The 53,615-nt window shown below is 40.2% G+C and overlaps 4 protein-coding genes across 4 annotated transcripts in view; all 4 read right to left on the bottom strand.

The window, feature by feature from the left end:
* LOC119422318 (adhesion G protein-coupled receptor L1) overlaps positions 1–7,026 on the bottom strand; it is a 52,065-nt gene extending 45,039 nt beyond the window's left edge. The window contains exon 1 of the mRNA XM_037689666.1: positions 6,998–7,026. The gene's annotated coding sequence lies outside the window, so the exon portion shown is untranslated. The remainder of the gene's footprint in view (positions 1–6,997) is intronic.
* A 3,349-nt stretch (positions 7,027–10,375) lies between these two features.
* LOC119422770 (nucleoredoxin-like protein 1) lies at positions 10,376–14,312 on the bottom strand. The gene is made up of 3 exons (XM_037690166.1): positions 14,077–14,312; positions 10,825–10,914; positions 10,376–10,709 (listed from the first exon to the last, which is right to left on the bottom strand). Exons 1-3 carry the CDS (start codon positions 14,310–14,312, stop codon positions 10,376–10,378), a joined length of 660 nt encoding a protein of 219 aa, XP_037546094.1.
* Positions 14,313–20,741: 6,429 nt separating this feature from the next.
* On the bottom strand, positions 20,742–21,786 carry LOC119422769 (nucleoredoxin-like protein 1). Its single transcript, XM_037690165.1, has 3 exons — positions 21,551–21,786; positions 21,362–21,451; positions 20,742–21,270 (listed from the first exon to the last, which is right to left on the bottom strand). The coding sequence occupies exons 1-3, from the start codon at positions 21,784–21,786 to the stop codon at positions 20,901–20,903; spliced, it is 696 nt and encodes a 231-aa protein (XP_037546093.1). The 3' UTR covers positions 20,742–20,900.
* Positions 21,787–32,438: 10,652 nt separating this feature from the next.
* On the bottom strand, positions 32,439–52,036 carry LOC119423079 (procollagen galactosyltransferase 1). Its single transcript, XM_037690488.1, has 12 exons — positions 51,990–52,036; positions 51,325–51,435; positions 51,126–51,243; positions 47,963–48,097; positions 41,051–41,255; positions 40,848–40,967; positions 39,395–39,471; positions 39,202–39,308; positions 36,077–36,209; positions 35,236–35,363; positions 33,290–33,496; positions 32,439–32,836 (listed from the first exon to the last, which is right to left on the bottom strand). Exons 1-12 carry the CDS (start codon positions 52,034–52,036, stop codon positions 32,566–32,568), a joined length of 1,659 nt encoding a protein of 552 aa, XP_037546416.1. The 3' UTR covers positions 32,439–32,565.
* Positions 52,037–53,615: the final 1,579 nt, after the last annotated feature.

The following is a 53,615-nucleotide window of genomic DNA, read 5'->3' as shown; positions in this document are numbered from 1 at the left end:
GTAGATAGATAGATAGATAGATAGATAGATAGATAGATAGATAGATAGATGTATATGTTAAAGTCTTCAAAGATGCTTTGAGGTTAAATGACTAAATATTTTTTATTTCAATTTTTAAACCTTTTTCAGACAATAAAACTTGATCGTTCTTTTCAGAAACATCTTCATCATTCAGACATCGATGTCATTACCTTCATTGTTTCATTTGAAAATGTTTGTGAGCGTGACAAAAGGAGCTAATAAAACTTTAGTTATTTGTGTCAATAAATCAACGGAGCTGTATTGCAGCAAAATCTCTAAATGTGTCCCAGTTCACTTGATATCACCACAATTCACAGTAGAGTTCAAAGTGGCTGAAAAGAGCTGAAATGTTCCTGTTTGCCTCATGTTGGGTTGATACCTCTGAGGTGGCCTGCTGTAACAGTGCAGATGCTATAAATTTGAGCAAAACACATTGTTTTACTTAGACGAAGGATTTCAATTTATCACTGCTGATTGTTCAATGAGAAGCCAAACCTTCACATAAATCAGGGAGCCGAAGCTTCTGCTGCAGCTCAAACACTTTAAAGCTCAGTTTTCTCTTGTTCATTTGGCTCAAGAAGACACGTTTGGGCGGTTACGTTATTTATCTGACGATACAAGACTTTACAGATATGCGCCAAGATTTGATTAAAGAGAAAAATAACCTTCTTTGGATTTGCCATGTCAATGATGACTTGATGACGGAGAATCTACAGTATACCCACTGTTTATTTTTTTTTTGTTTAATTTAATTTCTAAATATACATGATACATCACTACTACAGTACAGTTACACAGATTTTAGTTTTCATAGAAAGATTTGTGATTCTGTTAAATAGACTTTAGATAATAACTCTTCTATTCCTTTCTAGCTGCAAAAATCAATTTACAAGCACAAAAACTTTTTTTTTTTCTTAAAGAACTCTTTTTTTTCTTCCATTAATTCTAATATACTGTATACAAAAACATATTATTTAGGGCAGTGATTCTAAAGTAGTTCTAGTCCCAAATTAGCGAGTATCACCTCAAAAATACTACGGAGCAAGAACAAAAAAGTAAGACAAGCTTAAAGCATATTCATGACATAAGCAAGAAGACGGGGCAAACATTTAACTCTGGTTGAAGATAATTGTTGTATTTGATACAACAATTATCAATCATAAAGAACATGTTCGCAGATTCCTTGCCTTGTTTTTATTAATTGGGGACTGCCAGGTTCTACAGTAATGTAGAATGGCAGACTTCTATTATTATCCACCAGACTTTGGGTTTCTTAACTTTATTTTATTTATTTATATCTTAGTTCTTCCTTCAACTTTAATGCGGCCTGTACTGCAATGTGTACCCCCACAAATGTTATATCAAAAGAACCGGCTCGGCACCTTGATGTGTGCTATTGCTTTTATTGGCTTTTCTAGTTACCATGGTGATGTAATTTGCAAACAAAGACGCCATTTTTCCATTTACAAAATGCCTAACAGAACAAAAAAAGTCCATGCTCAATAATCCAGGTACAACAAATTTCAGTTAGGTCATATGGACTGTTTCTTTTTTTTTTTTCTTTCTTTCTTTTTGTGCTGAAACGTTTCACCTTCCATCCAGAAGGCTTCATCAGTCAAGGAAACACAAAACAAAACTGGTTCTTCCCCCAACAGCTTACTCCAAAGTGGAACAAACCAGTTATGTTGGTGCTAAAATGGTCTCTTTGGCACACATCCTCCTCCAGTGCCGACCCTCTCCCTCGTCAACAGTCATGTCAAACTGGGTCAAAACCAACAAAGTCCATGTTCAATAATCCAGATATACAATCCAACAATTTTCAATCAGGTCATCTGGACAGTTTCTTTTTTTTTCTTTTTTTGTGCACAGACATTTTTAGAACTATTCAGATGAAATTTGGTATAGTGGTAGCTGAGAGTGGACCCCAACAATAATACTGTCAAATAAAATGTTTAAATTGGCAGCAGCGTGGCAGTCCCCATCAAAGTTTCTCCAGGAACTTTCTACTGATATTGTTATTATTTTTTAAATTACTTTTTTACGTTAGAAAAATACATCACTTCTAATAAAATATGCAGTGTAATTACAGCCCAATAACCTAATTTTCCTGAATTTATTGGAGCCAAAACTCATTTTGTCAACTAAACACACAAAATGTGTTGGTCTGGTAAACCACTCATGCTGAGATGTGGAATGTCATCCTGTTTGGCACAAAGAAACGAAGGATTTTAAATTCATGTTCACCAACAACAAGCTTTTTTTACTTTTTTTTAAGACCAGCTTGGTTCTTTTGTGTCACCATAACCTGTTTTTGATTATACGCAGCTGAAACATGTCTGAACAAACTCCAGGATACAAAACTGAATTGTTATTCTAAGCTGTGACACAATGTTGCGGGATTCGAAAGAACTTTAAGTCATAAAAGCTTTGGATGAACTCTCACAGGACATAACCGAGTGGGTCCAATTTAATGTGATGGACAGAAAAAATGAACCTCATATGGATCCTACTAAATACTGGAATGAATATATTGTTATGATTACATACAGGGACATCTATGTTTTAGTTTGTTGTTGTTTTCTCGACTGAACGTCCTGTTAGTCCATGAATGTTGGCATCCTGATGTTACTGAATGTATCAGTCCACTTGGATTAGACCAAATTGGCTATAAATTGAGTACCGTACTTTCCGCCATACATGCCGCATCACCGTACAAGTCACTTCAGTCCAAATATGTCTAATAAAGTGGAAAAAAAACCATAAATAAGTTTGTTTCTCCATATTAGTCACATCTATTATGCGTCACCGGTGACAACCCGGAAACATGGGCCGGTGTTGTGCCAAAAATCGATTGGCTGCCAAATGGTGGCCGCGGGAGCATGCACGGGAGGACTTTAACAAGAATGTTACAAGATTAACACTCAAAAACTATTATTTGTTTGCTCGAAATTACAGTAAAGGTGTGTCTCAGGTTAACTTTTCCTTAATAAGTGCACTTTAACAGTCAAATCCGCTGCAATTCACCTGGGCGGCGCAACGAAATGCAGCTGATTTGACATTTGCTCCAGGAATTCCTGAGGAAGAGAAGGTGGTTTTGTATGGCAAGCTAAGTGTCTCATTAATAGCCACTTTTACTTATTAATGAGACACTTGGCTTGCCATATTACTCGAGTTGCTGAAAATGGTAGTGTTCAATATTTTCCATGTCAGAATGAATGAAATCATCAGATCTCAGCCAAAAATTGGGTTATTAACACGGGAAAAATAATAATAAATAAGTTGCTTCACCGTGTAAGTCGCAAGGCATGCAAATTTGTGCAAAAAGGTACGACTTATACAGCAAAAAGTACGGTAAATATATGGACACATTGATCAGGTGGACTGATAAAATCAGCATCTTCAAAATATTAGTATTGTGTATAATATTGTGAACAAGGTGTAGTTGAAAAATCCTGAACAAACTGAAAAAGTGATGTCAAAGCATGCTGCTTTATTTAAAATAGAGTGGTTATTTTTTATTTTTTTTTTGCCTTCCAAAAAAATGGGGACTGGTCTGGCTCACCCAGTGATCTTCAGATATCATTCAGCCAGGTCTGGATAAAGACATTTTTCTCTAACACATGTCTAGATTTCATAAATGGTAAATGGACTGTACTTTTATAGTGCATTTCTATTTTATCAAGACACTCAAAGCTTTTTACACCACAGTCTGTGCCCTCATTTACCCATTCATACAGCACACATATTTACAAAGACTAGTCGGTGCTTTATCACATTCATACACCGATGGGACACACAGCAGAGGCAATGAGGAGTTAAGTGTTTTGCCCAGAGACACTTGAGCATGTGGCTGCTGGTGGAATCAAACTCCCAACTCTCGCATTGGAGGACGACTACAATTACCATAATGCTAAAAAAGCTGGGCTGCCTAAAATAAATTACCGGAATTACCGGGGGGAAAAAAAAGTGTGCAAGGAAAAATGTATAAATGTAAAGAAATTATTAATCATTTATTTATTTTACTTGGATTTAACTGTAAATCCAGTTGGTTTAATAAATATAGATCTTAAAAAGTGCAAAGTCTGATGTAATGTGCTGCTGCCATCCAGTCTTGAATTTGTAAGCTATTAAATTCTCACTATGCATTTATTCTGTTATCATAAAATAAACACTCGTTGGTTTATTTTTAAATATAATATACCCAAAATTTGATCATTTTGCCCTTCTTTTTTTTTACATTATATGAACATTTTTACCCTCATGATAGTGATTTTTCTCATGATGTTTTTTCCCAGTGTTCTCCCTGGTAACATTTCGTATTGACTTCATGAGGAACATATTTAGTCGCCGCACCACTTGGGATTTTCTTGTGAGCGCACCCCCTGCTGATGTCCAGTCCCTCACCTCGCAGGATTGGTATTAAAGTGATCCATCCGCCCACAGCTCTGCCCGCCATTCACAGGCCTGAATATAAAAAGCTCCTGACTCACTGTGTCCGACTGATTCAAAGGGACACGACAGGAACCTGTTTGAGGTGGTCTGAGCAGAAAGGAACGACCTAAAAATGCGGTTTTTTTACAAGATAAATCAGATTAAATCTATCCAAATTATGTGTGTTTGAACGGCTGAGCAAATCGCATTACTTTTTTTTCTCCTGAGTGGCTGATGTAAATGATCCCCACATAGAAACCAACCTCATTATCTTGTCTGGCATGCAGCACGCACACACAGCCTCACACACTCGTATGGATGAGTCACCTTCGAAAATGTGTGTTCGGAAAGGTTTCATGCTAATTCTTACCGAGCAATCGCCGGTTTCAGTCTGCTCTGCCTCGACCAAGATCCTCAAATTCAACGACGCTTGACTGCATATCACCCGCCACACTGCAAAGAGCTCGTGATTTGTTCGTGCTTGAGGGTGAAGCTCAACTATCACAACAAATAGCTCAATATCTATTAAATTCACTGCATTATAGACATTTTTGTGTTTGCTATAGTGATGAGCTGTGACATCCATCTAGAATCGAGTTGAGTCCAGATATCAACCAGTTGTAGATGTGTGCCTCATGATTCCTTTCAGTTTCAGTAAAACCCACCCTCTGGTTCATGAGATATTTCAAAAGTTCAAGGAGGCTTTATTGTCATTCACATCATATGTGGTACATGAGGTGGAATGAAATTGTCTACTCCATGTCCCACCAAAAATAGTAATAATATAAAGTATATTAAAGAAAAGAAGAACAAGTACAAAGATCTAAGATATATGCTAAACAATAATACTGTAATATGATACGGTGTATTAAACAGCAGCCTGAACATGAGTCAGTTGTGAGCAGATGGGTATGAATATAGCAGCTTATGGTAAGAGATCAGCAGCATGAATAATCAGCAGCACAGGTAAAGTGACATATCACCAATTAAAGTGGTATTACAGTGATTATCCTGGTAGCTGTTCCTCAGTGGTTCTACATTTAATGCTCTGCAACCTACTGCCCGAGGGGAGCGGGGCAAAAAGTGTGTGTGCTGGGTGAGTGGGGTCCTTCATGATGCAGGTGGCCCTCTTCCTGCATGTGGAGGTGTAGATGTCTGTGATGGTGGGGAGGCTGACTCCAACAGACTTCTGTGCAGCCTTCACCACTCTCTGCAGAGCTTTTCTTTCTGCAGCTGTGCAGCCCCTGTGCCACATGTTGATGCTGGAGCACTGGATCTCCAAAACAGATTACCATCAACATTTTAAACCAACGGTGCTCGGACTTTTTGGTCTGGAGACCTCTTACAAGACAGAAACATTTCCATGGACTCCCACAAAAACCTCTTGCTGATTTAAAAACTATTTACAATTTTAAGTATATTTGGTGCATTGATCCCCATCAGTATTTATGTACTTTTTAAAATAGTATGACCTAACTAATAATTGTGATATATTTTGACGGCCTCCAAGCAATGACTCGTGGTCCCCTGGGGGTCCTGGGACCCCAGTTTGAGAGCCTCTGTTATCATGGATGTGCTTGGAGTGTACGGGGTGATTCAGTAGCTCAACATCTGTTAAATTAACAGAGTTATGGAAAATTTTTGTGTTTCCTCATGTGATTAGCTGTGGTGGCCATCTTGAATCCAGTTGAGTTCAAAAGGTATTAAGGTTACTACTTGAGAGTTTCATTAATATTTGTTTGGCAAACCATGAGATATTTTGCTAACAGACATATTTAATGCCAAAGATCTCAGCCAGCCTTTTAGTGCATGTTGAGGATGACTTCCTGCAACTACCACATACGTTTTAGCTCAATATATGCACATACTGTGATTTTTGTGTTGGTTGAGTTTGATTAGCTGTGGCGGCCATCTTGAACAGGGCTGACTCCAAATGTTAACCGAGACGTACAGCCAACGATGAGTGCCATTCATTCAGCATTGTGGACAATATGTACTGAAGGTTACAGATGTTGGTTTGTGAGGGTGATTCCTGTCCTTCACCCCTCCCTCACTCTGTCTCCTCTTTCATTCACCATCTTTTTTCCTCTCGCTCAGCATCTCAGTCACTACTGGCTCTCTGTGTCTCTCTCTGGCCTCCTCCACTGACCCAGTCTTCTCATTCCCGCTCTAAAATATTGATAATGGACTCTCACCCTATTCCTCTCTGTCTCTTGTTTCTCTTCATGTGATTAGAAAACAACAAACAAACAAACAAATAATAATAATAATTAGCAGGTAAACCATTTATCATTTCAAACCAGAAAGCAGTAATGGCACATTTCCTGCAGAGGGGAGCTAAATGATGTCTGAATATTTCACAGCACTCACTGTCCTCTATACTGACCCGGGTTAAACTGGAGCCCGAGAAAAGCATCAGATCCGTGCTTGTCTCGGATCAAATGGCCCCCCTGGCAGCAGCAGCAGCATCACATACATGACTCTGCTCATGTATGTGCACAGAAAGACAGAAGCAGAGGGGCGGGGTGCATCCTTCACATCTTACCGTCAATCCTCCTGTTTCCCTCTTCCTCCTCCTCTTCCTCCTCCTCCTCCTCCTCCGCGCTCACTGCGTCTCCCGCATCCTCTCCGCGCCCTCACCCGCTCCCCCTCCGCTGTGTCCAGCACATTCAAATAATAATAAAAAAAATAAAAAAATAATCTTTCAGGGGAATGGTACCTGCTGGGACTATGTGGCAGTCATTAGCGCGGTTTGTCTCAACAACTGGGCGTCCTCCTCCTGTGGTGGGTGCGATGCGCTCTGCCGGACCTCGCACCCTCCCCTCCGTCCTGTCGAGGCTCGATGTCTTCCCCGCTGAGCTGTGCGACTCTGTGCGTCACGTTGGTATCATAATTCCCACGGGTTTCATTGCCCAGAGATAATGCGGGCTTCAGGCCTTATTACAGCTTCGACGGATGGAGGGAGCAAATAGAATAAAACAATAATGATGAAAAAAAGAGGAATAGTTGGACGCGATGAGCAGCGAAGACAGTAATTAGGCGCAAATTATTGCACAAGCCGTGGCCGCTGTGCGCCTCCGTCGTCTCCAGCCGCTCTCGTCAGTATTGATCGCGTGCCTCCAATGGCGTTTGGCAAATACATCCTTGGATAATAATTATTATCTAACGGGGAATAAGGTCGACGCGCGGAAAAAAGAGTCGTGAAAAGATGCGGCGGCACAACATCAGGACGGATGCTGAGATTTTTGTCGCGTTTTTTTTTTTATTATTCTTTGTAGCTATAGCCTAAGTCACGTTCACGCAGGGGTTAAAATCAAATCAGAGAATAAATACATATATAAAAAAACAAAACAAAGAGAACAGCTGGATAAGCAGGAGAGAGAAGGTGTCCCGGCCTCGCCTTGCATCCGTCCTCTCCTCCTCCTCTTCTCCATCCGCTGCTCCGCTTGTTGCGCGTTCTGCACTCGAGAGCGCGCAACGCGTCTGTTGCGTGTGTGTGCGCACGTGCGTGAGACAGAGAGAAAGTGATGGTGGAGAGAGTGTGTGTGGTGGTGGTGGTAGTGGGGGGGCGGGGGGGGGGCTTCGACTGGATTTTCAAGGTTCGTCTGAGTGAGCAACAATAAAGCTGCTGCGTAGGCAAAAACAAACAAAAGCGCGCGCGCCTTTTTTATTTATTTGTTTATTTATTTATGCATTTTTTTTATTCTGACATCTGTCTCAACCACCAGGTCTCACCCCCTCTGAAATTCATTTGTAAAAATATCACGGAGAAAAGGAGTGATGGGGGGGGGGGGGGGGGGGGGGCTTTTTATGTTTTCCAGCGCGCAGCTCCCGCAACATTCCCACCACGGGAAGCTTTGGCTCGTGCAGCTGCTGATAGGAAATATGACCTATTTGTCAATCTGTCCCCAGCATTAAAGCTCTTTGAATCGAGTTGTTATGGCGCGCGCCAAAGCGCGTGAAATCATCCCAATCAAACCTCAGCCCTCAGTGACACCTGATGATGCTCTGGCTCCATCAGCGCCTCTCATCCATTTTCCTGCATTGCTGCCATTCCTTTCCCTGCTCGCGCTGTGACAGCATGTAGCACATGGACACTCAGGAAGAGGCAAGAACTTCATTCAGATCCGATTTGGGATTATGTTGCAAAAATAGGAAGTGGGGGGGGGGGGGGCATGACTGAGCGCACAAAAGTACCATCAGTGCATCACACAAGTGGGAGAAAGTGTGCAGAGGCTAAACATAGTCTTCAGTGCATTTAAAGGAAATCAGTGATTATGTTCAGCTAGTCCCCCCCCCCCACCCCCACCCCAATCATTCCGTTTTCCCGTGAATGTCTCTGATTGCTGCTTGTGTAGACGACAAAGTGCAGCCAGACTTCCCAAACACTCCAAACAAAACAGCCACTAAAAAAATATTCTAATGGTCCTGAATAATTCATTGATTTCCAAATTATGCGTGATTGGGTGCTGCAGTTTATTAATAAAAATGTGTTTCTGCAGAGCTGGGATTGTGGGAAAAGGAGAAATGGTGTTGACTATTCCTATGGGTGTAATAAAACAAGCTAAGGACCAGATTTGGCCCAGCCTTTGCTTGACTGTGAACTTGGCAGCTTAAAGATGGCCGACAAAACAGATGAGGCCAACAGGGATTTCCTTTTTTTTAAAGAAAGTGACATTTGCTTCTTGACATATTCAGATTCAGATTTTTGGAGTGAAACTGTAACTTTTATTTGGCCGGGGTTGTATAGTTGTCACAAAAACATGAGCTTTATGTTTGTGCGTAATTTAGAAGAGATAAACTGTGCAAAAGTTTAAAGCACCCCTTATTTTTGTGTATCTTACTTCTCGTAAAGTTTAAGATAAGTACTTTGATCGCTTTTCCACTAATTCTCTGTTCAGTCCTTGACCAAGCAGCACAAAAATATGGAAAAAGGATAAAACAACAAAAAGAAAAAAATGTTACTCATTGTTATGACTATGACAGCTTTAAAGAAAAGAGTGAAAACAACATAGAGTCCATAGAAAACTTTTGAAAGATCTTCACCCAGAAGATCTAGTAAATTATATCAAAGATGTATGAATTTTCTGGAGTTTTACTAGAAAGGAAGAAAAAAATTGTCCTGTTGGTAGATGAAGGGAAGAGGATTGGTGACAAAGAATTTAATCAGCGATATATTTTGTGTAAATCAAAGCCTTCCTTTAAAGCAGCACCTATCATTATCCACCTGTCTAGGGTTTCTTAACTTTATATCTTAGTCTTCTGTCAACTTAAATGTGGCCCGAACCACAACGTGTACTCCCACAAATGTTATATCAAAATGACCGGCTCAGCGCCCTGATGTGTGCTATTAATTTTATTGGCGTGTCACGTTACCATGGTAACGTAATTTGCGAATGAAGACACCATTTTTCCCATACAAAACACCTGACAGAACGCTTCGCGCACTAACTGCTGCTGTGAAGTCACATGACTTAAAGTGTAGCGGTCCCTGAAGAGAACTTAGAAAGTCACTGTTGGATACGTTTGAAAATCACAGAAAGTAATCATCAGATATATCTCTGGAACTGATTAACGTCCGGAGCCATTCTGATTCAAGATGGCTGCCACAGCTACCTCAGCAAACACAAAATTCACTATTACTCAGTCATTCTTTGATATATTGAGCTGAAATTTAGTATGGTCGTAGCTGAAAGTGAGTTATTCTTATGTGAATCAAAAATCCAAGATGGCTACCTTAGCTAAAAGGGAAAAATATGATAACTCAGCCATTTTTAGAGCTATTCAGCTAAACTTTGGAACAGTGGTATCTGAGAGGGAACCCCAACACATGGTCTTGTCAAATCACATTTTTAAATTGGCAGTAGCGTGGCAGTCTCCTTCAAAGTTTCTCCAGGAACTTTCTAGTTTGTTCTAATCTCCATCACCATGGCGACCCTCCTCCATCCTTGTCACCTGCTCCTGCTTCCCCTCCTCCATCCCAGCCTCTGATCTTCTTTTTCTTCTTCTTCTCGTCATCCACCTTGTACTTAAGTCTTCTGATAGGGTCACTGAAGCTGCGCATGGACTTCTCCTCAAAGTCCTCCTTCATGAGGAAGTTCCTGTCGATCAGCTCCGCCGCCTCGTGCCAGTTGCGGTAGCAGTCTGGTCCAAGGCGGCTTATCTCCTCCACGGCGTTGGGGATGAGAACAGAGCAGTCAGGACGCAGGACCACCACTGTGGGCACCTCCTTCACATTAAACAAGGTCTCCAGCTCCCTGTGGGTTACACACACACAGGCACACAGCAGCATAGAGCTAATGGATTTATGCAGTGAAGCATATTTAGTGTCATTATTCAGCAGCAGGTAGCACAACCTCTGCTCCCACGCACCTCCTGTAGGGGTCCTCGTAGGTCAGGAACAGGGATTTCTTGGGAAGCTCCTTGAGGAAGTTTTCCAGATGTTCCTCTGACTGATCCAAACTGAGGAATGAAAAGAAATTCAATCATTTGTGTATTGGTCAAAAGCAAGAAAACACCTTTAGTTGTTATAATTTGTGCCTCTTTAATTCAATTCAATTCAAAAATACTTTATTAATCCCAAAGGGAAATTATTTTTGTTGTAACTCATTATCCTCATTTCATTAAGAGATGTTATAGATACTGATGGCTGTAGGCAGGAAGGATCTCTTGTAAAAGTCCATCCCACAGTGGATCCTAAGAAACTGGCTGCAGATGCCGTCCGATCCGTCCACCCAGACTCGGCTGAACTCTCGGTTCCCCCGGGCTGTAGGACCGCCCGAATGCCGGGCAGAACTCCTCCCAGAGCGATGGCCACTCCTCCCAGCAGTCTGCCGAGCTCCTCGTCGCTGCGGACAGCCAACTGTAGGTGCCGAGGGACGATCCTGTCCTTCCGCTGTCATGAGCCGTGTTTCCTGTTAGTTCCAGGATCTCAGTGGTCAGGCTCTCGAGCACAGCTGGCAGGTAGATGAGAATGCGTCCACAGAAAATCCTTTTCAACTCATTTGAACTTTGGGGCTGTAGTTGAGATATTATTTGAGATGTTAATCAGCTGCTGTTGGTTGTAGAAAACTGCCTTGTTGCCATGGTTACGCATCATACCAAATGTCCAAAATAAAAAAAAAAGTTTCAGTAAAAATCTTTCCAGCTGCACAGCATCCAATACCAGAGGAAACAATCATCCAAAAAATGTGATTTACATCCAGAAAAAGAGGAATTAAAGTTTCCAAGAGCAAAATCTCGGAATTAAAGTAACAGAGCTGCAACAACATGCAGCCACCTTGAGCAGCGCAATTCTAGATATGTTATTATTTTTATGTTACTATACACACAACAAACAGTTGTAGATGTGAAACACCGATGGTGTTCTAAATCATAAATGCATGATGTTTTGAAATAAATTCAGCTGATCAGAAAATTTTTCATAAAATGTCTAATTGATGCTCAGAAGTGAGATCTTAAAAATGAGGATGTCATTGTTGTTATCACACCCACATATACTGAGCTGTTTCTGGGGTCTGCAACGTGAGGCTCTTCAGTCCTTCTGCAGTGACTTTCACTGAAAATGTCGTGAACTTTAGTCATTTTTATATTTAAAGTGACAATAATAAAAGGTACGTTTCAGTGTTTATGTCCAATTATTTGCAAAATGTGCATCAAATTTCATCAGCTAAATGACAATAATGTATGGATGGTTTGTCTGAACAAAGTTTTATTAACACATCTGTTAATAAATGTTTGATATATCAATAAAAATTAATTGTTCAGTTTCCTATCATTTGTTAGCCTGTTCTTTGTTTGCTTATGCAGAAGAGTGGCCCTCCAAAGTCACCAGAAAATGTACTTTTTTCAATATTTATCAGATAAAATTGCTGTAAAAGCAAAAACTAAAGTTTTCCACATCTGAAAAAGGCAGTTCATCTTTTTTTATGACTTTAGGCTGCAAACTGATGCTTAATCTCTTCATCTTATTTTCAAATTAACTAAATTTGCCAGCATAATTCTAAACAGGAAACTTCAATTTTCACGTGTACAACCATAAAATTAGAGTTTTTGTTTTTTTCATCCTAAAAATAAGAAACTTTCACAATGCAACAAACTTTTGTTTCAGGTGATTCTGTTGTTTTTATTTAAGGATCAATAAGATTGTGTGGCTCTACACAAACTTTATATAATAAATAGCAATAACTTTTAAGTCATAAAGGTGATATTTAGCCCAGTGATATTTAGATGAAGCCCATGAGTTTCAGAACAATGAAACAGAGTAATACTTGAGTTTTATGCTTTTGCTGATGATGCTATGATAAAAACAGAAGTTTGTCAAGGCATTTAAGAGAAAATGAGTCAAGAGTCAGAAAACAAAGTTGGGGGTGAAATTATTGCTTTTTACCAATAAATAAAAAAACAAAAGTTTTCAAAGACAGAAACATGGTTTAAAAGGCGACGGTCATTTGAAACTGTCCAGCAATGGTTCCTGACCTAAATCAGATCAGACCTAATCGATGCATTCATTTTCACTTTTATGCCGATGACTGTCAAATTTACTTTCCTCTGCAGCACACTGGTGCACGTTCTATCCAACCTCTTCTCGACTGCCTGGTTGACATCAGGGACTGGATGGCTTTACATTTCTTAAACTTTTATAAGAAGTCTGAAGTCATGTTTCCACCAAATGGCACAATCAAGAACCATTGTATCGACCTTTCCTCTCTAGCCTCGTTAGAGAAACAAGTAGTCACTAGTCTGGACCCTTCTATGAAGCTAAACAGTCTTGTAAACATGATTGTTAAATCCTGTTTCTTTCAGTTCAGACTGTCTAAACTGAAACCCATACTGTCCAAAAGTAATCTTGAAACAGTAATACATGTATTCATAGCATCCAGGCTTGATTACTGCATTGCACTTCTTTTTGGAATCAGTCAGACCTCTATAACACATTTACAACTGGTCCAAAATGCTGCAGTCTGATTTTTTACTGGTACAGACAAAAACAGAGCACACCAAACCAGTTCTGGCCTCCTTTCACTTTTGAATTCATTTTAAAATCCTTCTGTATGTTTTTAAATCTCTGAACAGTTCTGCTCCCTCCAATCTTGCTGATCTGCTGCAGCCATATGTCCCACAGCACTCTCTGAGGTCAGCAGACCAGATGTTTTATTGGTTCCAGGCACTCGTTTTAAGCTCAGAGGTGACACCTTCTCTGTTGCAGGTCCAAAACTCTGGAATGCGTTACCACTACATGTCAGGCAGGTTCCTGCTCTTACTGTTTTTAAGTCTCATTTAAAATCTCACTTTTATTCCCTGACTATAGACACTCTGAGTTAATTTTAACTTCTCTTTATTCTATAATTTTAGTCATTTAGTTCTTATCTTTACCTATTTGGGTCTATGTATTTTATGTTTTGTTCTTTGCTTGTTCAATTTTGCTGTACAGCACTTCAGTTGGCCTTGTTGTCATTTTTAATTGCTTCATAAATAAAGTGGTATGGCATGGTATGGTATGGTAAATCCTATAAGGAAAAAATACCAAAACAAATGGGTTTCAAAAACAACATGCAACCAAAAACAAGAGTTCAAGTTGCCATTATAAACAGAAACAGTTGTTTGAGTGTCTGCGTGATGCACCTGATGTACAGAAGAACCAGCTGAGCAGATCGCTCCACGTAGAACTCATCCGTCAGCTGTTTGAAGAAGCTGTGAAGGGTGGGAGCGAACTGCTGGCAGCTCTCTGATTCAGCAGATGCAAAGAGGAGCATCAGGATCCGGTTCTGCAGGCGCAACACAATCTCTCGTTCTGTGTCCAGCTCATCCTGGTCCTTGTTGTTTTTCACCAGGACCCGATCCACAAACAGGTCCACCATGATGCAGAATCACAATGATATGCTCTAGGGATTAGAAATCTGAAGCAAGAGCAGAAAGAAACATGTGTGTTCTGCTTAATGTGTGGGCCGGGTCAGTGTCGGGCTTTTGATTGCGTCAGCAGATGCGAGCGGCTGACAATCCAATTATATACCAACATGGCTTGCCATACAATCACCAGCCACATGCGGCCACACGCTGACTGGCCTTGAAAGAGGTAAAAAGTTCAGTTAAGCTTCAGAGGGACTACTGCCAGTGATCCATCAAAGCCCAAATGGACGTTCATTCAGCTGCTGCACTCAGTGGATGCACGCGGCCGACGAACCAAACAGGTGAGATCCCAAAATATCCGACATGTCAGAGCATGGTCCATGTCTGAATAATGCAGAATGCAGGCAAAAGCAGGGATTTAATGCGCTTTGACAACCATGAAAGGACAAACACCTCCTCAGCTCCGATCTTCTACCCCCTTTACTCAACTGTGCGCGTCCGCCGACTGTTAATAACTATATAAGCAGTCAAAGCTTAATTAAATATGTCTGGCTTTTTTCAGGTTCAGACCTGTAAGTACTGTTAATTTGTCGTATCGGGTGGGGTTCGGAAATGATGGCTACGGGCTGGGGCCGGGTTGAGTCAGATTTTTTGGACCCGAATGCAACTCTAGTGGCAGGACAGAAACTCAAGGAACGTCCCAGTAAGAAGATGAGGTGGTTCCAGGCACTAGATCTCACAGGAAGCTAACTCAGGTGGTGCTCAAGGAAACAAGACTTCCACAGATGAGTAACTCAAGACTGGAGAAAGTCAAGTCAACTTTATTTATAAAGCTCGTTTACAGCTGTTACCAAAGTGCTCAAATAAGTGAACTGTGCTTGTGCTTTAAGGAAACAAAAGGAGCAGGCCACAATAACAAATTTTGCTGAGCGATTGTCTCAGAAAATATTGCTATAAACGATAATATTGTTTGCAATTTAACAATCATTAGTTGTCAAATTTTAGAAGAAATGTTGAATTTGTTTGGAGTGTAGTACCTTTTTTGACCACCTGATGGCAGTATAAGACTGTTTGAACCAAAGGATGGATAGTTGAGCAATGTGTCTCTAAGAAAAATGGGAGGGAGGGTTCTTGAGTGACTTGGGCTCACATGGTGACATGGTGGATGCTCGATGATTTGGCTCTTTAGCATAGCATTTTCCACACAAAGCTTTTAATAAAAAAAATCAGTAAACATGTTCTCAGCTTCTTTTTGCAGAGAAAAACAACGTTTTACACCAAAGCACAGCAAGACAGAGGTTTATTCTCAAGGTTGGCCTGTTAGCTTAGCTTGTAGCTTAGCTTCTCAGCTTAGATGCTTTTCACGATCCAAAAACCCGATTTTGGACGGTTAAAACAGATTTTAAAGACAAAGGGAGGGGTCAGTGAAGAGCACCGGAGTTGAGCCGTGTCGTCAGCAGAAAGAGAGAGACACGAAGAAACGATAAAGCCAGTAAATGAAAATGAGGTTGATAATTTTCATTCAACATGCGATTAATTGATTTATTGCTTATCGCGACAGGCCTAACAGGGAGTACAGGCTTCTTATGATGAGGATCACAAAGGGCCAAAAACATGTTACCCAAGGGTCTGAAATGATCCAGTGGTGATCCACTGAGCCACAGGTCCTTAGATACAGCAGACCTCATCAGGCTGGATGAGGAACAGGTGAGAGGTAAGCTCTGCCACTCAGGAGCTGTGAGAACTGTCGTTAGTGGCAGGAAGACACAGAATGTCCACAGACTGGGAGTAAGTGGAAGAGACAGCATCTGGGAGCTTATTAACTGGTGTAAGTGACTGAAGAACAACCGAGGAGGCTGGCTGAGGGTAAAAATGAGAACTGGCAAGGAGCTGAACCAAAACACAAGGGACAGAAAAATAAAATCAAGCACGAGAAGAAATAAAACTGAGATCAAGTAACTAAATAGTCGACAACACAAAGTCTGACACAAAAATTCAAGAGCTGCTGCACACTGCAGGCTTCAAGGCCGATCGAGTTTCTAGGACAGTCGTAAATTAAAAAGGGATGAAGCAATCATTTTGAGCAGGTAAATGGGCAGTCTTTACAAAAACTTTCATCAAATTAGATAGAAATGATTACAACTAATTTAGACAATGATCTAACAGAAGAAATTTTAGTTGGGAAATTGTATTTTAAACAGTATGTAACAAAAAAATCCCTCAAAATGTCGAAAAATAAAAAATAAATCTAAAAGGGCTAAACTTTACAAAGCAGGAACACTGTATTGTGTATTATTTGTTTTTCATGTCATAATTTCCACTCAAACGCGTTCACACTCATCTATTAATCTCATATAATCTCGGCTGCTGCTAAATCAGATAATCCTGTTTGTTGCTTACCTTTGTTATTTCCCCTCATGTGGAAGAAAACTACATTCACATCTGCTTTGATTTTCCCTTTCAGCTCCTTTTTGATCCGACTTGAGTCAGTCTGATGATGACGTCCACCCATTCGCTGCCTCTTCACCTTTCTGGCGCTAGTTTCTCACTCCTCCACCCCTCCTCCGTCAGGATGGGAGGGACCTCATGGAGGTAAGGTGACAGAGATGCAGGCAGCATGAAGTGTGTAGCAACGACTTAACCATGATCTGAATAAAGAGGCATTACAGAAAGAGAGGCGCGCTTAAAGGACTTTATTAAATAGACCATATGGAGTGAGTCTCAGTGAGACGTTTAATGTTCAGTAAGTAAAGGAGAAGCAGAACCACGAGGAATTTATGGATCAAAAAACGTTTTATTTGCATCACTGGAAACAACATTGTACACTCATGAAGCTCTGGTCTGTGGAGAACTGAGGGACTTTGAATTGTTTGGTTACAAAATACAAATGCAAGAAGAAAAAAAACAACTAAAAACAGTTGAGTTCCTAAACAAAGCATAATTTAAGTTACAAACTCAAAGGCACCAGGACCAAACTTTTGCTGATTTGTCGTATAAAATAAAAGCTTAAACAGTTTGTGTTCGTCCAATAATATCTCTTCATTTGTGAAAGAACTCAGCAGATAAATACTTAAATACTCAAATTCATAAAACCTCCTTTGAAGAATTTGGTGTATTTTCACCAAAATAAATAAAATATTTGTCTTGTTTGAATTTTACAACAGATTTATCCATCCATCCATCCGTTCATCCATCCATCCATTCATCTATCCATACATCCATCCATCCATTCATCTTTCTATCATCCTTCCATCCATCCATCCATTCATCTGTCATCTCTCCATTCACCCATCCATTCATCCATCCATCATCCCTCCATCCATCCATCCATCATCCCTCTATCAATCCATCCATCATCCCTCTATCAATCCATCTATCATCCATCCATCCATCATCCCTCCCTCCATCCATCCACCATCCATCCATCCATCATCCATCCATCTATCATCCATCCATCCATTAATCATCTGTCCATCCATCATCTGTCCATCCATACATCATCTATCATCCCTCCATCCATCATCCATCCATCCATCATTTATCATCTGTCCATCCATCTATCATCCCTCCATCCCTCAATCCATCATCCACCCATTCATCCAGCCATCTATCATTCATCCATCCATCTATCATCCCTCCATCCACCTATCATCATCCAGCCAGCCAGCCATCTATCCATCCATCTATCATCCCTCCATCCCTCCATCCATCACTCATCCCTCCATCCATCATCTGTCCATCCATCCACTTACCATCCATCCATCATCTATCATCCATCATCCCTCCCTCCATCCATCCATCCATCATCCCTCCATCATCCATCTATCATCCCTCCATCCATCATCCATCCATCCATCATTTATCATCTGTCCATCCATCTATCATCCCTCCATCCCTCAATCCATCATCCACCCATTCATCCAGCCATCTATCATTCATCCATCCATCTATCATCCCTCCATCCACCTATCATCATCCAGCCAGCCAGCCATCTATCCATCCATCTATCATCCCTCCATCCCTCCATCCATCCCTCCATCCATCCATTATCTTTTATGATTAATTTTGTTTGGGGTTTTTTAAACTGTCAAAACAAACAGATTGTGTTGTATTAAAGTGCTAATAAAAGATTTAAAGACAACTGTTGTAAACACAGATCAGTAAATCCAACTTAACCAGTTCATTAAGTACTTGTATTAAGTAGCAGAACCAGTTGGCCTAACTTGGTTACTTTAATCTAGCATTTCCTTTCTTACAGTGTGAACCGAAGAGGGCGGATTAACATTCAGATTATTAAACTAAGTTGTTGTGCAGAAAAGTTTGTACTGTCTTGCTGAAATAAGCAAGACCTACTATGACTAAATATATATTATATGGCTGCATAAGTCGCTTCATAACTTGTTCAGTTTGCATTAAATTCTATTTTAATGTGAAAATATTTTATTTGCACATAGACATTTCTATGAAACCGGCTGCTCACTCTTAATCTGTGTAGCATCAACAAGCAGAGAGGCTTCTTTAGTTTTCAGCTTAAATGACGCAAAATGCTTGATTGAACTTTCTGGTTTGTCAAAACACGCAACAGGTTACCACTCCACCTCATTCTGCCCTAAATAAGAACCAAATAAAATTATATTCTTTTTTCTTTGCATTATAGAAATTCAGTTTACACTTAATTTACTAAACTTTAGTTTAGAAATGCTGCGACACACCGTTGTGACGCATGTCTGCAGTTATTTACAGCATCCGCACTTAAATTATAGGGTGCTGAACAAATTACCAGGAAGAAACAAAAATAGAAATCTCTGAGGAACAGAGTGAGCTCAATGATCGGATTTTTTGTGTTAATTATTGCATATTTGCTCTTTTTTCTACATCTATCAAACACTTTGTGCATAATCTAAGCAGATTTTTATGCCAGCTTGTGTGTAAAAAAGAAAAAAAGCATGTTTCATGTTTGTGTTCATACACAGTAAAAAAACATGTTTAGTTTAAGCATCTAAAATCTTAATTTATCAGGTGTTTGTACTCAAAACACCCACAAAAATGAGGTAAAAACACATCGTTATACTATGTTCAACACATTGTTTTTAGATTTAGGTTAAGTCAAAGCACTTGACAATTTTAGATCCTTTTTAAAACTTTCCTTGAAAAAGAAATGTTTTAAACGTGTTTTTGTTGTTGCTTTTGTTAGTGAACCTGTGACTGGAAGGTTTCCAGTTCGATTCTCCAGACTAGCACATAAAATTGGGGTGAAATGCTTCCACCCTTATTTGCCTCACTCTGCCCTTGAGCAAGGCCCTTAACCCCTCCAGCTGCTCCCTGGGCGCCTTAAATGGCAGCGGAAAAAATGCAGAGAAGGACTTACCTCACTGGGGATGAACAAAATGAACATTATTATTATTTGTTATGCTCATAAACAAAAATTTTGTGTGATTTCAAGTCTAAAGAAAATATAAGAACTCTTAATAATAGTAGTTTTAAAATAAAGAATAAAAACTACCTCTTCAGACCCCTTCAGGGTGGGAGTTGGACTCTGCCAGGGCTGCCCGTTGTCACCGATTCTGTTCATAACTTTTATGGACAGCATTTCTCGATGCAGCCAGGGGGTGGAGGGCGTCCAGTTCGGTGGCCTCAGGAGTCCATCACTGCTCTTTACAGATGATGTGGTCCTGTTGGCGTCATCGTGCTGTGATCTTCAGCTCTCACTGGAGCGGTCCGCTCAGTGGAATGAAAATCAGCACCTCCAAATCTGAGGCCATGGTCCTCAACTGGAAAAGGGTGGACTGCTCTCCTCAGGTCGATGGTGAGGTTCTGCCTCAAGTGGAGGAGTTCAAGTATCTCGGGGTTTTGTTCACGAGTGAGGAAAAAATGGAGCGTGAGATTGACAGACAGATTGGTGCAGCATCTGAAGTACTGCGAACTCCGTACCGGTCCGTTGTGGTGAAGAGGGAGCTGAGCTGTAAGGCAAAGCTCTCTGTTTACCAGGCTACGTTCCTACCCTCACCTATGGTCACGAGCTCTGGGTAGTGACTGAAAGAACGAGATTGAGGAAACGGGTGGTTGAGATGATTTTCCTCTGCAGGGTAGCTGGACTTTCCCTTGAAGACAGGGCGAGAAGTTCAGTTATCAGGAGAGACTCAGAGTAGAACCGCTGCTCCTCCACATCGAGAGGAGCCAGTTGAGGTGGTTCAGGCTGGTAAAGATGTTCCCTGGGCGCCTCCCTAGGGAGGTGCTTCGGGCATGTCTGACTGGGAGGAGACCCAAGACACGCTGGAGAGACTACGTCTCTTGGTTGGCCTGGGAACACCTTGAGGTCCTCCCAGAAGAGCTGGAAGAGGTGACTGTGGAAAGAGATGTCTGGGCTTCCCTGCTCAAGTTGTTGCCCCCGAGACCTGACTTCGGAACAAGTGGAAGATAATGGATGGGTGGATGGATGGATGGATGGATGGATGGATGGATGGATGGATGGATGGATGGATGGAATAAAAACTAATAAACTGTACACTTGGCTCTGGAAAAAGTGAACTTTTCTAAGTTATTTCCATTCTTCTATGTTTATAGTGCATACTGTATTATAGCCTTTTAATATTTTCTCTTCATCTTCTCCTCTGAGTTCCTTTACTTTGCTTTGTCTTCTTGTCCCAACTTTCATCCTTCTCCTCTTCATCCTTCTCATCTTTTCCCTTCTCCCAAAATTTCCACCATCTCTTCTTCCTCTTGTCGTCCTCCGTCTTGTATTTGAGCCTCCTCACTGGGTCGGTGGCACTTCGAAGGTTCGGGTCATCAAAGTCCTCGTTTAGCATGAAGGTCCGCTCGATGAGCTTGGCTGACTCCTGCCAGTTCTGGAAGCAGTCCGTTCCCAGCTGAGAGATTTCCTGCACTGCGTTTGGAGAGAGGACCGAGCCATCGGGACGCAGGACGATTACTGTTGGAAGGTCCTTCACCCTAAACATGTCCTGCAGCTCCCTGCACAACATAAAAGAACACTGATTGATTCAACGGCACAAATTAGAATACTAAACACGTATTAAATATGCATCTTATGTTGTCCACCTACATTCTGAATGGGTCCTCAAAGCCCAAAAACAAAGTCTTTTTGTGCAGCTCTTTCAAAAATCTTTCCTGCTGCTCCTTTGATTGGTCCAAGCTGGAGAGAAATGATGGAAATTTCAGAAGTGATTTACAAACCGGCGTGCTTTAACGCAACCACATAAGGTAGACATGAATAAAAAGTCAAGATGAAGACCTGATGTAGATGAGCGCCAGCAGTTTGGGGTATTCGATGTATGCCGGATCTTTCAGTTTCTTAAAAAACCCATTTAAATCTGGTACAAAATCTTGGCACTTCTCACATGCTGCAGCTGCGAAGAACAGCATCAGGATGCGGTTTTCCAGGATCCCGATGATCTCGCGCTCCGTGTTGAGCTCATCCTGGTCCGAGTTGTTCTCCACGAGGACTCGGTTTAAGAAAATGTCCACCATTATGGAAGACGGCGCGGGGATTAGCCTGTGAAGAAAGGATATGTAGAATTAATCAAACGTGCAACACAAGTCGGTACCAGCAGTCCTTCCTTATATCTTATCTACAAACGGTGGTCCTACCGAGTTTGTAGATTCTTACAAATAACTGGGAATCTTGGTCGATGCACATCTCTCCTTTAAGCCTCATGTCGAAAAAAAAGCCGAAATTAAAACCGAGTTTCTTCTCGGTTTCTCCAGAAATGGATCCTGTCTACCTCTGAATGCTAGGAAACACCTTGTATCTGTTACTTTCCTTCCATCCATTGATGGTAACATTATATGAATGCTCCTTCAAGCGCCTTGCCAATGTTGGACGCTGTCTATCATGGTGAGCTAAGATTTATAACTGGCTGTAACCATGGTACCAGTCACTGCACCCTGTATTCACTGGTTAACTGGTCATCATTAGCTTCACGCAAACTCTCTCACTGGTATATTTTCATCTTTAAATCATTTCTTGGTCTGCTGTCTTCATTATTCTTCATCTTCTCCTACATGTCACTTCGTCAATGCAGCTACAGCGTGCACTCTCAAGACATCATTACCTGCAGCGACCCCTCAGTGAGGACCGAACTCGGCAAAAAGGCCTTTTCTTCCTCCTGTAACCTGGAACACCTTGCAAAAAAACCTGAAGCTCTCGACCTTGACCTCTCTAAGTGCCTTCAAACATCTGCTATGTTCCTGGGAAAAACCAATGCAGACATGTTCCTGTCTTTAGTATTTTACCTTGTTCCATAATGTAGCTTGATTTTATTTTGTTTTATATCACTACATTCATTTAGCTTTTATTTTATATGCATTTTATGGTTGTTTGTTGCTGTCTGTACCTCACCTGTGTTCTTTGTTAAAAACAGGCCTCTCTTGAAAATGAGTCCTTGTGACTCAATGAGACTAACCTGTATAAATAAAGGTTGAATGACGTGTACAAGTGAAGCTTGTTGCTCAGTTCCATACAGTGTAACCTCATCGGTTTTCAGGGTACAACAAACCAAAGAATTTCAAGAAGCTTTGAGGAACTCAAATTTTCCCACATTAGAATAACTTGGAAAATGCACGAGATCACTGTTGATGGTGGTTACACGAGTCACAGCAATCCCAACTGTTGTGTTCTTCAGTCTTGTTTAAAAAAGCTTATTAAAAACTGTTTTTATTAATGGTTTACAACCAAAACCAAAAGACTAAAATGGGCTTTAAGCTACCGTGTGTTGTTTTAACAAGTAATTTCAGACTCAGCATGTGACAGTAAGAGTTGGACTAAACATATCCTGCACATTTCACCTCAGGTTGGATAAAAAGTAAAAATAAAATAAAAAGATTCAATGATTTCAGTAAAAATGTCAAGAAGTTCTTAACCTCTGATTCGTAGTGTGACGAGCTTCTGCATACAGGATAATTGAAGGCAAAGCAATTAATAATTATGATTATTTGCAGAGGCGGCATGGTGACGCAGTTAGTAGAGCTGTTGACTCTCAACGAGAAGGTTGTTGGTTCAAATCCTGGCTGGGGGGGCTTTCTAGGTGGAGTTTGCATGTTCTCGCCGTGCATGCATGGGTTTTCTCCGGTTAATCCGGTTTCCTCCCACAGACCAAAAACATGCATGTTAGGGTAATTGGTAACTAAATTGTCCCTAGGTGTGAGTGAGAGCGTGAATGGTTGTCTCGTTTGTCTCTGTGTCCCTGTGATGGACTGGGGACTGTCCAGGTTGTCACACAGTGACTCCTGGATATGGACACCAGTGACCCCCACGACCCAAAAAGTAAGAAGCGGGTAAAGATAATGGATGTATGAATGTACAAAGATTACTTCCTACAAATTTCATTAAAACATGTCTGGTGGGGCACGAGATATTTTACTAACAGACACACATGCACAGGCAACAACATGAGCCTTTGCCATTTGGTGGAGAGTAATGATAATCATCTTATAATCTAGAACTAAAGTCCAGGTAAAGAACACACAAAATATTGTGAATCATGACTTTAAATAAACAGAAGAATATCTGCACGTTGTGTGAAACTCTAAACTTTTATGAAGCCAAAACCTGAAGCCAGTGGCGCATCTTCACAAAGGAACAGATTGGGCATTAAAATAAAACAAATAATTGTTCTGAATACCTTCAGATCATCCTGTAACTGCTGATTTAGTCAGTGCAGCAATTAGAATAACACTGAAAATAAACTCTGAAATATACGTTTATCTTTTGTTCCCTAAAGCAATGGCTCCCAACTCTGGTCCTTGAGGAACACCATATCTGATTTAAATGAATGGGTGATTAACAAGCTTCTGCAGAACATTAAGAAGTAATTAAATCACTGAATCAGGTGTGTTGGAGCAAGAAAACAACTAAAACATGCGGGATGGTGTTCCTCAAGGACCTGTGCTGGGAACCACTGCCTTAAAGTGTTATTGCTCCGGAAATGTTCACTTATGGCTCCATAAATTAAGAAAATCCTACCGTCAGCAGGCTACAGCAGTTTTTGCATATAAAAGAAATACTAATTTAAATACGTCACAACAATTTAAACAAGAAAAAGCAAAAGATAAACACTACCAGTAAACAAAGCCCAGCAGATGAAAAAGGTAAATCAGAATTAAACTTCAGGCCTAAGAGCTGAAAATGGGTTTTATCTGTTTAATCCAGTCAGTATTTCTGTCGCTCCTGTCGCTGCGGGCCTTTAACTGACAGAGATAACCACACAAATTAGATTTGACTCTGTGGCACTGGGCTGTGCCAGATCCATTTGAGGCAACAATTCTGCATTAAAACATCCAAAACGGATGTGAGAGAGTTATGTTTAGCATCATCTGATCCCACCTGCAGGAGGATTTACTGTAACTGTGAATTTGGAAAAGTTATTTCCATTCTTTTGTTCAAAGCTCATCACCCAATCCACTCCAGCACTGCTGCAGTTTTGTTAGTTGCTGCTTTAACAGCTCGTCAATCTCTGTACGCGCTCCAGCAGGTAAATTTACATGTTAATTCTCCTCACCTTGAAACTCCTCGTCTCCCACGAGAAATGCAATCCACGGTTTCTCGCGTTCTCTCCTCGTTCACACCATTGTGATCTTTTTTTGATTCATTTTCATTTCTTCCTTTGAATCCTGAAGAATGGTATTTCAGAGACACCTTTCACTGCTGCTTTGCTCGTGTCTGTAATTTGTTCACCCTGCACTCTGTGGTCCACTGAGGGGGATTACGGATAACTAGAGGTGTGGCAGGGCTGTAATCATGAGGTAGAAGTTGATTCTGTTTGTGTGTGTGTGTGTAGCTTTTAAAAGTCCAGCTCAACGGCAGAAATCTTATTACTAAAAAAGAAGAAGGGGGAGGGAAGGAAGGATGAGGATTGAGGACAAATTGGATTGCAAAGGGAGGACAAACATGCTCTGCTGAGGAAAGGTGTTTGAAAGAGACAGATGCATTTTCTTGGAAGCATCAAGTGTGGTCAACGTATGGTGGCCATGAAGTTTAAACCACAAGTACAAATTAAAAAAACACAACATTTGAAAAAACACAATTACATTAAGTAAAACCAGAAGAGGTGGGAAAGATGGGAGGTTCAAACATCACGTTGTCCAGTCAGTGATGTTTCATGTTTCCCACTGGTCCCACCTTACCCACATCTTCTGGTTTCGCTCAGTGTAATTGTGTTTCTTCGAATGTAATTGCACTTTTCAAATTTAATGTTGTTTTTTCAAATGTTGTTTTTTCAAATTTAATTGCATTATTTAAAATGTTGTTTTTCTCAAATGTAATGGCATTTTTTTCCAAACCTATTTTTTGTGTTTCTTCAAATGTAATGGTTTTTTCAAATTTATTTGCATTTTTATGTATTTTTCAAATGCAATTGCATTTTTTAAACAAATTTAATTGCATTTTTTTCAAATGTAATTGCGTTTTCAAATGTATTTGCATTTTTTCAAATGTGTTTTTTCAAATGTGTTTTTTCAAATGTGTTTTTTTTTTTATTAATTGTGTTTTTTTTTCAAGTGTGGTTTGTCAAATATGCGTTTTTTCAAATTAAATTGCATTTTGTCAAATGTATTTGCATTTTTTTCCAAATGTAATGTTTTTTCAAATGTAATTGCTTTTTCAAACGTAATAACATTTTTCAAATGTAATTATGTATTTTCAAATGTAATTACATTTTTTCAAATGTGTTTTTCAAATGTGTTTTTTCCAAATATAATTACATTTTGTCCAAATGTGGTTTTTTTTTCAAATGTAATTGCATTTTTTCCAAATGTGTTTTTTCAAATGTAATTGCGTTTTTTCAAACTTGATTGCGTGGGGGTTTTTTTTTTCCCCCAAATGTTTTTATTTTCTTTCAAATGTTGTGTTTTTTAATTTGCATTTGTGGTTTAAACGTCAGGGCCACCATATCAAGGACCTGTTTCAACCTTCCCCTCACAGCCAAGGGTGGCAGCAGTTTTCTATTGAACATTTACCCTTAAGAGCACAATCATGAATCAATTGGATATCTGTGTTGGAGAAACGAAGCGAGAAAGTGGACAGTTTGAGTCTGGTTTTGATGAAGCTCTGCTCACTGATCTACACAAACACATGCAGCAAACACTCAGGTTAATCTCAGAGGAGAGAGCTGGAGGTAAATATAGAGGTGGGAGGGTGAGAGATCTAATAGGATTAGTCTGAGTCACACAGACAAACGTCACTACACACGAGTACACACACACACGGTCCCACGGTGTCCAACGCATAAACACGCTTTTTGGACGTTGATACATGAGCAGACGCAGCACATGCCAAAGCTTGTTAGCTGCCCTCGAGGCGCAGCTTCACCGTGCCAACGTAATTCAGTCCGTCGCTCAGTGGTAACACGACATTAAATTATCTGTCGTGGTGACTCTTCGTAGCTGCTGGGACATTTTTCATCAGCAGCTGAGCCAAAAATGTCACTTTTCAGGTGATGGATCACCTGCAAATAAAATGCAATAACTGTTATCTTCATATCTGCATCATCAGTGTCGTGGAAATGTTTGTGGACACCGCTGGGAAAGATTTCTTGTGAGATGAAGGTTTCCAAAACTAGCCACACATCTTTCAGCTATTGACAAATAAGAGCAAGATGATGCAAAATGACAAGTAATGTAAGATTAAATGTTTCACAAGTCAAAGTAATCAGAAGGTAGAGACGGATCAGAGCGTCACGGCCTGTCCTCCTAAGATGACACGAAGGACAGCGAGGTATTTGCACCAGTTCACTCTGAAAACCCACAGATGTGCTTCAGACGACTCAAGTACCATCGAGGTTAACCTTTCTGTGACAGCAGCTGTGTGGAAATGTGCTGCATAAAATCCACTTCTATAGATGTGCTGACTAAAACCAAACATCTTGTTCTCTCGAGGCCAACTTCCAAATTTAACTTGGCTAAAAGGCAAGAAAAATTTAAGACGCGTTATTCCTTGAAGGAATGCATATCGCCCGCCAGCTTACATGCCGAGGTTTGACTGAGAAGTTTCAGTCAAACCCTGTAAGACGTAACGTGAGCTCTCTCGTGATCCATCTCGTACTGCGTCGAGGATAACTTGCAGCTACTACCTCGCCACATTTAGCTAAACATTTGTAAAGTTAACATTTTTGTGTAGGCCAAGGCTGACTGGCTATGGTGGCCATCTTGAATTGAACTGACTCAAAGTCCAGGATGTTATCTGTGGAAAACATTCAGAGTTTCATTAAAATTCACCCAGTGGTTCATGAGGTACTTGGCTAACAGACAATTGACACCAATATTTACTGTCAAATAAATAAAGATCTTGTGCAATCATTTAGTGCATGTGTGATTAGTAAGAGTAAGTAATTGATAACCCTAAATTGTGCCTATAGGTGTGAGTGAGAGTGTGAACGGTTTTGTCTGTGTCCATGTGATGGACTTATCCAGGGTGTACCCCACCTCTTACAAAGTGACGGCCAGACATACAGATAAACACACACATGTGCTTACAAGTAGCTAAAAACATTAAGTAAAAAAGTTTGAAATGGAAAAGCATTTTTAAGCCTAATGTAAAACTGTAAATATTAACTTGCATCAGATCAACTATTGTTTAAATAAGTAATGCAATCAAAACTAGTCATTGCATTCCATGTGAAAATGCAGTGTGAATGTTTATTGCTAATTAACTTGATGAAAAACAGCTGAAATTAGCTGAAAATGATTTTTACGGAAACTTTTTTACTTTTGGACATTTGTTATGAAGCGTAACCATAACAAGGGGGTTTTCTACAACTGGGAGCTGCCGATTAACATCTCAAACAATACCTGCAGTTCCCAATCCCAAATGAGTTGAAGAGGAGGTGCCATGGATGCATTCCCATCTACTGCCGAGATCTTGGAGGTGGCGAGAAATGAGGCTCGTGACAGCGAGAGGACCGAGATCTTCCCCCAGCACCTACAGTTAAATCCGCAATGATGAGGCAACTGCTGGGAGAAATGGTCATCTCTCTGGGAGGAGTTCAGCCCAGCATTCAGGCAGTCCTGCTGCCCAAGAGGACCGAGAGGTCTGCCAAGTCTGGGTGGACATCTGCAGCCAGTCTCTTCAGCTCTGCTGTGGGATGGACCACTACAAGAGATCCTTCCTGCTCAAAGCCATCAGCATCTGTAACATCTCTTATTGAAACCAAGATGATGAGCTACCACAACAATTAATTTCCCTTTGGGATTAATTAAGTATTTTTGAATTAAATTGAATTAAAGCATGCTGAAATGTAGCTGAAAAGGAAGAATAAGTCTAAGTTAGCAGAAGATAGCAGAAACAACACATATTTGCTGAATTTGATTTAGATAAGAAGAAAAATAGGTAATTAGCTCTAAAAGTTGAAAATGGCAACAACAAGAAAAGACAGCTGAAAAGTAACTGAAAAGGTAGAAAGAAGCTTTAATAACCAGAAGGAAGTGCAGAGCACACAATTTTGCTTAATTAGACTGAAAGAGGCAGAAATGAGCACAAAAAAGTGGAAATTATCTGAAAAAGCTTAAATTAGCAAAAGACATCTGGAAAGTAGCTAAAATAGCAGAAATAAGATTAAATTAGCAGAAGGACATGGAGAGAGCACATTGTTGCTGAATTAGGCTAAAAAAAGCTTAAATTAGTGTAAAAACTGTGAGATTAGCAGAAAAAGCTAAATTAGCATAAAACAGCTAAATAGTAGCTGAAATAACTGAAACTGGCAATGAGCTGCAACAAGCAGAAATAAGTTAATTAGGTTGAAAGTAACTGAAATTACCACAAAAAAACTTTAATTTATCTGAAAACAGCTTAAATTAGCCAAAAACTGCTAACAAGATAGCTGAAAAGGTAGAACAAGCTTCATTTAGCAGAATGAACACATTTTCTCATTTAGGCTGAAAGAAGCAGAAATGAGCACAAAAAGTGGAAAATATCTGATGAAAGCTGAAATTAGCATAAAAAAATGCTGAAAAGTGGCTAGAAAGCAGCTTAAATTACCAGAAAGAAGTTGAGATCACATTTTTGCTGAATTAGGCTGAATTTTTTTTTTTTTTTGAGTGCAAAAAATAAAGAATTAGCTGAAAAAGCTAAAACAAACACAAAAACATGAAATAGTAAAAATATCAATATACAAAACTGAAAATTGCATAAATAGCAGAAAGGACCATATCACACTGAAATGAGCAGAAAGCAGTTAGAATAAGCACATAAATGTTGTAGGTGGCATAAAGAATCTAAAAGGAGCACAAAACAGAGGAAAAACAGCTGAAAGTAGCTGAAAGTAGCTAAAAAAAAGTTTAAATTTGCACAAGGAAGCTGAAAGAAGCTGAACCAGAACAAAATGTGAAAAGAGCAGTAAAACGTTGTAAACAGATCTAAAGATCTGAAGGATGTAAAATGAGCTCAGTTCATTTTCTGAGAAAAAAAAAGTGGCAGAAAGGCTAAATATTTCAAAAAGCTAATGTTGCACCAATACCAAAAGTCATAGCTCCCTTCTCCTGAATGAGCTGAACATTTATGATTTGTTGAAAGAGCACAAAAATCGTACGGAAGAAAAACAGATTACAATAGTGTGAATGCTTCATACGTGAGCACAACTAATACCTGGTGGCATATTCAGATCTTCAAGGGTTAAGAGGCAACTTTTTCTAATTTAAAATTTTCTCCTCGGGTTAAATAAGAAACTGAATGATCCTGAATTTGTGAAGTGGGTGGAAACCATCAGCCTGTTTGTTGGTCAACTGTGAATAAAGGATGAGAAGGAGGAGGCGTAATGGCGGCCTGCTGTAACTGACCATTATGCAATTATGGAGAGGGCACACACCAGCAGGCAGTAATTAAAAGAAGTTTCAGCTGCATTGTGGGATGTTGGTGCTGGAATAAAACAGCTGCGTGTGAAAAGAGAGAAAGCTTCAAAATGAGCCCATAATTAGTGAGTTTATCTCACAGCCCTGAGATTTTAGACCCTGATGTTTTAGGATTTCACCCTTTATGGTTTAAACTGAGTTCAGTGAATGTCACTGTAACAATAGAGGCTTTATATTTCTTTTAAAAGACAGAAGAGACAAACCATCAAAGTTTTCTAAAAATCTATTTTCATTTGTTTTGACAAACATGCAACAAAAGCTGTGGTTTGCATTAAAAACAGCTGAAGTAACACTGTAACTAATCTGCTGTTGTCCAAGTGAGAATGTGTCGGTGTTAAAACAAATACATTCGATGTTCACAACTATAGACAAACTATAAAAAAAAATTGGGTTTAAAGCATGAAAATACAGTTTCCAGGGTCAAAAAATGATTTGACAAGAAACACAAGGACAAGATAAAGAAAATGTTTTCTTAAAAATTACATATTTTTGTGTTAATTCTAAAAAAAATAAAAAAAAAAATACATAAGAGTTTGTAACTAACCGCAGCCTGGAGACATGCAACAAGACAGAACAGCTGATAAAAACAATACATTACAGGTTTTGGCTTCTTCCAAGAAAACATTTCAGTCGGTACAAAAAGAAACATAACGTATCATAAAGGCTCAAATTTTAACCCAAAACATTCGGCAGCTTTAAGACAAATGAGCAGAAAGAACTAATAGTTGAAAACTTGATTAATGAACGGCTGCGTGAAGTTGAAACTATCATCCAAAATCTTTCTGAGTTTGGTTTGAAATAAGAAATGTATGCAGCCGTTTGAAAAATAAGTTATGTCTGAACTACAGGAAATGGCATTTCCTGCAAAAATGCAGTGTGAATACTTATTGCTGAAGAACTTGCTGAAAAACAGCTGAAATTAGCTAAAAACAGCTGAAATTAGCTAAAAAAAATGCACAAATGAAGCTGAAATGGAAGAACAAGCCTAAGTTAGCAGAAAGAACATGTATTTGCTGAAACTGGTTTAAATAAGCAGAAATGAGCACAAAAAATTGATAAATTAGCTTAAAAAAAGGCTGAAATGAGCAAGAAATAGCTGAAAAGTAGCTGAAACGGCAGAAAGAAGCTTAAATTACCAGAAGAAAGTGGAGAGAGCACAATTGTGTCCAATTAGACTGAAAGTAGCAGAAATAAGTACAAAAAATGGAAAATATCTGAAAAAGCTCAAATAAGCCAAAAAAAAACAAAAAACAGCTGAATAGTAAAAAAAAAAAAAAAAAAAGGCAGAAAGAAGCTAAAATTACCAGAAGCAAGTGGAGAGAGCGAGGGCAGCACGGTGACGCAACTGGTAGAGCTGCTGCCTCTCAGCGAGCAGGTCCCTGGTTCAAATCCCGGTCCGGGGCCTTATCTGGGTGGAGTTTGCATGTTCTCTCCGTGCATGCGTGGGTTTTCTCCGGGTACTCCGGTTTCCTCCCACAGACCAAAAACATGCATGGATGGATATAATGGATGGATGGATGGAAGTAGAGAGAACACTATTTTGCTGAATTAAGCCAAAAAAACTTTAAATGAGTGCAAAAAAAAAAAGTGGAATTAGCTGAAAAAGCTCAAATTAGCATAAAAAAGCTAAATAGTAGCTGAAATAGCAGAAATTGTTAAAACTTGCAGAAATAAGCTGAAAGGAGCTTAAAAAGCTGAAATTAGCAGAAAGAAGTTAGAAGCACAAAAATGTAGTTAGCAGAATAAAGCAGAAAGGAGCACAAAACAGCTGAAAGAACAGCTGAAAGTAACTGTTTTCAATTTAAAAGCACAAGGAAGCTGAAAGAAGCTGAACCAGAACAAAATGTGAAAGGAGCAGTAAAAGGTTGTAAACGGATCTAAAGATTTGAAGGATGTAAAATGAGCTCAGTTCATTTCCTATGAGAAAAAAAGTGGCAAAAAAGGCTAAATAATTCAAAGAGCTAAAGTTGCACCAATACCAAAAGTCAAAGCGCCGTTCTCCTGAATGAGCTGAACGTTTTGATATGATTTATTGAAATAGCAAAATTGTGGAACGAGAACGCCGCCGAAAACGTCCGGAAGAAAAATGGATCACAATAGTGTGGATGCTTCGTAAGCGTTCACACAATAAGGCATGAGTCCTGGCTGCAATAAATAAAACGTTAACAGACTCTCCAAGAGTTAACTCTATAACTAGTCTCCCAAGAGAAAGCTCTTTGAATGAGAAATGTAAAGAAAAGACTGTTTTCCTTTATTAACCAGGTGTCAGTCAGCTGTCTGTCCCTCTTCATTCCACTACTTCTCATCCTGTTTCCTCTGTTTTTCCCACTGCACCTGCTATCACAGCTGTTTTCTCACTCCCTTCTTTCTGCGCAGGGTTCTGTTCCTCCTCCCGTCCTCACTTCTTGATCACAGCTCGTCTCGAGCGCTCCAGTTCTCCAGTTCAGACTGCAGCACGTCAGAGTTCTGGGCCTCGAAGCTCAGCTCTCCCTGCTCCTGCGTTTTCCTCGACCTGGCTCGATCCCAGTCGGTTTTGACCGTCTCGTTGTCCCAAACCACCGACGTCTCTGTGTCACTGACGTAGCCCGGGTCTCCCGTGTAATGGGTCGGAAACACCAGGAGCGGCTCGGCTGAAAAGGCGTGCAGGTCCCGGCGCTCGAAGTGATCCATGTACTTCGATCTGATGGGCGACAGGAAAGTCAGGATGCAATCAGAAGAACAAAACAATTACCGTAATTTCCGGACTATAAGCCGCTACTTTTTTCACAGGTTTTGAACCCTGCGGCTTATACAACGCTATGGCTAATTAATGGATTGTTTTTTTTTAAACGGGCTAACGAGCTTCACGCTGCCAAAACATTTAGCCTCGTCCCACTGGGCGCTCACATAGCTGCCCAATACACATCTCTCTTGGGGGGGTGGGTCCTCATGACTCAATTAGACTACCTGTATAAATAAAGGTTAAAAAAAAATCTGACCAATGAAATTACCAAACAGTGGACCAGTGAAACTTGGTTAGGTTTTCAAGTGCAGCCTATATACGTACAAAAACGTTATTATTTTTAAATGTAGTGGGCGTGGCGCTCAATAGTCTGGAAATTACGGTAATCGTTGACAGCAGCGTTGCACTCACATTGGGTGTTTGTTGTACATCACAGGGAGGAACTCGTCGACAGGAAGCATCTTCTTCAGAGGTTCGGCCCTGAGGAGCTTTTGGGCTCCTTGTAATGTCAACATGTAGCCAAGAGTCCAGTAGGAGTAATCTGCCACCACCAGATTGTGGATGTTTGGGAGAGACTTCTCTGAGTGGTCCACCTGCATCCTTTTACGTCCAATATAACTGAAGGAATGAGACAATTTACAAATAAATAAAAATAATAACTTTAACAACTCAAATCCTGCTAAATTAAGATTAAAAGATCAAGCAATATTTAGGTAGAAAGGCCATTTCAAGTCAATGATGTAAGAAGACATTTGTTTTTACAGTCTAATTATGTATCTACTGTATTTTTCAGACTATAAAGCACATTTTAAATCCTTTAATATTTTCAAAAATCAACAGTGAGCCTTATAATAAGGTGAGCCTTATATATTAATTCTGGTTGTGCTTATTGACCTCAAACCAATTGTATGTGGTTATTGTGAATGAGTTTAATAAAGTTTGACTTATCCGACTGTTTTGTTTCGCTTGATGCGCCTTATAATCTGGTGCACCTTACGTATGAAAACGTTGTTGTTCACTGATATTGCGCTTTACAATCTGGTGTGCTTTATAGTCCGAAAAATACGGTAATTAAATCCAAACATAAATAAATTAAAATAAAATAAAAAGAGTTTCGGTCTGGGTTAAACAGAATAAGAGTTTGGCTCTTTTCATGTGTAAATCCAGAGTTCTGAACAGTTCAGACGTTCAGGTTTGTAACAAAAATAAAAACTGAATCGAACCCCCGCAATAAACGAGGGACTAATGTATTATGAAGTTGTTAAAAGTAGGATTTGTCTCATCAGCTTTAAAAAAATAAGACAAGAATGTTCTCTCCTTGTTTGTACAGGAGACTCCAAACGTGAATTTTGTCATGTTTCCTAACATAGATGTGACCGTCCTCAAAAATAACAAGTGTCTAAAAGTTTATGTTGATTTTAAACGGTTCAAATACCTGTGAACTTATAAAATAAGAAAAGAAAGCCTCATGAAAGAGCCCGTCAAAAACAAAAGCAAATCACCGAACATTGTTCATCAAACATGTTCGCACATTAATAAGGACTTATTTGATATTTTGCAAGGCGTCTCAGGGCAGCGCTCACTGGCTGAACGTTAAGATGCAACATGCCCAACTATGTGACAAATGGATTGAAGCCACAGTAAAGACAATCCTCTTTGTTCAACAGTTTATGTTTCCTCTGTTCCAGAAGGTCCTACCCAAAGTGGAGGAGTTCAAGTATCTTGGGGTCTTGTTCAAGAATGAGGGAAAAATGGAGCGTGAGATCGAAAGGCGGATAGGTGCAGCGTCTGCAGTGAAGCGGGCGCTGTACAGGTCTGTCGTGGTGAAGAGAGAGCTGAGTCAAAAGGCGAAGCTCTCAATTTACCGATCGATCTACGTTCCCACCCTCATCTATGGTCACGAGCTTTGGGTTGTGACCGAAAGAATGAGATCTCGGATACAAGCGGCCGAAATTAGTTTTCTCCGCAGGGTGTCTGGGCTCTCCCTTAGAGACAGGGTGAGAAGCTCGATCATCCGGGAGGGACTCAGAGTAGAGCCGCTGCTTCTCCACGTCGAGAGGAGCCAGTTGAGGTGGCTCGGGCATCTGGTTAGGATGCCTCCTGGACGTCTCCCTGGTGAGGTGTTCCGGACACGTCCCACCGGAAGGAGGCCCAGAGGAAGACCCAGGACACGCTGGAGGGACTATGTTTCTCGGCTGGCCTGGGAACGCCTCGGGATTCCCCCGGAAGAGCTGGCCAAAGTGGCTGGGGAGAGGGAAGTCTGGGCCTCCCTACTTAGGCTGCTACCCCCATGACCCGACCCCGGATAAGCGGAAGAAAATGGATGGATGGATGGATGTTCCAGAAGTTTCACTCACATGAGATCCCAGTCCAACTTTTGTGTCGTCACCTCCTGCAGCAGAGCCTGAAGACGGCGTTTGAAGAAGACCTCAAAACGAAGGTCATCCTCGAGGACCAGGGACGTCTGCAGACCACGCTCCACTATCTAAACACACAACATGCAGGCGGATTTACAAAGCACTGCAAAGATGCTGGTAATCTGGATTATACTGGATAATCTAAAATGAAGCAATTAATGTAATACCACTATCAGCAGCAATTAAACAACTTTAGCTCAATAAAATAACTTTTTTTAACATGGCTGGTATCAAGCTAACAGTAGCCACTCTGCAGATGTACCCCACTTTGTTCTGTTTGTAAACAATCCAGTTAACAACTCATGAGTCAACAAGTTTCAGTAAAGTCATTTAACATTCTTACACTGCATTTTCACAGGAAATACAATTTATTGTTGCACTATGTATTTTGGACACGTTAAACACAACAGATTTATTTCTTAACTAACTTTTTTTTCTTACTCTAGTGCACTTCAACTAAAGACAGCGTTGGTAATCTGCTCCTAAAGATAACCTGATGGCTCAGAGGTTAAACTACCGTACACAAAAAATAATCTACTGAAATGATTTTAGCATCCGAGTCCCTGTGCTGTCATTTATTTGGATGCCTTATATGTTAAACAAATAGAAAGAGTAAAAAAATAAATTCTGATTAGCTGAACCTATAAACAAGAATGCACAGAAAGGATTCCATGCACTGAAACTCGTGTTTCTTTGTCAAAGCAAACCATTTTGGAACTGATTTACTGTTTTAATAATCGTCAGGCTCGTGCAGGCGGACCGTGATAGTTGAGTGTCTCACCTCCTTCCAGATGTTGTAATGAGAGAGGAAACAACCCAGTTCACCCTTAGTGAGAGGTCGTCCGTGATAAGGGTCTTTGTAGCCTGGTAGCATCTTAATCCCCATAGACTCTATATCAGACAGATTCAAAGCTCTGGAAGCAAAAAATAAAAATAAAAATAAAAAAATGGGATGATGAGATTAAAGTAGAATCAATAAAATATTTGGATGTTAAATTCTAACCTGCCCAAAACAAGTCAGATTTAAATGGACTTTCTTTGAATTTGATTAAAACTTACATTTGTTTGGGTAATGTTTTTTAATAATAATAATAATAATAATAATAATAATAATAATAATAATCATTTTATTTAAAAAGTGCTTTTCAGGACACCCAAGGACACTTTACGGTAAGAAACATATCAGAAAGATTGTGTACAAACAAACAACAAGCACAGTGCAAAGATCAACAGGAATAAATTGAAATATAAAATACATACAGAATATAAAATACCTAAAGAATCTAAAATACATACAGCAAAGTTAAGGATAAGCGAGTCTAATGTCACAGTAATGTCACATTTGCTGTACACAAAGCTGTTGGTTTTTCCCTAGACTTTACATTGATTATAAGAGAGGAAGATAATTACATAAAACCCTCTGCATGTCCTTATGGTTGTCAATGAGGTTAAATACTGAATTTAAATTTTCCATTACATTCAACCTTTATTTATACAGGTTAGTCTCATTGAGCCTCAAGGACTCATTTACAAGGGGGACTTGTTTTAAACATTGGTAGGACCAATATATCTGTAATTGATATATGGACCAATATATCGGTAGGACCAGTATATCAGTAGGACCAATATATCGGTAGGACCAATATATCGGTAGGACCAATATATCAGCAGGACCAATATATCAGTAGGACCGATATATCGGTAGGACCAATATATCGGTAGGACCAATATATCAGTAGGACCAATATATCGGTGGGACCAATATATCGGTGGGACCAATATATCAGTACGACCAGTATATCAGTAGGACCGATATATGAGTAGGACCAGTATATCAGTAGGACCAATATATCGGTGGGACCAATATATCAGTAGGACCAATATATCAGTAGGACCAATATATCAGTAGGACCAATATGTCAGTAGGACCAAGATATCAGTAGGACCAATATATCAGTAGGACCAATGTATCGGTAGGACCAATATATCAGTAGGACCAATATATCAGTAGGACCAATATATCGGTGGGACCAATATATCAGTAGGACCAATAGACCAATATATCGGTAGGACTGATATAGGCGTTTGGGGACATATAAGTATTATGATAACTGGCCCATTATGCGCCGATATAAATGCTTCTCATTTTCACCCCTAAAATGCTGGGAACAAGCCGTGTCCTCACTTGCAAATGGCGTGATTGTAAATGCATCCAGCAGAGGGCGCATGCGGACTACTTTCAAGTGAAGCCATGCTGCACATTTGACTCACAACACAGCTGAAGAAGGGAACAAGTACCCGTAAATACTGTGTAGTGTATTTTGCCGAAAAGAGCATGGTAAGTTTATTGTAACTGATCTGTAAAATAAATAAATAAATAAATAACAATAATACATTATTTTCCATCCTCTGACCTGCTTGTCATTAGCTAAGTGTCTCTCAAGTTAGCAAGCTAACGTTTAGATAACCTAGCATAGACTACTGCCTTGTAAAACTTTATCCAGAACAATAAATCTAACATAGAGGTAAAATATATCGGTGTTAGTAACGTTATCTTTGTCATTTTTAATGAAATGCATTGTTTGTCTGAAATCTTTACTTCTCTGCAGAAAAAAGAAAAAACCTGCTGCGGTCAATACTAATTAGACCTTCACCATACGTGACTGTTTAAATAATGAACAGGGAAGAGCGTTTCTTTGTTGTAACAAATTGGATAACTTTATGGTGAATAGTGGAGGATGTGAATGCATGTTAGGAAGACTGTTTGAATACTTCAAGTTTTAAAACGGGTTTAAAAGTAGCTGTTTAATTAGATTCATGGAGGTGGACGAAGTTCAGAAATTCTCGGCTGTCATATCGGTTAACAACATTAGCCTTCACCTCCCAATATCGGTATCAGCGATAGCCAAAATTCCTTACAGGTTGGGCTCTTCTCAGAATAGTCACATTTTCTGAACATGTTCAAAACACAGGCAACAAGATTGCAGGCCGGCAACTCAAGAAACCAAACTAAGAACAGAATAAACAAAATAGGTTTTGTGGGCTCAATCATCCTGGTAGATAACAACAAAAGAGGTTAAATCACTTCATCTGGACCACGTTGCCAAACGTGTGAGAGACTCCCTCACAAGCTCAGTGAGATTCTGGCTTTAAAGTTAAAAACCACGTCATTAACTGAAACATTTTAATCACTAAAAGGCATTTAGATTAAGAGATTATTTGTTAACTCCAGTTGGTGTTTGTTTGTATCTTGGGGGGCCGAGATGGGGTCGAGACAGGGCAGCCGACTCGGGACTCGAAAGTCCCAGGTTCGATCCCCAGTCATTGCACATCTCGTGGTGTCTCTGAGCAGGACACCCTATCCCCAATCGCACCCCGGGCACCCCCAATAGCTGCCCACTGCCCCACCTGGGGGTGGATGGGTTAAATGCAGAGAGCCAATTTCACCATTGTATGGGAACATACAATGATGAAACACATAACATTATTATTATTATTATTATTATCATTATTATTATTATTATCATTATTATTATTATTATCATCTTGGTCAGCATTTGAATGCTAACGAGAAGCAAAAAGTTGAATTTAAAAAATGTACACAACAAATAATGCAAACCATGCAGGTAATGGAACTGTCTTTCAAATGTAGGTAGTTTAAGAAATATATTGAAATATTTTACACATGACAGCCTAAATCCTTGAGAACCAAAAGAAAGATCAAAGTGATAACTGACAGCAGTGAGTTACAGCTTGGTGCTTCAAAAGTAACAGCATGCAAGCAGCTACGTTTCAACCGATTGTTTGTCTCAGCTTTCTGTCCCTGCACGAGTCTACACCGCATGTTGCAAAGGCACAAATGAGGAAGGCGCAGGCAGCGGGGGAGGAAGATGATGAGAAACGTACTTGCCATCCACAGCAGCAACAACCTTACAGCTGAGCTCCAGCTCATACAGAGTTCTTAGCATTCGATCACGGCGATCAGTTCTCCGAACCAGATTGATCATAAAAACCTGGGTGCACACAAATGCAAAAAACTTCACTCACGTGCTCAACGTACAGAATACACTTGTCTGTGAGGGAGGACAAGCGGGTATACCTCATCAAAGTCCATCTTGTTAGGCTGCTTGGGAGGAAGAGACAGGATGCTGGAGGGCTCCAATGGCGAATTATCCACTGTCCAAGAAAACAAGAAATGTAACTAGGTCTGTCGCAATAAACAATAAATCACTTAATCGCATGATAAATGAAAATTATCAACCTCATTTTCATTTATCGGCTTTATCGTTTCGTCATGTCTCTCTGTTTCTACTGAAGACACTGGATGACAAAAGGCTCAACTCCGGTGCTCTTCACTGACCCCGCCCTTTCTCTTTAAAATCAGTTTTAACCATCTAAAATCGTGTTTTTGGATCTTTAAAAGCAGCTAAGCTAAGAAGCTAAGCTACGAGCTAAACTAACAGGCTGACCTCGAGAAAAAAAACCTCTGTCTTGTCGACGCTCCAAAATTCACAGTTGAAACCCGTTCCTTCGTGGAAAACTTGTTTTTCTCTGCAAAAAGCAGCTGAGAACTTGTTTACTGATTTTTTTCATTAAAAGCTTTGTGTGAAAAATGCTATGCTGGAGAGCTCAAACCACACCGAGCGTCCACCATTTTGAGAAATGGGGGGGGGGGAAAAGGAAGGAGAGACAGCCCATGTCATGTCAAGGGGCCTCCCTCCCATTTTTCTTAGAGACACAATGCTCGCTCCGTCACTATTCATCCTTCAGTGCAAATAGTCTTATACTGCCATCCAGTGGTCAAAAAAGGTACTACATTCAAAATAAAATCAACCAACATTTATTCTTAAATTTGACAATAATTACTAATTACTGTCAAATTTTAAACGTTATCGTTTATCCCAATAATTTGAGACAATTAATCGCCCAGCAAAATATGTTATTGTGACAGGCCTAAATGTAATAAAAAGAATAGCTGATGTTCCCAAAATGTAGAACTACAGGGACTGCAGAGATTTCTTACTGCATAGCCAGGGAGATCACAAACGGTGAATCACAGCTAATAGGGCTGTAAAGACCAACAGATCTGAAACTGGAACTAAACTGAACGTTATAACATCACTGGTGTGAATAATGCCACATAAACTGTTTGAAAACCCGGTTCTTTATGGTACTTCATGGTTTACTTGGTTGAATAAGAATCTGCTGCATCCAGCAGACCTGCAGGGGGGTCAATATGAGATTTTCACATCAGCATTCCCATAAGCAGGAATACACACTATTTATTCAGTTCAACAGCTCGCAAACAACTATAGCAAAGTTAATTATTATTTCTAAATCTAGAAAATTAATTATTGAATCTTTTGGTCAGTTTTCTCTAAATACTACAACTAAAGATCACACACGTCTCAGTTCATCAGAGCATAATCCACAAGACTGCTCACATTAGGCCAGACAGTTTAGTATCAAACTTTTAGTTTCAATAAATATTTTCCATATACAACCAAACGGTGAACAGAAATCTCTCCAATCATCCAGAACTCCTGACTCACCCATGATCTCAAGGTGAGTATGCAAAAAGCTCTCTGCCTCATCCTGCAGTGTTGCATGGGAACGCATTGGCACTGGAAAATACCCATAGGTCTCTTTGTTGCACACATACATCTGCACATCTGAGAAGAGGAAAGGACAAACGCGTTTACATATTTAAGAAAATTTAAGAGCCAAACCAACATTTGCACTGCATTCTTCCCACCTGCCATGCGAGCAGAGTAAGCAAAGATGATGACATCATCCAGGGCCCAGCTGTACTCTGGGTGTGGCGGATAAAAAGCCAGCTCATGAGAAGCCTCTTTCCGTAGATCCACCAGGTAGGTAGAGTGGACCATCGGTACAGCGAAACAGCCCCGACGCTCCCGTCTGCGGATGGGCATGTAGGCCGGAGTACGCTTGTAATAACCCTGCAAATGGAGCACACAAACATTGTTTAGATGATTTTTGTTTATTTACAGTCAAGTTTCCTGAGATTTGACCTGATTTTTGTTGTCCAACTTTTGAATTTCGTATGATCCAAATGATTTTCATATAAACATTCGCCAGCGACTTTATATGGTCCACCTGCTCAATTGTTTGATAACACAAAGAGCTAATCAGCTGATCACAAGGCAGTAACTTAATGCAGCGAGAAATCTAGATGCAATGAAGACTTCTTGCTCAAGTTTAAACCAAGCATCGTGATTTGGGGGGGAAAATAGAAGAAACTCTGAATGTGGCACACATGTTGACGCTAGATGAACTGGTCTGAGCATTCCAAAAACTGCTGATCTACTGGGATTTTTATTATCTCCACACGACCAGCTCTAAGATTTAAAGAGAATGGTCCAAAAAGAGAAAACGCTTATTTCAAGTACTTGGGGTCAACTGTCCAAGAAAATGAGGAATGTGGTAAAGAAGTGAAACAGAGAGTCCAGGCAGGATGGAATGGATGGAGAAAAGTTTCAGGAGTGATTTGTGATAAAAGAGTGGCAGCAAAGGTCAAAGGAAAAGTTTACAAGACAGTGGTGAGACCAGCTATGTTCTATGGTCTGGAGACAGAGACATGGACAAAAAGACAGGAGAAAGAACTGGAAGTAGCAGAAATGAAGATGTTGAGGTTCTCCTTAGGAGAGACAAGGATGGATAAGATTAGGAATGAGATCATCAGAGGTACAGCACAGGTTGAACAACTGGGAGATAAAGTTAGAGAGGCCAGACTGAGATGGTTTGGACATGTCCAGAGGAGGGACAGTGGGTATATTGGTAGAAGGATGTTAGAAATGCAGCTGCCAGGAAAAAGACAAAGAGGAGAAATATGGATGCAGTTAGAGAGGTAGTTGGAGTGAGGACAGAAGACAGAGTGAGGTGGAGGAGGATGACTCGATGTGACGACCACTGAAGAGGGAAAAGCTGAAATAAGAAAGAGATCCAAAAAGAGAAAATATCCAATGAGTGGAAGGTGTGTGGCCAAAAGTGCCTTGATATCAGAGGAGGATCGGCAGACTACTTTAAAATGAAAGAAAGGCAGCAGTAGCTCAGACATCCAAGGTCTGCAGGTTACCATCTCTGAACACACAACACATCGAACCATGAAGCAGACTGGCTACAGCAGCAGACGACCAGAACAGGAAACTAAGGCTACATTTATCACAAGCTCACCAAAATGGGGCAATAAGAGATTGGGAAAAACATCAACCGATTTACCACTGGACTCCAATGGCCTTCACAGTCACCAGACCTCAATCTTCTTGTAGAACACGGATTAGCATCATGAATGTGCAGCTGCAACAACCGAGTGACGCTACGACGTCATTATGGACCAAAATCTTTGAGGAAAGTTTCCAACACCTTGTCCTGATGATGCATGCTCAATAATTCAGGTAGCTGAATCTAACAAGGTTAAGTCAGGTCCTCTGGACAAATTCAGAGGACCTGACTTTACCTTTTTAGTTCCAACCCCTTGTTGAATCTGTGGAAGACGAGGCAATTCTGAAGATAAAAGTGGTCCAAACTGCTACTTGCAAGGTGTACCTAATAAAGTGGACGGTGAGAATATATTTACACTATTCATTCATTCATAATTAATCAATCTACTCCACGTAAGAGATCCTACAGACATGCAGACAATAGCTGAAGAGCTTCAATTTTAGAACGCAAACTAACTCTAGTGCAACATGTGTCAATAAAATATTACAGAGCGCATGTCTTTAAAAAATATTCCCTGACTGAATATTTCTCCATTGGCTTCCTGTCAAATTCAGAATTGAATTCAAAATTTTTCTTCTAACCTACAAAGCCCTCAACAACCTAGCTCCATCTTATATTAGAAATCTTGTTGTACTATACTTTCCTATTTTCCTAAGACTGCAGGCTTACTTGCGGCTCCTAGAGTTTCCAAAAGCAGAATGGGAGGAAGATCTTTCAGTTATCAGGCTCCTCTCTTGTGGAACCAACTTCCAGTTTCTGTCTGAGGCTGACACTTTGTCCAGTTTTAAGACTGGGCTTAAGCAGTTCTTTTTTGATAAATCGTATAGTTAGGGTTAGCTTACGATGCTATATAGGCTTAGACTACTAGAGGAAAAATTGACCTAATTTCCTTAAAGGAATTGTTACAATTGAATAGTTTTCATTTTATACTATTTCTATCATGTGATTCTCGACCTGCCATTGTGTATCTGTTCCTCCTTCCTGTCCTCTCAGACCCAGCCGATCGAAGCAGATGACCGCTTGTCCTGAGCGTGGTTCTGCTGGAGGTTTCTTCCTCATGAGGAAGTTTTTCCTTTCCACTGTCGCCTTCATGCTTGCTCAAGATGAGAGTCTGTGATGGAGTTAAATTCAAAGCAGTCTGCTCCTCAGATAAATAATGTTGTTAACTTACTTTGTATTTGAATGTTTCTGTTCAGCGCCCTGAGACGACTTCTGGTGTGACTTGGTGCTATATAAATAAACTGAATTGAATTGAATTGGTTAACGATTCTGGTCTGAAAAGAAGCAAAAAGTGAAAACTTGAAGGCACCTTCCTTGGATACACCTCAAGGAAAGCTTTTGAGATGCATCAAATAAGTACGTTTTGAGGAATAAAATCATTTGCCAGTGTTTCAATATCCCAACAACCCATACAGTAACATTTTGTAAAAAAAAAAAAAAAAAAATTCAATGAGCTCCAATAAATTCAATGTTTAGCTAAACTGAATAAGTAGAGCAGATTAGCATAACGTAAGCCAAATTTAGCATAAAGATTGTGTAGGCTATCGGAAAAACAGCTAAACTAATTTCTCATAATATTAAGCTTTAAAAGGCGACATCACATCAAACCAACAATCGTTCAGTCCACCTGTGAGACAAAACAAAGCATTTATTTTAATTACAAACCAATTTTGTAGCCTGCAGAGCACCCGCAGAGTAATCAGAAAAAAACAGAACACAGAGGACCAAAATAACAAAGCCTCTCTCCCAACACCTTCAAACTGATTCATTTACTCTTTTCCAGTGACCTACTCACAAAACGAAATTTCCTCATGAATAACAAAAAATTACTCAGAGCAAAATTGCCTCCAGGATATTTTTCTTTGTTACGAAAACAGTGAGAAATTTATTCAAGAGAACAGCATGCAAATTGACATTTTACTTTCCATCAGCGGGCCGCCCACTAAATACTGGTTTGCATTATTTATTCAGGCTGAAAAAAAAAAAACTTTATAGAAGCTTGATGGTTGATAAAAGTATTTGCAGCTTTACGAATCTTAAATCTACAGAATACTTTCATGATTCTTAATGACTAATAGTTGCAAAAGGCTGATCTGCAATTCAATACAAAGAATAAAATCAAGAATAAGGATTACATAAATAATGTCAATATTTCTAAAGAATAAATACACACTGAAACGTATAAAACTTATTAGAGATGCATTTAAAACTAATTCAAAATGTGGCATCAGAATTAGGGATGCACGATATTGGATGTTTGGCCGATATCCGATACGCCGATATGTTAAAACTTATTTGGCCGATAATCGATACCAATACCGATTTATTTATTTTTTTCCCCCCTAGACTTACAGAGACTACTTAACTTTCTCTGCTGCGGAATTAAAATACATTATTCCGCACGGTCTTTGTCAATTTGGCCTGCTACCAAATGCAGATGCCAAAAAGGGGTCTGAAAATGATGCAACACTTCAACTTATGTTCAATGTCCAATTTATTCATGATATTTACTCTAACACAATGACAACATTGAAACGGTGCATATTTGTAAATTTTCACAAATCTAAACCCAAACTGTTCACAAGCGACAAGTGAAAAGCGCATAAGTAGTGCAATAACAGATATACTTGACAATTTATTAAATTAAAAATTAACTTAAAACAGAAGCCTTTTATATCGGTGAGTTTTTTTTGATAGAACGGCCGATGTCTGATATTTAACTTTATCGCTAATATCGGCCGATACCGATACCATGCCGATAATCTCGTGTATCCCTAATCAGAATTGTAAAAACCTGATTTTTATGTCAGGGATTTAGCATCCAAACTTTCTAAAAACCAATCTGGATACAATCAGAGTGCATCAGAAACAGAATCTGGACTGTCAATCTAAATAAGGTGCACAAGATTTAAAAAAAAAAAAACACAAAATGGAACATCTGCTGTGGTGTGTTTGTTCTCCTGGCTCATCTACCACCACAATCTCCTCCTACTCCTGTAAAGATCTTAAAGCACAAGAAACTCTGATATAAATCTCATCTGCCATCTGGAGTATCTTTGCAGCCTGCTGGCTCTTTTTACGTTGCTCTGAAGAGACAAAACTATAACAGGACACTGCTGGAAACTTGTACGTTAGGGTCGCAATGCAAAGACAAAAGGGTAAAAAAAAAAGCATATTTTTAATTTTATTTTAAGTCTATGTCTAAAAGGGAAGCCCAAAATATGAATTATATCCTTCCTATTGCAAAGAACTGCATGGACTGCAATAAATCACAGGCAAGTAAAGTCCATAAGCCACGCATTCTGCACATTCTGCACGCTGTTAATATATTGTGGCCATTTAAAACAGACTTTCACTGCTCTAAATGCCCACATCTGGTTTAGGTGATAGTCATCAAGACCCTAAAGCATACAGATGTTGTGAGCATTGGCACGACTAACCAAAAAAGAGGAATGAGAAAAATATGGGTTCACTGCACATCTTTCAAGAACAACATCAAAAATTTTATGTATTTTTATATCCTGCAGCTCAAATGTGCGGCATTCAAAAGAATGTTCTCTTTGAAATACTAAAAAACAAAAACATTGTTTTAGATGTAAAAAAGTCATTGAAAGTATAAGTATACTGTTTTTCCCCTCCTTCTTTTGGGTGCTCCCTTCTTCAGGGGTCGCAACAGCAAAATAAGTTACATGAAGACTTGTTTTTACGCCGGATGCCCTTCCTGGCACAACCACAGACCACCGAGCTACCACAGCCCTCTGTGTGGAGCAGAGAGCTGCTATCTAATGCGCCCGGGAGAGCAGATGGTGGAGGTTAAGGGTCTTGCTCAAGGGCCCAGAGTGGGGCAAATGAGGGTGGAGGCAGGTGTGGGCGTTTCAACTTTCCCACCCACATTTTGATGTCGGTACCGAAAGTTGAACTGATGATCTTCCGATCACAGGCCCACCTTCTCTAACCTCTACGCCAAGAGGTGAATATGTATAAATATATACACTACATTGCTAAAAGTATTTGCTCACCTGCCTTGACTCAAATATGAGCTTAAGTGACATCCCATTCCTAATCCATAGGGTTCAATATGATGTTGGTCCACCCTTTGCAGCTAGAACAGCTTCAACTCTTCTGGGAAGGCTGTCCACAGGTTTAAGAGTGTGTTTATGGGGATTTTTGAACATTCTTCCAGAAGTGCATTTGTGAGGTCACATACTGATGTTGGACGAGAAGGCCTGGCTCTCAGTCTCCGCTCTAATTCATCCCAAAGACGTTCTATCAGGTTGAGGTCAGGACTCTGTGCTGGCCAGTCAAGTTCATCCACACCAGACTCTGCCATCCATGTCTTTATGGACTTTGCTTTGTGCACTGGTGCACAGTCATGTTGGAAGAGGAAGGGGCCAGCTCCAAACTGTTCCCACAAAGTTGAGAGCATGGAATTGTCCAAAATGTCTTGGTATGCTGAAACAGTCAGAGTTCCTTTCACTGGAACTAAGGGGCCAAGCCTAGCTCCTGAAAAACAACCCCACACCTTAATCCCCCCTCAACCAAACTTTACACTTGGCACAATGCAGTCAGACAAGTACCGTTCTCCTGGCAACTTCCAAACCCAGACTCGTCCATCAGATTGCCAGATGGAGACACGCGATTCGTCACTCCAGAGAAAGTGCCTCCACTGCTCTAGAGTCCAGTGGTGGTGTGCTTTACACCACAGCATCCAACGCTTTGCATTGCACTTGGTGATGTTTGGCTTGGATGCAGCTGCTCGACCATGAAAACCCATTCCATGAGTCTCTCTGCATACTGTTCTTGAGCTAATCTGAAGGCCACATGAAGTTTGGAGGTCTGTAGAGATCGACTCTGCAGAAAGTTGGCGACCTCTCCGCACTGCTTAAGCATCCGCTGACCCCGCTCCGTCAGTTTACGTGAACTACCACTTTGTGGCTGAGTTGCTGTCATTCCCACACACTTCCATTTTCTTATAACACAGCTGAAAGTTGACTGTGGAATGTTTAGGAGCAAGGAAATTTCACAACTGGATTTGTTGCATAGGTGGCATCCTATCAGTTCCACGCTGGAATTCACTGAGCTCCCGAGAGCGACCCATTCTTTCACAAATGTTTGTAAAAACAGTCTGCATGCCTAGGTGCTTCATTTTATACACCTGTGGCCTTGGAAGTGATTGGAACACCTGATTCCGATAATTTGGATGGGTGAGCAAATACTTTTGGCAATGAAGTATATATATATATATATATACATACACATTTGCCATCTGTTACCAGAAGATCCAAACTCACAATAATGAAGAAAAAAATAAACTGTGGAAACTGTTTCATGAGCTCTACAACATTTCTTTACATGTGATGAAAGAGATGTGAATGATTTTTGAAAGGAGAAAAATGAAGACCAGCTTAAAAGAAATCTCCAGTACCTGTGAAGTCATCCCGCACCAGAAGTTGGAGTACGCAGCTCTGGACTCCAACATAGGAGCTACGATGGTCTTGTTCTCCCTCATCAGCTTCCACAGCACATCCTGACTGGTGAGCAGATTGTCACAGTCGACCATCTGGAGACGGAGAAGAAGACGTAAATATTGACGGTTATATGTAAGCATATACATGCAGGCACAAACAAGATGTCACCTGGTGTCATTAGACGGCTGATGGGCTCACCAAAACATGTTCTAATTAAAGCGCACACAGACGCTCCACAGAGACCCTGATCTTGTAGTTATTTTAAACAAGCCTCCCACACTGCACTTCCTTTAGCTGCACGCTATATAAACTGTTTATAAAGTCCACTGCAAAATTAAGGAGCAAAAAAAATTAAATTTAAAAAGACACAATGAGGACTGAGACCAAAAATAGAGGAAAGGTCCACCCAGCGGTGTGCCAAACATCTGCTAAGAACATTTTAGCCTCTTCAGTAAAATATAACATTCTTTCAGCTAAACTTCTCCACTGTGTTATGAATCAGTGCTTTTCACAAATTGTGAATAAAAACTGAATGCAATGATGTGGAGGTGCCAACATCTAATATTTTATTCAGAATAGAACACAAATCACAGATCAAAAGTTTAAACTGAGAGAATGTAGCATTTTAAGGGAAAAATCTGTTGTTTCCAAATTTCATGGCGTCAACAAATCCCAAAAAAGTTGGGACAAGTCCATTTTTACCACTGTGTGGCATCCCCCCTTCTTCTTACAACACTCAACAGACGTCTGGGGACAGAGGAGACCAGTTTCTCAAGTTTAGAAATAGGAATGCTCTCCCAGTCATGTCTAATACAGGCCTCTAACTGTTCAATCGTCTTGGGCCTTCTTTGTCGCACCTTCCTCTTTATGATGTGCCAAATGTTCTCTATTGGTGAAAGATCTGGACTGCAGGCTGGCCATTTCAGTACCCGGATCCTTCTCCTACGTAGCCATGATGTTGTGATTGTTGCAGAATGTGGTCTGGCATTATCGTGTTGAAAAATGCATGGTCTTCCCTGAAAGAGATGACGTCTAGATGGGAGCACATGTTGTTCTAGAACCTGAACATAGTTCTCTGCATTAATGGTGCCTTTCCAGACATGCAAGCTGCCCATGCCACAAGCGCTCATGCAACCCCATACCATCAGTGATGCAGGCTTCTGAACGGAGCGTTGATAACAACTTGGGCTATCCTTGTCCTCTCTGGTCCGGATGACATGGCGTCCCAGTGTTCCATAAAGAACTTCAAATCTTGACTCATCTGACCACAGAACAGTCTTCCATTTTGCCACACTCCATTTTAGATGACCCCTGACCCAGTGCAAACATCTGAGCTTGTGGAGCTTGCTTAGAAATGGCTTCCTCTTTGCACTGTAGAGTTTCAGCTGGCAACGGCAGATGGCACGGTGGATTGTGTTCACTGACAATGCTTTCTGGAAGTATTCCTGAGCCCATTCTGTTATTTCCTTGACAGTGGCATTCCTGTTTGAGGTGCAGTGACGTTTAAGGGCCAGGAGATCACGAGCATCCAGTAGAGTTTTACGGCCTTGACCCTTACGCACAGCGATTGTTCCAGATTCTCTGAATCTTTTGATGATGTTATGCACGGTTGATGATGATAACTTAAAAGTCTTTGCTATTTTATGCTGGGTAACACCATTCTGGTATTGCTGCACTATCTTTCTGCGCAACAATGGTGGAATTGGTGGTCCTCTTACCAGCTTGGCTTCTGAGAGACACTGACACTCTGAGAAGCTCTTTTTATACCCAATCATGTTGTCAATTGACCTAATTAGTGTCAATTGGTCTTCCAGCTGGGCAACTGGTAGAGCTGCTGCCTCTCAGCGAGCAGGTCCTTGGTTCAAACCCCGGTCCAGGAGCCTTTCTGGGTGGAGTTTGCATGTTCTCTCCGTGCATGCGTGGGTTTTCTCCGGGTGCTCCGGTTTCCTCCCACAGACCAAAAACATGCATGTTAGGCTGACTGGTAACTCTAAATTTTCCCTAGGTGTGAGTGAGAGAGTGAATGGTTGTTTGTCTCGTTTGTCTCTATGTGGCCCTGTGATGGACTTGCGACCTGTCCAGGGTGTACCCCGCCCCTCGCACAGTGCTGGACATGGGCGCTCGACCAGCGACCCCCGTGACCCAAAATGGAATAAGTGGGTAAAGAAAATGGATGGATGGATCGATGGAAAAGTTGTTTAGTTTCCACAATTCCATTCAAAAAGTTAATCTTTAATAGATGATAGATTCAGGCCCCTCAATTTAAACTATTTCAAGTATTTATTTATTTAGTTTTACATAATTTGGGCTTCCAGCTCATGAAACCGACGAAAACAGGATTTCAAAATTTAGAATACAGTGGAGAAATCAGCCCAAACGTTGTAGGGCATGGATGTTTTAAACTGAGTGTGACACACTAATCATCTCCTAAACTCAAAGCACCTGCACAGGTTTCCCCAGGTGTCATTAAATTGCTTCAGTTTGGTTCATTTGTCTCAGTTCGGTTCAATATGGGGAAGACTGCAGACATAACTGGCCAGAAGACCATCATTGATACCCTCCATAGGATGGGTAAGCCACAAAAGTTCATAGCTAAGGAGGCTGGCTGTTCACAGAGTGCTGTGTCCAAGCATATCAATGGAAAGTCTAGTGTAAGGGCAAAATGTGGCAGGAGAAGGTGCACCAGCAAAAGAGATGACCGAATAATTCAGAGCTCGACAAGACAAAGGTTTATTCCTGAAGTCGACCTGTTAGCTTAGCTCGTAGCTTAGTTTCTCAGCTTAGCTGCTTTCAAAAATGTGATTTTTGATGGTTAAAACAGATTTTAAAGAGAAAAGAGAAAATGAGGGGTCAGTGAAGAGCACCGGAGTTAAGCTGTGCCTCAAGTAGAAAGAGACAGACAAAAAGAAACGATAAAGCTGGTAAATTAATTGATTAATGATTAATTAATTTATTTATTTTTTAACGCAACAGACCTATTTACATTAAAATTCAAGCATTCACAATGATTTCAAGCTCCCGTTCAAACCCCATTAGCAATTAAGAGAACAGATTTGAGCTCATTTCCCTTCACAGGTAAGAACCACACATAATGGGAGCCATGACGGGTTGTTCACATACCAGGAGGTAGTCGGCCCAGATCTCACGGGCGGTGTCCAGCGCTGCCTGTCGGAGCTTCATCACGCGTTCATAACGGAGATTATTCCAGTGCTTTGGCCCCACCTCATCCTCAAAAGCCCTGAGACCGGCCAAGACAAGCCTATTAAGCATCCATCTCATTTCATTGATACAAACGTGAAAACAAACACCTACACAGTACCTGGACTCTTCTTCAGGCCGCCACTCCACATAATGATAGAAGTTCTGCACCTTGATGAGCCAGTCTCTCAGAATGGTTGTGGTATTATCGATGTTGTGATCTGTCGCCACCCTGTGGGAACATAAAAGACAAGACAAACAATAAACAACAAGCATTGCATCTTTGAAATATTAATTTCAGTGACTGACGTTTCATTTTATATTAAAGATTAAATCTCCACTGGCTGAGTGGAGGTGGATACCACAACAGAAATATTTTTGTGATCCGCGTGATACATTTCTTGAATCTGTCTTTAACAGGATGAGACTGATTCTTATGGAAGATGCTTCATGTTTGGTTGTAATTTACAGGCGCAGCTCAACAATTTTTTATTTATTTGATGAAGCTGTAGTGGAAGTCTTTGTCCTAATAAGAAACACAACTTAAGAAGGAACTCAGCTGGATATCGAGAAACTGAAACCGCCAAACTTTAGAAAATACTTTCATCTGTGGGAAACTGTCATATCTAGGATGAGGCATGAGACTACGGGTGGGATCAGACGAGAAACTGCTGAGTCATGGTATCCCATAACCAAACAAGGTTTAATTGTTTCCATCCCTCCTCATGCACATATAATCTTTTTTTTTTAAATGGTCCAAACCCACTTCAAGTGAGTGAATCAAACCTTTTCACAGCTTTCGTCGAAGCTCTGTTTCTGCGGTTTCTGTGCATATTTTCTCAACGCAAATCAAAAGCAGCAATCGAAACTCCATTACTGATCATTTCAAAAGGCATCTTGGTGCTTTCAGTTGCTTAAATGAAAGTATTCATCTGCTAACCTCTAACAGATATGAGTTTATTTGATTAAGTTTATTATCAGACTTCTTGTTTCAGTTCACTCTTGTTTTAAACTCGTTTTCTTCCAGTTGTAGATGAACAGATGCTGGGATATATTCATCATTTAACGCGAGTTCCTCATTTTTCTGGACTGAATAAAACGTGCACTGAATTTAAGGAAATGCAAAGTGAGACGTCATTTAAATTTGACCCATCAAAATGAATGCGGTCATTTATTTACAGAATCAAATTTAACATCAAACATTTACATTAATTTGGCAAATTATGAAAATAACAATATAAGCAATCAATCAGGAAAAATCATACGGCCATGATTTTTCCGTTGCTGCACCACAGACATGTATAAAACTGTACAACTATGATCTTTTACCCACACGGATGTGAATAAGCACTTTACACAGACATTTCTAAATATCTGGGAGAATTTCTACTTCATAGGAAAGTTTAAAGATGGAAAGAAGTTTAGGGGGAGTAAAGGATGGGGTTTGAGGGAAATTGAATGGTCACCAGAACCGACACTCTCCATCAGAAGCCCAGCTCGCCTCGGTACGCTTGGTAGGAAACTTGACCCATTACCTCTCTGATGATAATCAGCAGATATGGTGTTCCGTTAACGCTACCGGTCCAGCGTCTCCTTAGAATGGCTGTTGCCCGTCAGAAGTAGTGGCGAGGCTCTGTTCGACACACATTCACCTCAGTGGAAAATGTTATAATCCCATGGAACTCGGAAGAGCTTTGTTGTCATGTCAGGAACTCCAACAGCACTCCATCAGAACTCAGCAGAACTTGAGTAGACTCTCACCGAACTCTACGCTTTCAGACTCTTAGAACTCCGACAACTCTCTGAGTCTGTAACTCCGTGAGACTGTGTAGACCAGGAAGTACTGACATTTTAAAGACTCTTTCCCGGTTCACTTTTTGGGATTTTTCATTGGTCAGAAACGACCAGAAGGGGTGTGTTTTTGTGACGTAATAGGTTAGAGACAGCGAGAATTGTTATGAGACAGGTCAGAAATGTTCTCACAGACCGAGAGGGTTCTGTTTTGGCGTGTCTAAGAAACAGGTGCAAAACATCTCTATTTACGTCTGAGAGGATTCTAAAACATGACAGTTTTAACATAACAACTTGTTTTTCGTTTGACTGTAACCTTGTAAACGCACACACTTGCTCATTCAAAAGCAGAAATCAGAAAATGCATAAACTCTGCACAGCTTTTAACATGAGAATAAAAATCATTACTCAGTTAATAAAATTGATTAGTTCACTGCAACATCTAAAATGGTTTGAACTAAGACACTTTGATTATCAACATTTGTAAGATAGTAATGATAATAAAAAGAGAGTGTTCTTTTCACTTGAATCTTCAAGAAAGAAAGTCTCAGGATGGGTGAACCTGTATCTATGTATTCAAATACATGAAATGACAGCTTCTGTCCCACAAGGTTCTAAAGG

The sequence above is a fragment of the Nematolebias whitei genome, chromosome 16, assembly GCF_014905685.2.
Source record: "Nematolebias whitei isolate Nwh7 chromosome 16, NemWhi1, whole genome shotgun sequence".
In the NCBI taxonomy this organism is placed as follows: domain Eukaryota; kingdom Metazoa; phylum Chordata; class Actinopteri; order Cyprinodontiformes; family Rivulidae; genus Nematolebias; species Nematolebias whitei.
Note: the sequence above shows the minus strand (reverse complement) of the source record. Positions and strands in the feature narration are given on the sequence as shown.

Coding starts and splice junctions, on each gene's coding strand:
- LOC119422770 (XM_037690166.1), bottom strand. CDS start 14,312: ATGGTGGACCTGTTTGTGGATCGGGTCCTGGTGAAAAACAACAAGGAC. Junction 10,915..14,076: donor CTGGTTCTTCTGTACATCAG/GTGCATCACGCA, acceptor TTCATTCCTCAG/TTTGGATCAGTCAGAGGAAC. Junction 10,710..10,824: donor TACGAGGACCCCTACAGGAG/GTGCGTGGGAGC, acceptor TGTAACCCACAG/GGAGCTGGAGACCTTGTTTA.
- LOC119422769 (XM_037690165.1), bottom strand. CDS start 21,786: ATGGTGGACATTTTCTTAAACCGAGTCCTCGTGGAGAACAACTCGGAC. Junction 21,452..21,550: donor CTGGCGCTCATCTACATCAG/GTCTTCATCTTG, acceptor ATTTCTCTCCAG/CTTGGACCAATCAAAGGAGC. Junction 21,271..21,361: donor TTTGAGGACCCATTCAGAAT/GTAGGTGGACAA, acceptor TATGTTGTGCAG/GGAGCTGCAGGACATGTTTA.
- LOC119423079 (XM_037690488.1), bottom strand. CDS start 52,036: ATGCACAGAAACCGCAGAAACAGAGCTTCGACGAAAGCTGTGAAAAG. Junction 51,436..51,989: donor TCGACGAAAGCTGTGAAAAG/GTTTGATTCACT, acceptor ATGTTCCCACAG/GGTGGCGACAGATCACAACA. Junction 51,244..51,324: donor CGGCCTGAAGAAGAGTCCAG/GTACTGTGTAGG, acceptor GGCCGGTCTCAG/GGCTTTTGAGGATGAGGTGG.